Source organism: Saccostrea cucullata, unplaced genomic scaffold (assembly GCF_032062105.1).
Source record: "Saccostrea cucullata isolate Sc308-1 unplaced genomic scaffold, CSIRO_AGI_Scuc_v1 ctg139, whole genome shotgun sequence".
Lineage (NCBI taxonomy): Eukaryota > Metazoa > Mollusca > Bivalvia > Ostreida > Ostreidae > Saccostrea > Saccostrea cuccullata.
Window position 1 is genome coordinate 134,079 of NW_026927936.1, and position 54,324 is coordinate 188,402.

A 54,324-nucleotide genomic window follows, 5' to 3' on the forward strand; every position below is an offset into this window, starting at 1 on the left:
ACATTGGTTATTTTATTTGGCCAGAAAATCCTCATCTTTCTGAGGAATCCGTTGTTAAGAGTACATTTTCTGGATATGTCTCCAGCATCTGCCCCATAGAGTAGGGCAGGCAGGACGCAGCTGTTATGAATTCTTATTTTTGTCTTTCTACTTGTGTTCTTGAGGCTGATGAAGGCATCCCTAGCTTTGGGTAGTTTGGTCTTTACATGTATATCTTGGTCCGCACCTCCATTTGGTGATACTTTGCTTACACTTTTACAAAGAATAAAACCTAAGTGTTACTTTCCTTACACTTTAACAAAGAATAAAACCTAAGTGTCTTCACAAAAAAGTATTCTATATCTCCAGCAAAGTTAATGATGAAAATCAAGAAATGTATGCAATCAACAAAATTTATATCCATTTTACAATTAACAGATTTATTTAAATCTCTTACACTGGGATTCAAATAAAGCAACAAAGTATGTGTCTAAAAATTATTTTTGAAAAGACAACCAAAAAATGTTATAATCATTATGTTATGTTCCAAACAAAGGACATCAAAGTTTATCTTAAAAAAGTAATATCTGCAGTTAACTAAATCTATCTAATAACGACAATGTTAAAAGATTACAACATGATTTAAATAAAGGCAGCGAAGAACATGTATATGTTGAATAATTAAGAATATTTTAACAAAGACAAACAATCCTAAAAACGACAATGTTATATTATGACAGTATATATATATCTGGAATAAAAGGAAGGAAATGTTATTTTAAAAATAAAGAATGTAATAACATAGCTAAGTTTACTCTATCTCACAGAAGAACAATGTTACAGTGCTGAAATTTGTTAAGTAATATTCCGCATTCTTTGAGTACGATCACTGAGTACTACTCACACATAAGTTGATGTTGCAGTGATTTCAACAACCTCGTTTAAAGTCAGCATTTCGTAATTTCTATGGTCATTATGATGTCTTTATATTAAGCAACTTTAACCTATTATTGGGTCATATTGTCGGGAAATTGTTTCATACCAAGTGTTAGCCCTTGGCTTTTGCTTTCAATTTGACTACGGAATGATCGATCTTTTTGATCAATACAGAGGGCTCATAGCGGAATTGGTCGGTCAGCAAGGATGCTTACCCCTCCAAGGCACCTGATCCCACGTCTGCAATTTTCAGAGGTCTGTTTTTATGCCCTATACACAGATTAATTTATATCGTTGATGGATTTTCTGAAATGGTACACTTTTTGTTACCTTAACCTGTTTCATTTCAACAAAGATCAGCAAAGTATACTTTTTAAAAAATTTAGGAAAGTCTGCACTATCCTTACTCTATTTTACAAAGGATAATGTGTCGCCTGCAGGGTGCAGTGGTTAGACCGTATGTTCTTTAGCCGAAGAAACAGGAATTCAGCTGTGGGAGACCAGTGCTTCGGATAAGACTGTAAAAACAGAGGTCCTGCATTGCAGGCATTGGCATGAACGAGAAATCTCGCTGCTCGTATGGCTTAAGTGCCGAATAAAATCTAAAATAGCAGCCCTTCAATCTCTGCCAGTGGTTATGTCTCAGTATGAGTGAAAATTCTGGAGGGGACGTCAAACATTAAAGAAACAAACAATGACAATTTAAAAAAATCTGCAATGTGTTTTAAATAAATGCAGGTAAATTACTAAATTATATGTTGAAATACTAAAGAATCTCTGAACAAAAATAAAATCATCTTAGAAACAACGTTTAAATTTTATACAATGTATCTTGAAAAAAGACCAGAATTTCCCGCATAGGAAATGATAAAAAATTAAGAAGTAACTATTCCCTACATACTAGTAGTAATTGAATATAAATATTAAAATGATCTGAAATAAGGTGCTTTTTTAAAAAGGAATACTTATAAACTTTTTATTTTCTAACAAAAAAAGAAAACCAAGAGAGGGATATTCATCAACATTTAAGAATTTTGAAAAAAATTCCCTACGATTAAAAATAAGAAGACAAACTTAAAAATTATTGCAAAGTATTATAAAACCATAATATAAAAATTTAAGAAATTATTTGATAAATAGAGGATTTTTGGCAAAGAAAAAATCTACATTGTAAAACATTTTTGTATATCTTTACAGAGCTATTCTAAAGGAGATCGAAAGACTGAAAAGCTTTTTTTAAGCAATTATTTGACAAAAAGAGGATTTTTATCTACATTGTCAAACATGTATCGGAGCTATTCTTAGACTTAAGCTTTCTAATTACTTTTCCAACTCTCTTTTCCAAAAAAAGCAATAACCAAATAAAAAAAAATGAAGAGAGAGAGAAGGGGAGAGCTCCCAGGCTACATGCAGCTTGTTCATTTTCATTAATATATTGTACTTTATATTAATTTTTTGAGCCACTACACTGTACTACTTTTGAAAACTTTACAAATATAGCTTTATATAAATTAAAAGCAAATCGATATTTAAAACTTGAAAGTTTTGTGAGGTTTTTACGATTAAATTTTTTTTTCAAAGAATTTATCAAAACGACAGAAATTATTGATAATGATTTCATATTTCCAAATATGTATGGTCAATAAATTCCTCTTTTTTTTTGTTTTTGTTATATTATGATACTGAATCGTGATAAAAGATAAATTGAAAAAAGAGAAAAAATTCGCTTTAAAATCTTCATAGACGTTAAAAATTCAATAAATCCCAGCAAGATTTATGACCTTTTATTAAAAGCCACAAAATTACTATTTAGAACATACGGAGTGAGTACGCCCCTCTTCCGGCAATAAGTCAGAAAAGAGGATGTAGATTTCGTGTCATTTTGTCGACATTCCCTCAATCTTCATGAAACCCAACTTTACGTCACCTTAATTAGATCCGTAATTTGGAAATAAACAGGCCAAAACACAATAGTTCTAATTACTGCTTCACCATCCCCCTGCATTAGGTCAATGTTATCGTAATTTGTAATTTTTGAGAGGAAGGATTTTGATTAAGTAATTTTAGAACCTTGTGTTTGTATTGCATTTACAACAAAGATGAGATTTTTAAATGTGTTATTTCATCGAATCGGAGTTTTCTTTTGATAAAATATCTTTTTTATTAAAATAATAAATGTAACACACATGCATCTTAATTGAGGAACAACTAATGACATATCGATAGATTTGTTGACTAAAGCAAAAATATTCATGTATAGATATAAACTTCATTTGATATTCTTTTAGACAATATAACAGATACAATGTCACAAAAGTTTACCAGTATATGTAAATCAACATGCAATACATGAAAAAGAGCAACAACAAAAAAAAACCCATGAAATTTCCAAATGCAATTACAAAAATCTACAAAAATATAATTACAACATTTTGTAAAAACATTATAAGAAATATAAAAAAAAAAACTTCGATGACAAAAATTAAAAAGACTCCTCAAGTCAAGAAAACAATACAGCTTAATTCAAACAATAACATATCCTTAGTTTGGGAAGATAAATGAAAAAGAACATAAAAAATAAATTAAAGAATAAGCTCGAGTAATGTTACGCACAACACAAGATATAATCACCAATATTTTATGGAGTGAAATTGGTTGATATATTATTTTTTTTGATATTTCATTGCTTACTCCTCCATAGCACCTGATTCTACCCCTGATGTTTCGACTTTGTTTTCTCTGCAATATAAGCATTTGGAACGGTAATATATACATGTATGCGTAAGAAAAATAATTCATGTTGTGGTTAGACAGATTTGCATTCATTTTGTTTGCATTGAAATTATACAGTACATCAGTTTTATTACAAAATGTTTTGAACATATTGAAACGCTTGTATCATTATTTATTCTTTTAAAAATAATTATGAGTGAAATAAATCCTCGTTTAAAGCTATAGCTTTGATATCGTTATACAGTCGTTGTTATAAAAATAAACAATACATGTACCCTAAAATTGAGTCGATTTTTGGCTGACGCATTTCATACCAACTGTTAGGACATTGTTTTTATGCTAAATTTGGCTAAGGAGTATTCCGTCTACCGTCTACCCAGGGCTCATAAGCAATGTGGCAGACCAACAAGGGATGCTTACTCCTCAAAGGCACCTGATCCAGATATGAGTTTTTTTTATGGGGCTGTATTTTATGCCCTCCTTAATTACAAGTACTGTAGATCTTGGTGGGGATTGGTGACTGTTCTTTATCTCCACATATTTCCATTTCTAAATTTTTTCTCTATAATAACCCTTTGAAAGTAAGCGGAGTTGATTTCCTGATAATTCTGCCGGAATGTAAATTAGGCAGGTCGATAGGTCAGCAGCTAAGGAGGCCTAATACGCATGCAAATCTCGTGCGCATCTGTCTCTGTGTCTGACGCTAAGGAGGCCAAATATGCATTTAAATCTCGTGCAGCTGCCTTTGTGTTTGACGTCAGTGTGCGAGGACTATTGAAATTGGCATGTTTAAAAAGTCCTCGTGTAATTTAAATCGATTAGTCTACATTCTTAATGTCTAAGTTTTACATAGGAATATTTTATTTCACAATGAAATGGCCAGGAAATATAAGGAATCACAGGTAGTGTAGATTCAAATTTGTTCAAATCATGAAGTATGCCATGGGACATAACAAGGAATATATAGGAAAAATATTTAAAAATCTTTTCTCCAGCAAACTGGGCTTCATGTGGCCCGTTATGCAAATTATCCCATGTTTCCCAAAATTGTTGATGCCCTGGCATAAAAACTCTCAAAACTGGGCCAGGAAAGATGAAACATGTGATTCCTTAAATATTTCATTGTAGGAGATAGTGCTTCGAGGAAGCACACATTATCTATGGTTCACATCATATACAGTGTATTATCTATGTTTATTGTCAAAATGTTTTAGTAAACTTATTCATATATATATATTTTAATTTAATCTTATTTCTGAACTTTATAGTCTTTATCTTGTTCTGTTTTATTTGTAAAACCAAAACTGTTTCTCTTCAAAAGTTTTTCTTAAATTATTTCAATTTAAACGTATGTTTTATTGCTTAGAACTATTATGATATTCCACAAAAAACTTTTTTACTTTTTTTCTAGAAATATCAAGTAAAGAAGTTAATAAGTTTATAATAAATTTTACACGCTAATTAAAAAATCTTCAAAATTGAATGAGATATACATGTATACAGAAAGTGCAAATCTAAGTATAATCTGCTAATCAAATACTTTTCAGCCATTAATATGTATATATACATGAAATTTTCTCATAGTATTCTAGAATATTTAATTTTTAGGTATTTCAATAATTTTCCTCAACCTCATCTTAGAAACATTATTTCGGTTAAAAATGCATAAGGAGGTGAAACATTAGGCAAAATATCAAGAGTTCAAATGAAAATTTCGATAAACAACATAGCAGATCCTCTGTTGAGACTTGTTGGACTATTGCGTTATTAAACCAATTAAAATATCATATATACAATGAAGTATCACGGACCCAAAACAAAGACACATCTGTATTTCCGGTGAGCTGATAGAATCGTTGTTTACGATCTACAACAGTTACCTCACCGGCGGTCATGTGAAAAAGGTTGATCACCTCATACATTAAGGCAGGCCATCTGAACAAGAATAACCTAAGAATTCTATCCAAGTCATAGGAAACATATATATTATCCCTAAGACTGGTCATCATAACAGTTGCATAGAAATTCTACCATCTTAGAATTCTAAGGTTATTCTTTTTTGCGCTGGTCTTTGTTAAAGTTGTTAAAGCTGTTCACTTAAAATTGTTAGAATAATATTTAAAAAATGAAAATCATACATCTTACTTTTAACGCATATCTTCTTAATAACTGTTACAATATTTTAATAATCGAAATAAAGTGAAATTATAAAGAGTAAAATTTGTATTGTAACAAACTAATGAATATCTTAAATCTCACCCTGAATATAAAAAAACCTTGAAAATAAAAATTCAAGAGTTTTAACAATTAGGTAAGAAAATCAAACGCCTTTACAAATATCATTTCAACAATTCTAACAAAGTAGGCAGAATAACAAATGAACATGGCAAACAGTTTTCAATCTCAACGTCTTAAAATCATACCTCACTAACTTCAGCATAATTCTATGAATAAAAAGCATTTTAGAATAGTAACCAAGTACGAAAACCTTACTTCACATCCAACTAAGATTCTCTAACTAAAAATAACTCAAGAAAAATTAACTGAAGTTTGAATTTCTGACTAGTAAAGAGAATCATTTACAGAACCGTTCAAACAGAAAAACATAAGAAACCTGACAAAATATTAAAAGTAAGACACCTTTCATTAAGAATAACCTCAGAATTCTAAAAAGAGATTCATATATCTCACACTTAATATAGGACCTCTAGATATAAATATACCTTCAAATTTGAACAAGGTACAGAGAATTGTACATCTAATAGTAGGTACACAACTTTTAAGGAATCATTCACTTCAACCTCAATTCATACCCTAATTAAGAATAACAGAAATGTAACAAAGTTTAAAAAACACCCAAAGTATCTCTCAATACATAAAAATGAGTATCAATTAGAATACATGTATCTCACTCTTAACATAGACTCTCGGCAGTAAGAAATAACCTGTAATTCTATATAAGAGCATGCTCTGCGTATGAGCAATTTTTATAAAGAGGAAGGTTATTGACAAAAAAGATGCTGGAACAGGAATATCAGCAGTCTAGTTTAAAATCATCATTTCGTAAGTTTTATGGTCTATAAAATTCTATTTAACGCTTGGAAACTAATACATTCTGTACATTGTTAAATGTCTTTTTTACATAAATATAAATGCATTAATTGATAAAGGCGCTAAATTGAACTTTTGTTAACTCGTTGCAACATTAAATGTCTACCAAACATCTTTCACGCGCAATGTTATACATTTTCTAAATAATTGCTTTGGAATTGCCATGTATAGTTTGATATTTGTCATTTTGTTGAATTGTTCATATAGTGTAAATATTGTTTCCCTTTATATATATCTGTTTTTTCTTTAATTTCAATATCATTATTTTTCAAAATATGAACATCAATCACTACATGTATTAAGTTTAATCACTTATCAGATTTTTACGTCTTAAGTTTAATTGTCTTTGTTTAAACGTCCAATCCGTTATTGGATTGTATGTTTTACGCCCTGACACTAAATATATTCTAGGGATTAACCAAGGATTAACAAGTAACAAGTACCCTGATTAATTACATACAAATGCGTTTCAACCCATCATAATTAAAAACAATAGTTAATCAGGATTGGAATGTTCTGGTCATGTTAGAACTATGCCATTCACTTTTTATCTGAGAAAAGAATATATTCTATAATCATTTTTAGAGAGAAAACATGTATAGACTCAAAACATATTTTTAAAGTTGACACTTATTGTGAAAAATATGTTTCATTGTTTAAAATCATAAAGCAATTTATTTAACCCGAGTGACTTTAAAAATTTTCTCCTTCGTCATGCTTTTTCAAATTCCAGAGATAATCGCAACGTTGAATTCGAGGAAGTGAGAGGCAAGGTGAATGAGAATATTATTTCAAGGCCTACTGCATTGTCATTCATAAAAGATATCGACGTTTTCGTGCAAGATGGTATTTAACTCTTCACAATTAAATCTAAGTGCAGAAACGTGTGTGTGATCGTTTTAAACATTCAACTGATTTGTATATATATTGTAATCTGCGTGTGTAAATAAGATCTTCAATTATAATGAATAGAAAACTGCTTTTGTTGTTCATTGCTTGATATTTTTATTATCAGATTCACTGAAGCGGTCGTATGATGGTTGCTAGTCGATTTAATCCAGATTACAACTCCCCAAGGTCACGTGATGGATGGACAGTTTGTTCTCATGTGAAAGGAAAATGGAAGATAAAGGACCATTATCGGGCACTGCTTTCTATGGAGTCATTATAAAGATGTCCCTTGGCCCCTTTGATACACACGTCGTACTAGAGGACATGCACACGCATTTGGAAACCTATAAAATTAGACCTGTATATTAATATGTGATGCAGTGTCGTATCATTATGATGTGTTCGGTTTTGTTGACATTTGCTATATATGAATATGTGTTATGGCATACTTGTATATAACTTGATGAAGTATTTTGAAATTTTGCCATAAAAATTGTGTTACATTAATTTTTCTAGCAAAATTGTGACCATGTATATATATCCATGTATCATATGTCAAACATAATAATATTTGTAAGAGTTTATTTGCTCCTAAGTTTTTAGTATCACCCCCAGTATTCAGTACAGTGGTCATTTGACATCTTTATTAATGTATGAGAAAGACATCTCACTATATTTCATAAAATAAATCTTAAAATGTTAAGGTTCATTGGTTTTATATTAATTAAATAACGTTCAGGACAAGTTTAAAGCCAACAACTTTTAAAGATAATTATTACAGTACTTCAAAGCTGTTGTTATCAATTTTCTCAAATATTACAGGATTTGTAACCATATACCAGAGTTTGAATCAATAAAACTCCAACAAGACCCATTATTATAATCCTTAGCACATAACACGCCACTGTGCACTTGCTTACATGTAAATGAACATCCTTGGCTCGCAGGCGTCGAGACAGCCAATCATATTCAGGAATGACTAACAAAATATATTTTAAACTATATTTTATTTCGAAGAATAAAATACAGACACTGAGTTGAGTTCAAACATGACTCAAAACAAGTATGAGACATGCTTAATAAATTAAAAAAAGAAAACAAGAGGCTTGCTATATACAATACAAGAAAACGTAAATATGAGGAAACAGTGTATAAATACTAGGACAAAACTCCTGGAAGCTGCTATATATTTCTGAAGTGATTTAAAGATCGCAGTATATTCTTGCAGTTAAATGATACGATCAAATAAAATATTTTAGTTAAGGAAGAGTGATGAAAAATTTATATCAACGGCTCCCAAAATAAGAACAATTCAGAACAAATTATCAAAATCCTGTCACAATTACAGTTAAGTTATTTTCAAAATTTATGGTAAATACATGACTGTATAGTGGACTACAGCCAAGTCGTAATCTTTTGTGCACTCTTTTGTTCCTTACGTTACCAGTATGAAAATATTGACGGATTTTATGATTTGCATTTTCAACAAATAAATAATGCAAATCATTTGCTTAAATATGCATATTGTATAAATATAGCCCTTTGATGAGGTCGATCCATAGATATATCAACTTCACAGAAAAGCATATCGACCGAGCACGAAGTGCGAAGTCGATATGCTTTTCTGTGAAGTCGATTTATCTATGGATTGACCGGATTAAAGGGCTACATTTATTATATTATTTTTCACGGTGATTGACAGAACAAAATTTGAAGATAAATGGAATAAGCCATAATTATAAGTTTTTCTCTTGTCTTTTTAACACTTAGAGACTATAGATCAAAATTAATTTGGGCTGTATAATGTAATTGTTTTTCCTTTATATTGATAGAGTAATTTAGGGAATTTTATAATTAAAAGAGCTACACTTGTTTTATTATGTTTTGTTTTGATTCTTAAAAAGCATCTCTAATATGTATTTCAATATAAAGTAGATCCTTATTCAAGGCACTCTTACGTCTTACAAATTACTGTATTACAAAACATCAGATTTAAGTTTATTTTTCTTTTTCAGTTACATCAAGTCATACACTGCATTCATTAAGCTATAATTGCTAACAGAAAAAAAAAATTTCCATTTTTTAGAAACATCATGTCGATATGCATTGCAGAATCTATAAATAGTAACACAAGTCTTTATTCTGTTATATACTAGTACTTGATCCTGTGATTAAGTTTGAGCCAATCAGAGAGCGTGGAATAAATGAGAAAAATAATATATGTATATATGCATTAGTAAGGATAATATTCAACAAAAACCATAGCTGCTAAAATATTGTCACGCTAAAAGTACAAAATTGCTATTTCGCGAAATAAGGTATCACGAAAATTTAGCGATCTACAGTAACATTTTAGATTTGACAATGAAGTCATCTGTAAGAAAAAACGGTTTTGTTGCCTGCTAACAACGGACAGGCTAAAATGGCCTAACTCAAATCTTTGAATACATCCTGGGAACAATTACTTTTTCATGCATTATGCAATAGTTTTTATACATTCATTGATTTTGGTTTAAAGAAATTTCCCCACTTAACTATACATACCAGCCTTTTCTTTATCCTGAGGTGTTGGAAGGCAAACAAACATTATTTCAAACTTGATGAATTTTCAACGGATATTTGCGTTTGCCCTATCAAAATAACAAGGATCGAGGACACGGCGGATATGACAAGTCAAGGGAAAATGCTTACTCCTTCATAGCACCTGAGCCAATCTCTGATATTTTAGACGTCCGTATTTGCTCTGCTCCTGCTTTGATTCAATGGCCTTAACCATGACCTTTGAGTCTGAATACTGTTCGTTTAATCCACACTTCATCTGATAACACCAGGTTTACTTGTTTTTTTAACGCTCCTTCAATTTTTTTTTTCAATCATTTTGAGACGTCACTTCTTGATGTCGAAGGGCTGCAAATTTTGACTTTGAGCCGTGAGTGATCCTTTCCGTGCCAGCACCTACAACGATACAGGACTTCATTTTATACGGTCTCATCCCAAGGACCATGCACAGTCTACACGTCCCTCAGTGGGATTCGAACCCGCGTCGTAAGGATTTAGTCGTTACTCAGCGACCAAAAATCTTTTTGTTCATAACTTAGACAGCCAAGTGTAAATTATATATATCAAAGCATCATGATATTGGAGGTTTTGGAATTAAATAACAAACAGTGATGAAATTCAAAAATCCAATCCAATCTGTAGTTTCGAAACACGGTTTTTTCACTTTTCCGAGTCAACCTACAGAAGAACCTACATGTTCCTTTATTTTACATTTTCAAACATTTGGGCATGCTTCATCAGTTCACTGTCAGACACGTAGAATGGGGGGGGGGGCACTCTTTTTCCAGAACATAACCTTTTCCTTTTGAAAACCTTCATTAAAAGCCTGGCTGCCCCTTTTGCCCAAGCTTTTAGGTAACATCGTAAAATCATGGTAATTTGGTCATGTTTTAGTAAAATTCGGTTGGGAAATGAAGTTGAAACAACATCAACAACCCAAACCCAAAATAGATTTTTCGAATGCTTTCAAGTAAAGTGTTTTTTTTTTCTAGCTGCCCTCCTCCCGGAAGGTACAGGTTTTTCGGATGAAACCATAAAAAGCAAGCTGTTGCTTCACCGTAGGCGTTGGCACGATAAAGAACCCTCACTGCTCAATGACTCTGATTGCCGAGTATAGGTACTTCCCCGACATACGATGACTCTCTATCTACATAAGTGGAAAAAACTCGAATGGGACGTTTAACAGATCAATCAATCTCACATTAGATCGTCTACATGTAGCTATTACGTCAGAGCTTTCGAAACAATAACGAAAAATAGTTAATACATGTACAGAGGCAAAACGAAAAATGAAAGTACTCAAAGTACAGAGCCGGGCTCATTTACAGAGTAGAATGAATTTCTTACATAAATCATACGTTTATATTGTATTAATTAACAGATAAATAAGAAGAATATCAGATTAAAAATTCCGATGAAAAAATTATTCTAAAACTGTCAATATAAATGATAAGACACTGACAGTGAGTTTTCAATCCTAATACCACGGTCCGATTTTGTCAGAATCAGAATTAATCAGGTACCGCAGCTGAATGTAAACAAACAGGCCAGTTTGGTTCCCTCTCCTGCTTTTCCTCGTATGTGTAGAGAGTTACGATAACACTGATTATCACAAATCCTTACGCTAATGAACTGTCATGTTCTTTGACTTAAGACTGAAGTTTTCAAAGTCATTACTACTAATGTTTATTTAGATAAAACTTCGTTTTATTTTGTTGTTTATTTAGCGTTTGCATTATCTCAAAAGCGGTTGAGAGTATATTTTTGCACGTAACTTTAAAATGGCGACTATGGGGTTGACTTCCTGTATTAAACAGGATGACATAAGCCGGCAATTGCTCTTTGAGCAATAAGCCCGGCTAATCACTGAAACCAATTCGATATTCAGTAGTTGGATATGGAATTTATAGCTCTTGTTTAAGCAAATATTGATGTTAATTACTTTTTTATATAGATGAAATTTATTTAGACTCCCTACCTGAAGGACTATGTTATCGTCAGAGAACAAAATGTCGGAGCTATTGTGGCAAGGACCATTCTATTTCATTTTTAGAATTTTGCTTTTTTATCCCTGCACGTTTTCCCTTCATATTTATATCTAGAGAAAACTTAATTAACTTTATCCAAAAAGTAAATATTCTTTTCTTGCTGAGTTCGTTCCCTCCTCCATGACAATTGTTCCATGCACCTCTGTGTTTGGAGACCTCTTATTGCTCTGCTTTCGAGAATTATTATATTAGCTCCTTCACGATAACTGCGATACTACACTTTTGCAGGGCAAAATAATAGCGGTTGGCGGAGTTTTTGTTGATAGATAATTAAATAACGTATTTTAAACAATTACTTTTACGTCATATTTCACCTAGCTGTAGATCTGTAGCGTTATGGTTTTATATAGTAGTCTTTGAGGTCAAAGACTACTATATAAAACCATAACGCTACAGATCTGCAGCTATATATTTCACCAAACTATATAATTTTACCATGAAAAAGAGCAGTACCACAGTTACCGTCAAACGGTCTATAATTGCTGCTTGTTATCTTCATAAACCTATTTCAGTTCAAAAATATTATGAATGATTTAAACAAATTTTACCCCTGTCCATATGGCGTTCCATAGGCTTCATTAAACTGATCATCTTGTGTGACGTCACGATATGACGTGAATGGATAAAGTTTCTGTGCAAATGTGACGAAAAGCGTACTATGTTGGCCTACAACTTCCATACAAACTATGCGATAACAGTTACTGTAATGTATTGTTAAACCAAGAAAAACAAAATAAAATACTTAGCATATTTCATAATCATATTTAAAATATACACTTTGCGTCTTAACATTACAATATTTACAGATAATAAAAAGAATTATCACTAAGTTACCGTTGGCGAGATAATAAATAATCATTTGTCTCACGTCTGTCTTTATCTGTATTGATAAAAGTTAGCCACGTATTTTTAAAGGAAATCTTTACTTCAATATTTGATTTTAACATCTGTGGGATATGTATATTGATTACATTTTTTTCGACCTCCAGTTTGAGATGGAAAACAGTCATATATCACAAGCCTTCATAGCTCAGTGGTTAGAGCACTGGTCTCGTAAACCAGGGGTCGTGAGTTCGACTCTCACTGAAGGCATATTATTTTTTTTTAAATATTTGTGAATTTTAGGACATCCGATCCTCAGCCAGGAAAGATAACACCAAAAATTAATATTTAATTTGAAATGCATATAAATGAAGCTTGAAAATGAATTTTTTTCATGCAACAATTTTCATTTTATTCATCTTTATACATTGTAATTAGATTCATGGTCTTTGGAAGTCTTAGAAAAGGTCCTATAAAAGTTGACATTTGTACCCTATAAAAGGTGAAAAAATTAATACAGTTTTAGAGAAATAAGATTTTCTTGAACCCAGCTATAGATACCAATGCTTATTAGCATGATATGAAATGAGAAGTGATTTGTGGTGTCTTGCATTGATAGCAAACGCCTTTTACACTATGTATTATAGAATACATGACAGAAATAGAAAACAAAAAATACCAAATAAGTATAAAAATCATGACAATTTCTCTGAATGCCTGGATACCTATCGGATACATTTACATAAATTTGTGGATTCAGAGATACTTTTATGAGTATTTTTGATTATTTAACTGCTAATTTTATAAACCTGAGGATCGGACTACCTTTAAAGCACTTTATTTATTATTTACAACAAAGTTATTAAAATGCCCACTTTTTATAATAGCATGTAAATGTAAATTGGACCATGCCTCAATTTACAATATGAACTTCACCATGCGACCCCCCCCCCCCCGCCTCGGTATGATTTTATTTTTATCTAATATGATATATAATTTATCTTATATGATAAACATTTACCTTCATTTTAATCATCTTATTTATAATGATTTCGTCAGATTCCGAGGGATTCACCACCAGGCTTTCAAGTTGTCCTGGATCCACTGGAGACTTCAATGCAACCTCCAGACCCCTGCCTTCTACTCCCCCCCCCCCCCCCCCCCCCCCGTTATGACATTTACCGTTCACAAAAAATATCTTTTATCTATTTTTATCATAAGATGATGTATTGATCGAATAGTATAGAAATTCAAAGATTTTTGATATTCTGCTTCATTGGTATTATGTACTCTACCATTAGATAAATGCAAATATTTTTTGGTAAATTGTTTGTAAGGTTTGAAATTTCTGTATCGAACGGTACCAAGTTTTAAGGTTAATTTCATGAGATTGAATATCATTATATACTCGTAGTTCAATTTTTGCAAGGCAGGTAAGACTTCTAGATCAAGGTCATGAAAAAATTTCATTTTCTTAAAGGTGTCATAGGTAATGTTAAGGCCATGTGTTCTCATTAAAAGCTTATTACCAATATAGAAGGCCGCCACTGAAGCGCGTGAATTAGTCGAGTTTTCGCGCCGTGAAAGGAGGTGTTCGAACACGGCCACGACTGACTTTATTAAAAAAAAATTATATGTAGCACCTGCTCCTTCGCCTTGAGTGCTAAACACCGTGAAGTGAAATGTGTGGGTCTTAAGAGGATGCTCACTCCTCCATGGCACCTGATCCCACCTCTGATGTTTCGGAGGTCCGTGTTTGCTCTGCTCCTAATTTGTATTGTTTTATGGACTTTGAAATTGAATACTGTTAATTATTTCCATATCCCTCTTAAAAATCGAGACACTCTTTCACGGTAGTCGTTTGCACGATAAAGAACCCTCACTGCATGCTCAATGGTCCTAGGTGCCGAGTGAAGGTTTAAATATCAAAACCCTTCACTTCACTATAAGAGTTATAAATTCCTAAATGGGCTCTAAAACAACATTCAATCAATCGATCAACCAATGTAGAACTTGTAAAAGGAAGGTTAAAATTACACATCATGAGGTCATAGTCTCATAGTGCTTTTGGAAAATTCTTGCACACAAAATGCACACAAGAAATATAAATGTCATATTTTCTCCCATTCAAAAATTATGACCATGATAAAATACTTGTGTTCTAAAGCAGGTCAAAGAGGTAAAGCAACGAAGTACCGAAATCGGTCCCTTCATCGAATCTTGAAGAAAAATCAAGTGTCTTTCATTAAATGTTATGCAGTTTCCCTTTTATTTCCTTCTACCACCTGCTTTTATCGCATATTAAACAGTTTTGATCAAACAAGATACTTGTATTGCATTATAAAAGTTTCATTTGTCAATTTGGTGGAAAGTGAATTAAATTCTTTTGAAGTCAAGACATGGGGTTAAAAAATCCATATGTGAAATATCCTAAGAAAGTTAATATATATTTTTTATTCAAATAGTATATCAAAATTTAACTCTCTTTTTGACAGATAGACAGATAGGCAAATGAAATGCCCCTCTTTGCGAAAATGAGAGACTAAAATTATCAGCTTAATTTCCGATCGTCCTATTTGCCATAAAGCACGAGTCTTCATCTTTGAAAACAGGGAATAAGATGATTGCTGAATGAAACATACTATGGTGGCATATTTCTGCCCCTACATACAAGATAAGTTACGTTCACATGCAACATAATTATGTAGACATGCAACATATTTATGTCAACATGCAAGTTAATTATGCTGACATGCAAGTTACTAATCTTATAAGAAAATATAATTTTAATATGGGTAAATTTACTAACTTACGCCGGTATCTGACATTGTAAATGCAAGATGCAACATTACTATGTTGACATGCAACTTATTTATGTCAACATGCAAGATGATTATGTAAACATGCAACTTATTTATGTCAACATGCAAGATATGTATGTTGATATGCAACTTATCATCTTGCATGTTGACATTAATATCTTGACATAAATAAGTTGCATGTTCACATAATTATCTTGCATGTTAACATAAATAAGTTGCATATCTACATAATTAATCCTCATGTTGACTTAAATATCTTGCATGTTAACATAATTAAGTTGCATGTTGACATATTTATCTTGCATGTTGACATAAATAAGCCGCATGTCTACATAATTATGTTGCATCTTGCATCTACGATATCAGATACCGGCGTTAGTAAGTAAATTTACCCATATTTAAATAATATTTTCTTATAAGATTGGTAATTTGCATGTCAACATAATTAACTTGCATGCTGACATAAATATGCTGCATGTCTACATAATTATGTTGCATGTTAACATAATTTATCTTGCATGTAGTGGGTAGAAATATGACACCATTTTAAAGTGATGTTTTACCAAACCTTTCTTTTATTTTGACGTTGGCCTATTTTCTTAATGTATCAGAATCTTTGATGTAACAGTGAGTGTTCTACTTCAAATCATCAATATCCTTAAAAAGAAACAATAATAGCAATCCCTCAATGACAGTCCATAAATTATGGGATTTACGTAATCCCTCTCCCCTTTAGTGTAGAATGGTCACATATGTCTGGACACTCTCTGTTACAATGGTTAGGTATTGAAATGAGGATTAACTTTAATAAAAGAGGTAACATGCTGGAATTATTACACGAAGTATCTGTAGATTTATAAAGAATTATAAAGAATGAAAAACGCCCATGTATTTGTTCTTTTATACATCATCTTAATGCAAAATCGGTTTGAACTTTAACTTTATATGATATTCTTCTTTTTAAAATTGATCTTAAGTCAGTTCTGATAAAGCTTCTTTGTTTGAAATTAGAGAAAAAAAAATAGATTTTTGGTGGTTCACATTGGATAGATTGTATCACCCTTAATTCAAATAAGCATCTTCATCATCAAAAACTTTCCTTTGATCTAAAATTTCAACGTTTATAGGTCAAACATTTATTAAATAGGCAAAGATTGTGTTCGCATTCAACTTATCAAAGTCATTTTGGACATCTAAAACAATGAGAAAAAAATTCAATAAACCAAGAGGTTGACAATTTGAAAGCAGTGTTTTGTGGAGATGTAAATTCGTGCGTAAGGGTGACCTTAGAAATCAACGAACATTACTCCCCCCCCCCCCCCCCCCCCCCCCCCCCCAGTCCAACATTAACAAAGACGGTTCCAAAGAAAAGTGATCAAATTGATACTAAATTATTAATATGATTGAGAAAATTAAGTTTTAAATTCTTACTAGTCCTTGCTATCAACATTTCCCATTAACCCATGATAGACAAGATGTCAGGTTACAGAGTGTGAGTAGTTTGTCAATCCACTGAGGAAGAGTACATCGTATCTTTGCCTGTTTATAATAGTCTCATACATGTATAAGTCCATTTTTTTGGAGAACATGACCGGTTGACAGGTATGCTCACTCATCTTTGGCACCTGATCCCACCTCTGATGTTTTAAAGGTCAGTGTTTGCTCTAGTCCTTATTTGTATGGTTTAATGGACTTTTGAGCTTGAATACGGCTTGATGTTTCTAACAGATATCTTTCATGCAAAATATGGTTTCTAATGTAAAGCACAGTTTTGGTGTCTCTAAAACAGTCTTATTTTTATACCAATTTAATTACTCATACGTAAATTTCCAGGTTCCAGTAAACTGAAGATCATTGATAGATTTGTTATTCAAAGAATCTAAGGAGAGCAAAGATACCTCTATGGAACAAAAATTTATTCACTCATTGACATGTTTGAAAAAATTCAATTTCTACACCAGATCTTTTTATTGTCTTCATCATCGTTTAATTTCTAATCATCTTCATCATTGTCGTCGTCGTCGTCATCATCATCATCTTTGTCAAAAAGAGCAAACAAATCCTGCAATGAGAAAAACAGTGTGATAAATACAAAGCAATTACCAGCAGGAAACCTGCATATGGTTAATCTTTATTAACGTTTGTACAAAAAATGCTTCTTTATTTACACACCTGCTCAATCTGCATTGTAATATATTCACAGTTAATAAAAATTTGATAATTACAACACCATTTATTTTGACATTATTCGTATAAAATCTTTTAAACAAAGAATCAAAAGTTGTAGCCTTTGTTTTCTTTGTTAGCAAGTTGTTAGAACACTTATTTCATTCATGAATATTCAACTCAGTTAAAGTATCGAAGTTTCTGATTTTAAGTAAAGCATTGATAAATATAGATTAATTGATAAATATTAACTTTTTCAGTATTATAGACATGTAGAAATAAGTATTCTAACGAAGCAAAAAATCAAACAACTCATTTCCTGGTATAACAAATATTTTATTGTATGTTTAAAAAATGTTTGTTTTGATTTCACTAATGTCTGGTAATCAGAAACTTCGATGGACAATTCATTTGATTCTTTAACAACCTGAAAAAAAAATACATAAAAGAATCAATATATTCAGAGACCATTCCTTATAAAGGTTATACCTAAAATAATGATAAAACAAACTTGATAAATTGAGTTGTATTGATAAGAAATGCATTAACTTAAATTATAAACATACATGTATATATATATATAATTAGAACAAATGAAAGATTCTTGTTTTCTTTTTACTGAAAAAAAAGATGATCTTCAATTAATTTTTTGGGATATAGATATAAAAAGTTTATACAAAAATTACATACTTTGTATTTCCATATCTTTATATTATTCTTCTCCAGGCGTTAAAGTTGTAAAATGAAAAGGAGGCGTTGTTCCCAGCAAAGGTTGAGTGGTAAAATCCATCGGGTCAAAACAGTCATCCTCGGTATATTTGATAACTCCGTCTTTGCCACAAAATGCCGAAACACATCTATGGCCGGATCTTGTCTTCAATTCAGCTATCTCGACTCCAGGTGGATAAAAATTACCGGATCCTGGGGCGGTGCACCCTGGTGGTAAAGGTGGCGCTGTTACAGGTCTTTTTGTGGTCGTAGGGGGTTTAGGGGGAAAACCTGATAATACACAATCCTCCTCCTTATAGATGATAACGCTATTTTCGCTGCAGTAAGCCAATTTACATTTTTCACCGGATTTTGTTTTCAATTCCGGAATTTCCATACCAGGTGGATAAATTACGTCAGATCCGGGAACAGGGCATCCATAAATTGGATTCTTTGTTGTTGATTTCGGTTTTCGTGTGGTAGGTTTCGGTTTTTGTGTTGTTGGTTTAGGGGGATTACTTGATACTTCACAATCTTCCGCCTTATATACGATGACGCTATTTTCGCTACAGTATGCCGATTTACATTTCGTCGATAATTCTGGAATTTCCATGCCAGGTAGATAAACAACATCAGATCCTGGAACATGGCATCCATAAAATGGATTCTTTGTCGTTGGTTTTGGTTTTTGTGTGGTAGGTTTCGGTTTTTGTGTACTTGGTTTTGGCTTTTGGGTGGTAGGTAACGGTTTAAGTGTTGTAGGTTTCGTTTTCTTTGTTGTAGGTTTCGGTTTTCGTGTCGTAGGTTTTGGTTTTGGTTTTGTTGTTGTAGTCGGTTTTCTGGTGGTCGTTGGTTTAGGTTTAGGGCGACGCTTTGGCAACTTTACCTTATTCTTTTTGCATTTGCATTTCTCCCACTTCTTCTTCTTTCCATAGAGACACTTGAATTTAAAGCATTGCTTTTCTATGAAAAATCTCCCCTTGAAATGCTCCCGTTGGTTCAGCTTTATTCCTATCAAACAACAAACTCCTTTCTTCGTACGAAATTTCATAACACATCCGTCATCGTCGCGAGGTGTCGATGCAGTTATGTTGTTGATCAAAGAACTCGCTTCTTGGCATTTTTCATTCATTTGATTTGCAGAAACGGGAAGTGATATAATGCAAAGAAAACTCAGAATGCAGACGCCAATGAATAGTACTGACTGCGTCTGCATCTTGAGATAACTTATTATTTGGGATGGCAGTGTTCAAATTTATAATCATATTATTGCAAGATGTTGTCTTTCTAATCCACTTTTGACGTATGGATTGTTTTAATTCCCTCTTTGTCCCTCTCCACCTTTCATCCCACATTCTGTCTTTTAACAGAAACATAAAACTTTTTCCTTCAATATATAACAGTTCTTTATTACGATATCTTTGAAGTTCTGAAAAGATATGCGTCAATTCGTTAAATACGTACCTACACGTAAACTTAATGGGAAATGTAAATGCAGTCAATATCTGAAAAAAAAAATCCCAGTTTTTAAGTAACTCGGATTCGGTTTGTAAAATGACCTAGGATTATGACCAAAATCAATAATATATTTCCTGCGTTCAGTTCGTATCTGCATAATATTTTCTTTAAGAGAATTATAATTCGAGTATTTAATTTTCTTATGCTAAATTTTTAAAAGTATCTGAGATCCGTTTTAAAAATTGAATTACAACTAAGTTCAAAACAATATTTAATAAAAATATTCTACATTAATAGTCTCGCTTATAAGAATATGAGAAATATTTTCAGTCCTATGGAATTTGGAAAAGTTGTTTGTCTTTCCTTTTGAAAAACACGGCCCTTATTCTTATTATTTAGTTCTTAGCAAAATAAATAGTTTTCAACAACACGTAAGTACATGTATCTATATATTAATCTGTTCATATAATATAAAATTAGAAAATTGTATTGCAAGGGAGGTAACTCCTACAATTCATTATTTGGGCGTGGCTATTTCTTGAGGGCGTGTTCATCGATGCAACCTTAGATTCGCTTCATCGGTTCATTAACCAACGCGAGTAATAACAATTACTCCGATTACAAATAACCAAACGACCTATGACGACCAGTGACATGGAAATCTTTGAATACCGGAAAGCCAGATGAACTGGATTCTTTTAAATATTTTATTTGAATATAAATAATATACATTTTTATAATTTGCAAACCATTATGTTAAAAAACACAATATTTATTACACTCAAACAACCACTGTTTTTTTTTAAAATGCCTGATTGGGTAAGATTTCATCCGATAAAGCAATGTACCGAGGACAATGGCTCTTGTGATTTGTTTACACGGATCCTTATAGTGTTTATCAATACGTCAGTCTAGCGTATTTCTAAAGATGCATCGAGTGCAAGATAGTTTTTAAACAAACAACTCTTCTTCAAAATATAGTGCCATAACCATTCCAGTCAGTATATATAAAGGAAATGTATAAAAGTCAAATGTCACCATATTTTATATTCAGACCAATTCATTTTAGTCTCCTTTTGACATCGATCGACATTTAGATGTCAAAGATTCTGAAAATTCACCAGCTGAAAAAAATAGGCTCGAGGCTATGCCCCAAACCTTAATTTGGTCTAGGAGTAGCCTTTGAACTTCTGCCCTGTATTTGCTTCCAAATCATAAACCTCCTATAAGGACGCCAATATCATAATACAATGTACTTCTACATAAAACATTTGGGGATAACTTTTTAGAGGATTGAAAATCTCAACATAACGGTACTTATAGATTTCTTAAATATTTGTTTTTGAAATACTGTATGACGACACTAGATGACTATCAATCGGTTAAAAAAGAGTAGAGAGAGAGAGAAGGAGAGAGAAAGAATGGTGAAAGAAGAATAAGAGAGTAAGTGTGTGAATTGGAGGGAAGGGAGCGTGAGTGAGGAGAAAGTAAATAAATGATGAAGGAGAGGAAGAAAATGAAGAGGACAGAAGAGATGGAGAACAAAGATGGAAGTGGAAGGGGGGAAGAGGAGAGCAAATTGCAAAGACAATCCGAAATAAAGTAATTTAATAAACAGAGCAAACAGGGAATCTGAAAGAACCGTGCGTGGGATAAGGTAATAACATAGAAAAAGAAGCATCCGTGTAGACCTTTCAAACGGTCATAATCGGGTAGAGAAGAAAAAGAAATTCATATTCAATATATATATTGAAAATAATACTCTGATTATTTGTATGAAAAACGCCAGTCTACATTTGTAAAACGAGAAATTGTTTTTGCAACATGACTATGGCAATTGTTGATCCTAAAGATGATAGTTGTTGACTTTTATAATTCACTGATTTGTCGAAAGTCTGTTTCGGTTTAAAAAGTATTTGCATGAAGATCATGCTATTGGTACTGAACAAGTTGGAGACCAATAGTCATTAAAGCTATATTGAGTCAAAAATAAGAAACGATGACGATAGAAAAGTTTAAGCTATCACATTGATCAAAACATTTAGTAATTAGTATAATCAAATATGATCAGGTTCCACTGAGTCTTATTTGGAGTTCAATTAGGTGTAAACTAGAAACATAGATTGGGTGAAATGAAAAATATGGAGATAAAGAACAATATTCAAGCTCTAATGACCATTAAGCAATACAAATTTGGAGCAGAGCTATCAAGGACCTACAAAACATCAGAGTTGAAATCAGGTGCAGTGGAGGGGTGAGCATCCTCTTGTTTCATCCACTTGCATGTGAATAAACCACCTCGTTTCAGTAACTGTTCATAAATAGAGCGTGTTCTTGCCTATCAATTTTACTGAGATATAAACCCCGTATGCAGGTGATAAAGGTATATTGCTGGATAAGTAAGGGAAGCTGACGATTGAAAAGTTAAAGTCGTCACGCTTATTTTAAAGCTTGGTTGTTAGATTACCATTATCATCTTTTTCAAGTAAAATATCCAAATATGAAACAATTATGTCAGATTCTGTGGTATATATTTATTTCGAGTTCACCGGGATATATCGTGTCAACATAAGAATGGAAATAACAATTGTTCATTGACATTACATGGTCGATATATCTAAATATCCAGTTGATGGCCAAAGCAATTGCTTTCTTCCTTTCTTGTATAAGATTTTAGACAAATTCTGCTTCACATGAATACAAAAATAGGTCTGCTAATAACAGGACGTTTGATGACCTGGTCTTCAAAAACCACATAGATATTATCATCAGAGAACCCTATAATCTTGTTAAAATCAACTTCAGAGTACTTGTGTGTACTTTCAGATTGTTTTTTTTAAATAACTTTGCAAATGATCAATGACAGGGTTAGTAAATAAATGATTTCCACTTTTATTTTAAAAAGCAGATGCCAATGATATAAAAAAAGAAGCCTGGACTTAATTTTATCGTGGGGGTGGTTGTATGTAAAGTTGAGAAGTCGAGAGTTTTTATGTTGTTGGTTTTGGTAAAAATTTTCAAAAGTGCATTAGAATTGTTAAGTAAACCACTTCTCGAATATATTGTTGCACAGTACTCCTGAAGTTTCTCCTTCATTACTGTAATATAAGAAAATATTCATTGTTAAAGACCTCATGGATAAGCGTTATATATCAAATTGAATGTCCCAGCCAGGGAATTCTTCATAAGAATACAAGCATTTTCCAAGCATTAACGTCAAAAAACGTCGTACCTCAATAACGTGTGTTTCAAATAATTTCGATAGCCTAGTATACTCTTTCCTACGAAAAAAATCTCTTAAAGGATTTTTTAATATGTCCACGTTTTACCTCTTTTAATATTTTATAAACACTGCAATTTTAAAAACAACTACTTTTGAGATTCACTAAAATGAGCGTTACAGTTGTCATAATACGAAGAACATGTTTCGGTTCCATTATATTTTACTGTACGTTTTTATGTTTTAGATTGAAAATGCCAAAAAAAAACCCACTAAATACAGAAGTATTTTACTATAACGTCTTAAAGCTTTGCCCTACTGCCATTAGGTATAGTTCCTTTTTAAAGATTTCTGATTGATAAATTATTTTTTCTATATCTTTTACACAGTCCGTTTCTGATTTTAATCATAGCTTCTGTATTCTATTTGATATTGATTTTTAAAGAAGTGTTTGAATAAAATGTTCCTAATAATTAATCAAAATGTAATTTAATGTCTCTATTATAGAAATATGAAAAAGTTGGTTGACATGTTATCCCTCCTGACAAGAGAAATATAGCATTTACTTTATGGTTTCAATGTCAAGTGATTGACAGTAAGCCTTTTTTTGATAAAGCGTGACATATTTTAGAACAATTATTAACATATTATCGCATGAAACTTCAAAACAGTTATGTTCGGACACTAGTATTTTCTAGTTGCTGTTTTTATAGAGGAGATAAAATAGGAAGAAAAACCTGTTGCTATGTTTTATATAAAAATCTTTTGAAATTTAATCAAATGTCAGTATCAGCAAATATGTTCAATAAAACACAAATTCTGAATCATGAAAAAACTAAAAACTGTAAATGTATTTGATGATATTTGAAAATCTGATAATTTAAAAGATGATAAGAATTATAAGGACGTGAAGTCCATCAATACATTACATTTTGTCATGTTGAAAATTTTTGAACTCACCAGATGGCAGTGAATACAAAATTTACAACATGACAACTTTTGTATTTACTGCAATTTGGTAAACATGACAATTTCCTGAAGAAATGAATGTCAAAATAGAAGATAAATATGATTCAGAAATCTTGTTTAAAGTCAGCATTTCGAAAATTCCATGGTCGATATAATGACTCGTCATGCAGCAAATACAATATTCTATCATCAAGTCGAATACTGATTGATAATATTCGTACAAATTGTAAGATCATTATTTACACACTGAATTGTTCATGGAATTTTTTGATTGCCAGATCATGACAAGGAGAACACACCGGTTGTGACTGTCGACAGTAGATGATCCACTTCTCTATGGCACCTGATCCCACTTCTCTGATGCTTTTGAGGTCTGCGTTTGCTCTAGTACCAATTTGTAATGTTTAAGGGTCTTTAGAGCTTGATTATACTTCCTTTATCTTCATATTTCATTTAAATACGTCATAATTCAAAAGATTTTTTCATATTTAAATATTTTTCTTTATCAATTATTTTTGGGCACTAGTATAAAAACCAAAACAGCGACTCGGCGGCAGCATCATGTCAATATTTTAATAATATGCTAGAAAATTTGCCGTGTTTTATTGATTGCGAACTTGCATGATATAGTTGATCTTTGAAATATATAAAAGCAAACAATAAATACATTATCTATAAAATATTATTTATATCAATCAAATAATACTTCAAATACAATAATGAACTAAATGAAAGATTACATTTTTAGTCTGATACACAAGTGACTAAGGATGCTACTCTTAATGCGCATATTAACATAACTTCACTTCCGGTTAAAATGGCATTAGAAAATACTCATTAGTCATGCATTTTAAACCTAAAATTCTAAAATATCACTTAAGCCAATGCAGTTTATGATGGTGCAATCTTATTCAAGAAAAAATTAAGGAAAGGATAACTGGTCAATTGTATATGGTTTAAAAACTATATTTGATAATATTTTAAATTCGGTTTTCAACCTTAGTTTTATCTGTAAAACACACAAAGTTGAAAAACATCTGTTGTACAATGTAGTATAATTTTTAAATTATTTTCTATGTATTTGAGTACTTTATCCGATAGTTGCAATTTGTGTTTAACGAAAACAATTGTCTTAGAATATAATCTTTTGAAATTCTCAAAACAACTTTCTTTTGTAATTGTTTCTTCAAAAATATTAAAAGAATGTTGATCTTGTGAACAATATCAGGGAAGTTGACAATCATGATTTTTCCTTGATTCTTATTATTATAAATGAATTTTATTTGATGACCAATCTCTGATTTTTTTAAGGTCTGTGTTTGCTCTGCTTCAGGTTTGTTTTGTTTAGTGGACTTTTGAACTTGATTCTGTCCATTATCTCGACATATTTCGACCATTTGTCGAGACCAATAAAAATTGTACGTTTTTCTCTGGAGAAGTTTTAAAATATTAATACATTTAAAATTTCACATTATTTAAAACTCAAGTTGTTTTTTTTTTCTTTAAAAAAGATAAATATTTGAAACAAAGGGTCAATAAAATGGCATTTAATGAATGTCTATTTTATCTAGACATGTTATTAAATTGAAAAAAAATCATTTATTCGCTAATTTTGGATTTTGTTTTTTGAGGGTGGGGTGGGGGGTGATTTTTGTCGAATGAGATTTTATGATAATAATTAATTTAAAAAGGGAAATAGTGGAAATCACAAGAAACATGTATAATTCACGACATTTTGGGATAATAAAAGAAGTTTTTATTATGAACGACGAAAGACTAGTTTTAATTCGTTGAAGAAGCAAAACATGTTTCGCAAAAATATAACAATATAATTTTTACGAGAAATATTTAGGTCCAAGTGTTATAAAAATACATTCAGGAATAATTGAATATTGTTGATGTAAAATAAATACAATACATATTCTTGTGCTAGATATTTGATGATTATCAAGTTAATTAAAAAAACATTCACAGCTCTTGACATTGTTTTTGTTTTATAAATTATCATATAATATTTTAGAAATATGTAAATATACTAATCTCATCTGATAGTTATTTTAATAACGTGTCAAATATAAAATCCTTACCCTTCAATCTAATCCTTCCATTTCAAAATGGCTGACTGAAACACGTATTACGTAATACATGATTATTAATAAGGGTGTTTTCAGTACAAAACACCCAATCTCAACCTTAATTTGACTGAAATGTTTGGAGAAAGCTTCACTTCCATCAAAAGCAAAGTTTCAGTGTGTAATTTGGAAAGGAAATTTTAATTAGAATTATAATCTTATTGAAACTTTGTAAAAAGAATCTGTATAGCAAAACATAAACATTGTAGTGCTTAATATGAATTGGATTTCTGTAATTATAGTAAAACGGTCAAATTGTACGATTTTTTTCAAATTAAACACAACTCTTCTTCTTATTTAGTAATTTTTTAATAAATCAGTGTGCGTTTTTGCAATGGTATGATTAATTTTCGGCGATTGTTAGACCCCCGAAAGGGATTTTTAGACGAGCGCATATTTTTCAAATTTAAGACGGTCCCATAATTTTCTTATGTAAACTATCTTTTAAAAATATAAGATCTGCTCACAATTTACTTTTTTTAATGGACTTTGAGCTTAATTACTGATCAGTATTAATTTATTGTTTCCATTTTACTTGTTGGAGACGTTTAAAATTATAATCGTAACATCAACATTATTTTACAAATGCGAAAAGACAGTTTATAAATTTAAAAGTGTCATGGGTTCAAATTTGAAGTCAATATTTTCTAGATTTTTCAATAATTTATCATAACTGATATAACTGCTTAGCCAAAACATTAAGAAAGCTTGTTAGCAAAGTTATGAAATCTAAAAAATATTGAAATTCAAATTTCGAGATTGGTTTGAAGTCATCATTTGCAACTTCTAAGGTCGATGCAATGCCCTTATCAGCAAGAACAATTTATCATTACGACGGATGCAGACTTAACGTTATGTATTTTATACCCATTGTTAGAACTTTTTTACACGCTGAATAATCCACGAGGTTTTTCTTTGATGATTAAGAGGGCTTTGTTTGCGTTTTTCCTGATTTGTATTGTTTGATTGTTTGTTTTGAATTTGAATTATCTTCCTTATCTCCATTTATAATGATATACATGTACACTTTTGTACTTTCACGAAGTTACATGTATCTTTATCCTTGATGTATCAAATGGGCAGAATCGGTTGTGTTTTCATGAAAAATACTAATGAAAAATTAAACAGAAATTTTTGAGTAGAAATGTGAGAAAGCAAAACCAACTCACCAATATTGTCAATCATGTGCAACGTAAGAAAATCAAACACACCTGGTAATAAAAACTTGAATATTAACAATAAAAAAGCTCTTACACATGTTTCGGACACATATTTGATATGATGTTATTAAAAATCTCGTTGAATTTCAATGAAAAATTATTAATTGATAATTGGACCGATTTCCATAAATAAAATTGTATTCATTGGACTGGTTATGATAAATAAGAATTTAGAAATGAAAACACATTGAACGACAAGGTAAAAACATGGCTACAAACATGAAAGGATGTAAAGTGCATGCTCAACTACATGCAGGACCTAAAAGACTTCTATCAAAGAGTAGTTTTATATAAAAATATGCATCGGCCGGGAATCGAACCCGGGCCGCCCGCGTGGCAGGCGAGCATTCTACCACTGAACCACCGATGCGTTATAACACCTTATTAAGGTATTCCTTTTGTTGCAAAGATTATTCATACTATTCTGTTTATCACCTGTCAAGGAAATACAACGTGCCTTCAGGGAAAAGTACAAGACATGTAAATGTCTTCCTAGAATAACATTTGATTTGTACCGTACAAAAACAGGAAATAAAATTGTTTTGAAACTGCAGATTAAAAAAAAAACATTTTGATAATTTGCAAGAAAAAATTAACATTGTTTTTAATTTGATAATGAACATTGATTGGTATTATGATGGGTAGGGTTGACTTGATATGCAAATATATTTGATAAATAAGAATATGGTTATATGCATGTATTGTAGGAAATAATTAATAAATTTTTATCATCTAGCTATACATGTAGGTTAACTAAAACCAACTATAACTTGTTTGGTGGAGGGAATAAGTTTAATCTGAAGGCAAACAAAATATATGCATGTACATATAAGAGCACATACATGTAGTGTGATTCGCGTGAACGTAAAATAGTTTATGCATGTATTACCGTATGATTCTATGAATATAAACACCGTTAACAGAAAAACTACACCGATATTAAATTCATTCACAATGTTACCAATATCAAGCATATTTGTTTCAACAATCAGCATATCACTTAGCTGCAGACGTAGCGGTATGTTTCATATTTTACTCCATGTAGGTGAGGTTTTTCACGTAGAATTTGGATGCTGCAGTTTTAAATTGTACTTTTCAGATTTCTTGAGGTCAAAAAAATTTTTGAATCTGGTCATTTTTAATAAGTCGATCGAGAGAGGAAAACCAATACAATTTTATTAAGATAATTAAAGAAGTATTTTATTCTTCTTTCCTTTTTTGAGTTCTGAAGGATGAAATCTTATTAATGTATAATTGGAAAAGGGATATTGTTAACTGAAAACATGTCATTCAATATTTATAGAGGTTTAATGGAAATTTCAACATTTTGTCTGAAAAACTGGTCTCCAAATTTCTGCATAAACATTGTAAATGAAGAAATGTTTTAATATCTTTAAATATTAATTACCAAATTTAGCCTTTTCTTTGGTCGTATTTTGACTGACTTGCCTTTGTTTTTATACTGACTTTGACTCCAGCAAGTTCTGTCTGTCTGATCAATACAAATGGTTTACGGTGGGTATGACCGACCAATAGGGGATTCTTACTTCTCCTAGGTACCACCACTATTCCAAGGGTCTGTGTTTAAGACCTGTTCAAATATTTATTTTTTAGAGGGATGAGGTTGGGGGTTCAGGCAATGTTCTTACTAACATTCTTAATGTCTTATATTATAACTGATAGTTTTTTTAAACGCAATTCATTTTTTGCCTTCACGAAACCAAAATGAAATCTGATTTCAATTTAAAACATTTTGGGTGAACTTAACGATTCCATAAATTCGTTGTCTCGGAATAATTCCATTTTTTAAAACAAAATTTCCTACTAAAATTTATGCATCGGCCGGGAATCGAACCCGGGCCGCCCGCGTGGCAGGCGAGCATTCTACCACTGAATCACCGATGCGTTGTATACTTTATTTAAGTTCCCATTACTGTTGCTTCGATATTCATATTTCTCAATCAATCATCTGTCATGAAGGTATAGCTTAGCCTTAGGATAAAAATGCACATAAAAAGTAAATGTCCATTAAAGGTTAATTTGTATAGTGATGGGAAAAGAATAAAAATGAATGACAATTATGTACATTAATTTTTTTAAACATAATTATTTTTATATTCTCGAAGAAAACTGTACACTTTTCTAAATTTGTCCTTAAAGAATAAATCTTTATTATCATGAAATGTACAACTTGCAGTATAAGGGCATAATAAAAGAAAAAAAATTGAGTGTTGCTTTCCAATTTTGTGTGAACTGACTTCTAATAATTGTGCATCAAATTCTTTGAAAATAAATCGTCATATTCATATATGAAGCCCAAATTTACAAACATTCCTCCAGTTAAAGAACAGTAAATATTTAGTATGCATTTGGATTTTGAAAAACAATGTATTGCATTTACAAGTATTAAAGAATAACTGAAATTAATACGACTATAGAATGTACAAAAAGCTGCATTTGAACGATATCGTTGAAATCCCGGTAATATCAACTTATCAGTGAATAGCCTGCCTCGATTAAAAACCTAATCGAATTCAGAGCAAACTCTTGAGTAGCTAATAAGTTGGGAAACATAAAGCCCATTAAAAGGTGATAGTGGAATATTACTACATGAATAAGGAAAGCCGAAGTCATCTCGTTTGTGATACAATTTAGGTGTTACTTGGTCCTTATCATCTATAGTCACTAAAACATCCAAATATGAAACAGGTTTGGCAGACTCTGGGATGTCTTTCATTTCAATGGGATATATAGAGTCGACATATAGATGATTTCAAATAGCTATTAGTTAATGTATAAAACATCGATTTTCCAATGGATTTTCAATGTGGTCGCCCGCGTGGCACATTTTGATCTACCGTCCATTGTAAGGCATCAATCCTTACGTCTCGGGCTCGGATCCAAATGCCAGTCGAAGGCAGAGGTCATTTTGATGAGACAGTATAAGCCGAGATCTCATGCCGCATTAGGTGATGGCAAAAAAAAAAGAAACTTATTTATCAAAATGAGGAGAGGAGGTCTAATTTTTCAGCCCTAAATTTGGCAAGTAAAAGATGCCTTAGGTTGACTTCATAAAATATATAAAGAAATATAAGAATTTGATTATCAATGGTCTAAAATATCTAAAAAGTTTTCTCTCTTAAGTTAATAAACAAAAAGCATTAATTTTTTAACTTGATGACGGTTTGCATGTAAGTGCATGTACATTAGAGCAGACATGTAAAGTCATTCGCTTGCAAAGAAAAGAGTATATGCATGCTTTATAAATTGCCATGTGATCAAATGAATATGAAAGAGATTTAAAAAGTACTCTATTATTATTATTCGTTCCAGAAATCAACAATGTGAAGTTTATTTGTTTCAAGCAATATGAGCTGCAAGTTTGACATGAAAATTTTTTTTATTACAAATTTTTAATCGACTGTTTCAATGACAGAAAAATTGAACATTTATAAACTTCTGTTGTTCATATTTGAAATTTTTATTTTGGTTATATAAATCATAAGGGTTTTAATTACTGTAGATTCCTTTTTAGCGAGTACTTATTATCGCAAATGGGTTATTCAACGTCAAATCGCGAGAATAATAATTTGCGAATTAATTACACAGATTTCAGCACACTAAAAATCAACATTTTAACGAAATTACGCGATAATTAAAAATACTGAGGAATTTACAGTACATACAAATAAATCATAGTAACACATTTTAACAGCGAAATAATTTTCTCAAAAATGCAGCTTAAATTGCTTTCATTCTATCAACACGATACCCTACGAAAGAGAAGTGCTTTCAGACATAGACTGTCTCATAAGCTGGAGATGATGAATTTCAGAAATCCTTCAAACAAAACAAAGTTTGAACAGTGCAAGAATACGAACCCCAGGCCTGGGGTCCATAAAACTTAGACGAGCTCACTTTTGATCTCAGTCTCACTTTTCCACTGTTAATTCCTTTGGAAAAAGTGAGACTGATCTCAAAAGTGAGCTTGTCTAAGTTTTATGGCCAGGACTCACCAGAGGCGAGATCAAGTGACTAGGAGGAGTAAGCATAATACTTGCAAAATGGCGATTTTAAACGAAACAGTTAATATTCTTCTGCATGAAATTATTCTTTAAAAGCTTTGCCTCTTTTTAGAAATTGCTCTTAAGTAAGGTATGTGCTGATTTACAGTAGTCATAGTAATTTCTATATACACTTGATATATCCAAGCAGCCAAGTGAATTCGAAATAAAAAATACACCACGGGGTCTTTTCTCATCTGCTTTATATTTGGATGGTTCATTGACTATGGACGATAATCGTCAACTAACATCTAAACTTTACGAATGATACTACTTTATTTCTTAATCGTCAATTTTCCTCATTTATACCGGTATATAGTTATGTTCCACTATCATTTTCTTATGATGTATCTGCCTTCCAGTTGATTCGAAATGTTAGAGAACGGTCTAAGTACAAGCGATTGTTAAACGTTAATAAGATTCTGAAAAATGAATTGATGTCACAGGACTCTCAATGTTTTCGTTTAAATTAAATATTTTAAAGATTCTTTGTTCTTAATTAGAAACCTCATTTTGAAGAATTAACATTGTTATTTTAATGACTGATGTTTCAAGCCAATTTTTCAAAAAAAATGCTAATTTTGACAACGTTTTACTAGTTCTTCATCTTCTGAATCAATACAAATGCATAAGCTGCAACTTGTTAGAGGCAATATTTTTTCTTTGTTCCTAGTCCAATTGCAACCTCTGATAGTTGGGGAAGTCCATATTTTGACCAATGTGTACAATTTGAAATAAAGGATTTGTGAAATCGACTGGTAGTCTTTGTTTAGAAATAAATGAATTATAAGCAAAATATTCATTTGCAAATCGAATCAACTTGAAGACATAAACACCCTACGCATGTGAAAATTGTTATATTGCTATATAAGTAAGGGAAGTTGATGCCAAAAGTAACTGAAGTCATCAGATTTAATATAAAGTCTACTTGTAAGTTTACTATCAATGTTTTTTCTGGTAAAAATTCCGACTGTGAAACAGATGGACAGGTGTATTTATCAGACACTTCCGTGTTTTTATTTCGAGTTTGTTAATGAAGGATATGGAGATAATGAAAAGTATTCAATATCAAAGTCCATAAAATAATACAAAATAGTAGCAGAGCAAATACGGACCTCCAAAACATCAGAGGTGGGATCAGGTGCAATGAAGGAGTGAGCATCCCCTGCCGACCGGTCACACCCGTCGTGTGTTCCTTGTCATTATCGGGAAATAACGGAAAAATCAGTCGTTAATTCAGTGTATAAATAATGGACTAACAATTAGTATGAAAAACATCAGATAGCATATGACTCAATGATAAATTGTATTAGCTGACAAGGTCATTGTATCGACTATAGAACTTAAAAATATTAATATATGAATGGAAATTAATGATCTTAGATGTGAAGACACTAGCAAGAAAATTCCTTTGCTTAAGGAGTTGTTGATTGAATCATATCTCATACGATTACAAAAGCAGGTCAGCTTATCTTTAACACAGTTAATTTAATGGGAATTCTAACAAATAGTTGGAAGACCTGGTTTCCAAAGTCTGCGTAGATATTGTCAATTATAAAATTTTACATCTTTAAAGATAGCATTTTTTAGATGACTAAAAAGTCACAAATTCAAGGTATAAAAATTTCCAACTTCCATTTTCATTGAAGAAGCAGTCAATGATATCAATGATATCGAAAATTCTTTAAATTATCGCAATTGTTTACAGAGTTGATTAGTAAAAATATGTTATTGTTATGTTTTAGTCATACACGAATGATATAAAGAATAACTGGAATAAAAAAAATCAAAACCTATCTTTTATACCAAAAACATTTTATATAATAACAATTTCTTAAAACAATATTTTTATTTTGCCCTTCTTGACTTCTACACCATTTAAGTACAGCATATATTTAAACTAAAGCTTTAGATGATTCATGGTACCAGAGTCAGGTTTTCAAATTTTAAATATCAACTACATTTTACTTTTCTCTATAAAGAAGAATCTTAAATTTATAAATTGGCTACATCTGAATATTTATTTTAAAAACATTTGATCCATAACCAATTATATAATAAGAAGTCGATTCTAAAAAAAAAACACAACGTATCTTTCTTATCATGCACTTAATCTGCGAGTTGGACGTTCTTATGATTAAAATCAAATTGGTCAATATTAAATTTTTAGAAGTGCACTAAAAATGAATGTTAAATAACAAATTTTGAAAATTTCCAATAATTTTCATGAGCCTATCATTTTATAAATTTAATCTTAAGTGGATATTGACCTTTCTTGTACATCTGTATCCTTAGGCTAAATTATAGCTTCATGACAGGTGATTAATAAATATCTTAGCAACAAAAAGTTGAACACTTTCAATATTATTTCAACGCATCGGTGGTTCAGTGGTAGAATGCTCGCCTGCCACGCGGGCGGCCCGGGTTCGATTCCCGGCCGATGCATGTTTTTATTCGGAATTTTTGTTGAAACATTTTTTTCCGGAAAAACAAATTTGTGGAATCTACTCCATTAAGTTTACCTTAAATCTTTTAATTTGATTTTAAATTAGATTTTTTCAAGCTACATAAAGGTAGAAAGTGCATTGTGTCAAAACTATTAAAGCTATTAGTATTAAGCACAATTGTTAAGATTTCCTAGACACTGAATTGTATATATCATTTAGGGAGGCACTTTTGAACATTTCTCAACCCGCCACACAAGAAAACAAATATGTGAAGAGGTCTTAAACACGGACCCCTGGAAAATCCAGATTTAAGATCAGGTAGCTGGGATGAGTTAGTACCTCATATTGGCCGGTCACACTCACCGAAAGCCCTCTGTATTGATCAGGTAGACCAAACTAACCGTAGTCAAAATCGGTATAAAAACAAAGACCTAACAATTGGTATGAAACAAGTGAACCAAAATACAATCAAAACATAAGTTAAATTTGGTTCATTTTACGATCTTAGAATATTCGAAATATCGACTTTGAACTAGTTCATTGAAATCCCGGTGACATCAACTTATCAGTGAGTAGTATGCCTCGACTTAACAATCAATCGTACTCAGAGAAAACTCTTAGGTAATGAAATACGTTGGGTGACATAAACACCATAAAGATGCGTTAGGGGAATATTAATACATGCATAAGGAAAGCTGAAGTTTGTGATACAATTTAGGTGTTAGATGATCCTTTTTTCGTCTATAGTCAGTAAAACATCTGAATATGAAATACCGTATTTGATCCTCATGTCTCGGGTTTGGATCCCAGGCACATAGCATTAAGGGGAGGGGAGGGGGACTGCCCCCCCCCCATCCACTTTTTACCATACATAACTTTGTTTCATAGTAAATGTTCATTTCAGAGTCCGGTCCCCTCTACACTTTTGTTGTAGTACAGTTTATATTAGGTTAATGTAGTATGTTTGGGTAAAAAGAAATTGGAATTGAAAGAAAAGTTGGCTTCGTCCACCCACATTACCCCTATGGTTGCCCTCCCCCATCCAAGCCCACCCCCGATTTCAAAAAAGATGTTACGTCACTGGATCCAAATGTGAGCCAATGAGAGTGATTATTTTGGTGAGATCATATAAACCAAGGTCCTGTACCACAGTAGGTGCTGGCAAAAGTAAAGAGAGAAACATCACTGCAAAAAGTGAGATGAGCTGGTCTGACTTTTAGCCATAACGTTGGCAAATTTAAGATCCTAGGGTTAACTTCATAAAAATATGTAAAGAAAACATATTTAATTTGTTGTTCTCTGCCTTTGATTAATTAACAAATAACATGGCTTTGTGAAGGTATGCATGTACATGCATGTACATTAGAGCACACATGTACAGTAATTCGCTTGAAAAAAAATATATGCGTGCTTTATAAATTACCTGGTGATCAAATGAATATGAAAAAACATTATAAAAACTACACTAATGTTATTAGATTCGTTCACGAAATCACCAAAATAAAGTATATTTGTCGCATTATTCAAAATAATACATTACGACATGTGATATTATATATTTTGTGTATGAAAAAGGTGGAAAAGACGAATTTCATTAATCCTTGAAACAAAATAAACTCTGAACAGTGCAAAAACGCTAAACCAGTGAATCATTAAAGGCGAGATCAAGTAGCTAGGGGGAGTAAGCATAAAACTTGCAAAATGATGACTTAAAACGAGACTTGATTGATATTCTTCTTTATGAATTTATTTGTCAAATGTTAGAAATTGCTCGTTTGTAAAGTATGCATTTAGCTAACATTAGTTATCATGGTCTTCCTAAAATGCTTCACATTTGGATGTTTTATCGACTGCAGACGTAGTCGCTAACTAACATCTAAACTATACTACATTACGTCTTCATATTTACACTCGTCAATTTTCCTCATTATTATAATTAAGTTACACTATCATTTGCTTATGATGTGTCTGCCTTCCAGTGGATTCTAAATGTTAGAACATGTTCTAAGTACGATCAATACTTGGCAAGATTCTGAAAATTGAGTTGATGTCACAGGTCTTTGAATGTTCCCGTTCATTTAATATATTGTAGATTCTATGGTCGTTTTGTAAACGTCATTTGAATTAACTTTTTATGATTTAAATTATCTAAATGTTTCCTACCAAATTGTTAAACCATGATGATTTTTACAACGTGCCATCTAAATAAATATAATGAATTATGTGATTAATGGGTGTGACTTGATAAAAGGCAATATCTCTGCTCTGTTACGATTCCAACCTCTTATATTTCAAGGAGTTCATATTTTGACCAATGTTTACGATTTTGTTAGATCGATTTTTTTTTCTTCATTTGCTCTTAGACATAAAAACCCTATGTACATGAAAATGATGCATTGCTATGTAAGTAAGGGAAGTTGAGGACAAAAAGTTGTTGAAGTGATTAGATTTATTAAATTTTTTCTTGTAAGTTTACATCAATGTCTTTTTCTCTTAAAACTTCCGAATGTTAAACAGTTGGATATATGTATATACCAGACTCTTCTGTATTTTTTCTAAGTTTATTTCGAGTTTGATGGTAAGAAATCAATTAACATATGAATAACAGATAACAGAGTAAGTAAGAATAATTTAACAGCATTTTTATATATGACTTAATAATCACAAGGTATAAAAATTTCCATTAAACATTTTCACTGAACAAGCAGTCCATGATATCAAAACCCACTGTCTTTGTTTAATTGCAATAACTTATTGTTTACAAAGATATCAAAACAAATGGTATATAGTACAACAACTGAAGTAAAAAATGATTTTTTATAACAATATTGGAAAATTACTTATTGTTCAAAAATGAATCCGTAGAAAGATTTGACAAATGAATTTAAATGGCGATATAACTGCTATTTTTAAAATATATTGTTTTCGACTGTTCATTCAATAACCTAACTAATTTGGTGTACAACTTGTAATATCAATTCTTTGTTTTCTATTTTTGTTAGTGTAAACAAAAAATTATTGGATATAAGGGGTGATTTCTTTTAACTTATAAAAATTCTGAATGTTTGAAACTACCGGTCATATTCCTATAAGGCAAGCAGAAAACAACAACAATTCGCAGAAATAACGTTTCAAATTATCTCTAATGACGTCACATATTTTCGTTGATAAAAATGCAATACCTGACCCCAGGATTCTGAAACAGACTTAAACAAAAGTCATATTTATTTTCAATCGCTTGTAAAATTCTATATATTATTGAATTAATCTCTGAATTTCATTTTGCGGATAACAACACTTTCCTCAAGTAATAAAATAACATCTTAATTTCATTTTAATTCAAATAAAGAAAAGTGCATAATTTTCGTTAAGAATAAAAAAAAAAAGCATAAATGTTAAATAACAAATTTTGCAAATTACAAGAATTTTCAATACTTTTTCCCCTTTCTTTTTAGATCACTTTCAGTGGACATTAACCTTTCTTGTTCAGTTATATCCTGAGGCTAAATGACAGGCTATTTAAAGAGAAATGTAAGTATCTTAGCAACAAAAATTGAGAACGTTCATGGAATTTCAACGCATCGGTGGTTCAGTGGTAGAATGCTCGCCTGCCACGCGGGCGGCCCGGGTTCGATTCCCGGCCGATGCATATTTTTAAATTTATTTGGGATTTGTGTTTTATCCTGGGTCATAAGCAAATGGTCTTCTAATTGATCTGATGACATTTCTTAATGTCAGTTGGATCAATTTAAATATCGATTCTGTGAACAAATCTAGTAATATTTTTGTTAATTAAGATTTCACAGAATATATATTTTTTGTATAGAGTTTTTTCCATTGAGGTGATTTAAGCAAGAGTTATTCTCTATGGCCGCCATATAGTAGGTCAACATTCCCAGATCCCTTCATTCTCAACTAAGTTCACTTTGCTTTACTGGTTACTGAGGTAAAGATAACACTATTTTACTTATGAATATACATTTGTTAAAGCCTTTATTAATGCATAATTTTAAGATTGTAAATATTTTTCGCCATATATTTCTCGCATGCATGTTTAAAATTGGTTATTCAAAGAGGAAAATTCACTACTTTGCCCTACAAGATGGCGGCTAAGAGGAATAGAGGAATAACTCCCAGGCAAAGTACGTCATATAAAAAGGGGTCTATTGGGGCCATTTCCGCTGACCCCCCCCCCTCCCCTGCTTAAAAAAGGCAATCAATGAAATATTGAAATATTGAATCAACGTTAAAATTATAATACAATTGCTCATCAGTCTTATCTTTTGTTGTGATATCGCCGAAGAAGAATCAATAAGTTCATTTCCAGTTTGGTCACAAGCGTGGAAGAAATAGTCAGTTGAAACTTGCGTCTTGGTTCGAATCCCATATTTCGGCTTGAACACCGATCCTGTAGATGAGTCCGTTCAAATCTAGGTTCCATATCACAGGAGATACTGGCACGAAAAGATCCCTCACTGCCCCGTGGTAAGTGCCGAGTACAAGTTGAAAGGACTATTTGCGGTGTTTAGCATATTTTTTGCCCCAACAAAAGTCGTATGTTGAATATTTCTTCAAATGTGCTGAATTGTACAGCTCAACGCACTTTTTAAACTCACATGGTTTTCCGCACAAATTAAAGTCACATTTTTTTGCAATAAAACTTAAAATTATCGAGTTTCAGTACGAGACATAACTATTATATTATTAAATATTTCAAATTAAATTTTCTCTAAAATCATTATCTTAAGTTTTAAAACTTTACGTCCCAAAACGGAATTTGTTTATAAATTGTATGATGTTAAATGTGTATGATTCTATCATAAGTATTTAACAGTCAATTAATCGAACTTTCTATGATACTATTTGGTTGAAATGTTCAAATTGACTTCCTACAGATGAGTATTTTTCTAGGTGCTTTGCACATTTCCATACTTGTCTCGGTTTTGTCGAAATACAGCGCCGAAAAATGACAAAACTGCATAAAGAAATCATGTGTAACGATGGGATAATCAAGTGTTGTTTATTTTTCAACACAGTAAATTGTAAATATTGAAAAGAAAATTCTTTTACATTTATGGTCTGAAACTTTGAAATTTGGCGTTGGAAGGTATCTTTCATGATGCTAGATTTCAGGAAGTTAACCTGAAAAAATGCCGTCTTTTTCACAAATCGCAGTCAGACAGATGAGAAATACTTCTATCATCTTGCGCCTTAGTGTCATATTAATGTACAGAAAATACAGAACTTACATGAACTGCACTGTTTCTGTATGAAGGCAAGGCAAAAGTTTGCTTTAAAATGAACGGATACAAAGACGGTTGCATTTGACGAGAAACCATGAAAAAACCATTTGGAAACTCTCATAATATATCATCGAAGAGCATATAAAAATCCCACCAATTATTATGTGTGAATTATGTTTTAAGTAAGGAAATATGATCAAAATTAAGTTATAAATCATTTTTGAAATATATTTTGTTGGCACGATACACAATTTTGCATTATAACAATGTGACCTTAATTTGTGCGAAAAACCATGTGAGTTTTAAAAGTGCGTTGAGCTGTATATACTGTATGAAAAATATAAATTAACAAAACATATTATAGTTTCAGAGTAGATTTTTTTTATTTTATGACGTCACAAATCATTGTATTTTGTATTACGTGTATTTTTTCAAAAAAGAGGACAAAATGAAGAAAATTTTAAAATTTTAACTGTAAAATTTATAGAGCACAGGCCTGCTCTAGAACAATATTTCATTGGTCATTCTACACTTGTATATCAAAATATGGAGCTGGAGCAGACCTGTGCTTGATGACTTTTACTCAAAATATCGACGTTATGTATACCTTTTTCTGTAGAAATTATGGAAATTATAAATTTACGTCATTTTTCTGACGTCATTTCAAATATATGACGGCATTGCTTATGAAAATATAAGTGTTTTGAAGTCTTCAGATATCCCCCTGTTTAAGAACATAATTATATATTTCTCCGTCAATGTTTTATTTTTTTTTTTGGGGGGGGGGGGGGGGGCAAATATTGGTCATTACCAAATAAAGTCCTTTGCAACCCTCAACCGACAAATGGTGCAGTGTTAATATGAGTGAAAAGTAAACAAACATACAATTTAAAAAAATTAAATGTGTGCATTTTCTCCAAGTACTTATTAGGTTCAAACATTTTTGTTAATTATTATTTATGCATTCAAAACATTAACAATTTATCCTTAGTCAATAAGAGTTATCCCTATATATATTTCAAACATAAATACAGTTTATTGACCACCAAGAAGGTGAATTGTAAATTGAAAATATTTGAGAAAAAATGCCTGAAATCCTAACATCGTATTTCCCCGGGGATCTTTTGATGCAGACCAAATACCGAAAAACAGCGTATGCCTTCAAATACAGCATATTGATTGTATCATCATATTGATAGTAGCATTTATTGGAGGAATTAATAATTGATATTTTTCTACAGTTTTTATTTTGTTTCATTTTCGTTGCCTGTCTTGTCATTAATGGAACTTGAAACAAAGCTAAAGTAAGTCAAACACAAAGTCTAAATATTGTGTTATAAAATCATAACAAAAATGTACAAAAAATCTGTATTAGTCTAACGTATCCAAGATTTTCCTGGTTAAAAAACTGCTGCAATTTGACATGAAATGTTCAACAGTTGTACATATGTTAAATTCTTTAAGAAGAATTACATATAATGCTTAACGCAGAAGTATATGAATTCTGTTTACCTATGAAAGAAATGGGTTGTAGAAATGTAAAATTAACAGTTTGTTGTTTAAGATTTTGAAAAAGCAAAAGATTTACGAATTATATACCTTATCAACGAATAAAGTAATAAATGAGTTTGTCAAAAATATCGGAATTTTTTAAAATCTCTACGAAACAAAGATGACAAATGACAGAAAATCTATCAGACATGTTTATTAATAAATCTTATCTTATGTATTGATATAATTTTCAGCATACAAAATTGAAATTTGAATTTGAAAATTCATATTTCTTACATTTTCCATTTTTACATTTCCTTACTTAGATTTGAGAATTTTGATTTATTTTCAGTATACATTTCTTTATGTTATATTATTTTAAAACTGATAAGAATTAGTGTCAAACATTTCATATTTATGAACTTAGTTAGTGATCATAAAGCAACTTATATATATATTCACCAGAATACAAATGTAAATGTGGCTTATAAACGTATAATTTGGAACTATAAACAAGCAGATTTAGAACTCCTTAATGATTCAATTGTAAAATGCGACTGGAATAGCCTTATTGATGATACAGAAAACATTAATACTGCAACAACAAACTTCACAGAAAAATTTAACTCTATTATTCATCAATGCATACCTGAAAAAACTGTAACTATAAGGCCAGATGATAAACCATGGATGGACTCTCTTCTAAAGAAAACTTTGCGTATTCGCAATAGACTAAGAAAAATAGCACAAAAACAAAAAGAGAATCTGATAAGGTCCCCTATTATTTTTATTGTATATAAATGATGTGGCTGAAAATATGATATCTGTTTGTAGACTATTTGCTGATGATAATTCTTTACAACAATGTTCAGATAATATTAATCATATTGAACAAATTCTTAACCATGATCTTAGAATACTAGCTGAATGGTCAAAGAAATGGTTATTGAAATTCAATCCACAGAAAACCAAAGCAGTATTTTTTAATTTGAAAAATGTACAGATGTACATTTAATGCTATGGGGCGATGATTCTCTAACTTTTGAACAAAATACTGAACTTTTCAAGACTATTCAATCTTTCTTAAATGAATGTGGTCGTTTTTCAAAATAAGTTTACTTTTTTTTTCTTTCCTCACCATCTCAAATTATATTTGTATATTTTTGAAAAGAATTTATTCCTTTCTATTGCTACAATGTATACAATGTATGTAGTAGACCATATGTATATATGTTTTACTTTGGCAATTTCACAAAATGTTATATTAGGAGAGGACTATCTAAGTTACGGAACTTGTGTCCGATCCTTTTGACTTTGTCAATAAAATATGTTCAATTCAATTCATGAACTTAGAAAATATTTGAAGAGGAAATCTTCGGATTGTCATGTTGGAATAAGGGTTATATGATAGGGACAAAACACAAAAAAGTTACCAAACTGAAATCAACCAACCTTACGTCAATGTTTAATTCCAAATGAGAAAAAAATAACTGCAAATACAATTATACAAAATCAAATGAAATGATGGTTTACAGTTCTATCCAAATATTTTAAATAGTCGTACACAATAATTTTCTATTTTCTTAACCCATTTCATGCACAAGAAACGTGTTATGTACACAGTTTACTCCATGGCATTTTCTAATTATTGCAATCTAGTTAATTCAACCATAAAATGTTACGTAACACAGAATATCCTGTGGTTGCAGATGATCTTGGGATTTCCAAACGAAGAACTCTTAATTTCAGGGCGACAAAAGCCATTGGTAGGTACATGTACCATTCAATTTTGTTTTAATAACAAAGAAACTCCTTAGCATTTTTAAAGACTGTAGCTCAGTCTTTTTTGTGTTTCAAAGTTGTACAAATTTTCTATTCTTATAATATTTATCTTTGTTTTTCATTTCCAAAAAAATAACTTGCATGCATAATTTCGTTTCAGAAAATCTTATTTTCAAAACATGTTCAGGAAAACCTTAGACCTATTTGCTATCTTCTTACTTTTTCTTCCACAAATTAGTTAAAATTAAATATAATATAAGTAGATGAAATATTCTTCTTTTTCTGTTTTTTTTTGTCCAAGTAGAAATTGAACCTGGTCAATCTAAATTAAAACCAGATAATTTTATCAATATAATGCCACGTCGTCTAATTTTTCCATTGCCTACTAAATTTTGATTAAATATCAAATATTTAGAATAATAGATTTAAAGAAGTAGCTCATCTTTTATCAGAATTTTAACTTTTTTGTTTATTTATTACTAAACAATAAGAACTGAAGGCAAACGTCATGAATTTTCACCTTCTCTCTAAAGCTGTTTTACATAGAATATGGCTGTTTTATACAATTAAACGAAATTTACATATCACACTATGAAATGATTTCATAAAACCACCGCATTAAATAATAATATTGTACTTGACATGAAAACCTTTCATTTGGTTTGATAGATATTTGAAAGATAGCAAAAACACTAATGTCTAGTTCTTTTTTATGTGAAGAATTGAATTACCAATTTTTGTAAAACAGTATTATTATTTGTAAATATGAGTTTGGAAGATATTATGAGGAAAATCTTGTTTTAAAGATTTGGCATACAGAAGGGTAAATTTGGCGTCTTGCTTTTCCGATGGCGCACAATACATATAAAATATATTTTTCAGCCAATACTTGTCAAGCTTATTGCATTGTTTATTTTAAATGGTTTTTCTATATCTTACAGTAATATCTTAATTCTTAATGTAATTATCTTTGTTTAAAATAGGGGGTTAAATCCATATCTGATAAAACTGAGGACGGTCGTTTCTGACGTTATTTTTGGCTCATTTATTTGTATACCAGGCTAAGTATTATTTTTTCATCATGATACCGGTAACTGATAAGCCTTAATTTTACTAAACTAAAGGCTTTTCATGTTGCATTTAAGATTGCAAATAACTTTTGGGAATTTTGAAAGATGTGATGATGTCGTTTGCATAATATCTTCATTTTTTCGCAATTATTACAAATGGCGCATCCTAAGATAGAACGTTTTCTGCCATGGACGACTTGAATAAAAAAAATTATGAGATCATACTGTTAAATACAAAATACAGAAGAGACATTTTATAATTTTTAAGCATATAAAAACTCATTCATTGCAAAATGATTAGAGCAAACCATTGTTGTTTAACGAGGCGAGTTCTACCTTTGAATAAACATGTTTTTTTTTTATTTGTTTTACTTTTAGTCCTTTTCAGAAATTAACACTTTTCAGAAGTAGAATTAATCTAAAAAGATGTTTAAAATATACTTTCAGTGACATTGAACACGTTTTTTTCAAATCTGAGCGTTCCCAAAAGACCAAATAAGATCCCATATACAGTGAAAATGAATTATTTCAAAGTGTCTCACTTTGAGATTATTTACATCTGTATACATTGTACATTGTATTTCAGCTTTGAAATAAATGATATTTCATTGTCTGATTATCTTTGAAATTCTTCGACTTTGGCAAAGTACGAAAATTGAAAAACATACTTTCCTAGAATATGTTATTTTCATTTTCATGTTATAAAGAACAAAATACCAAAAATATAACTGAGTTATCAACATTTCAAGAGATATCCAATTAAAAAAATATAGGAATGAAATATACAGAGTTTTTCAAGCTCAAAAGTACATTCAAACAATACAAATAAGAAACAGAGCAAACACGAACATCCCAAGCATCGTATGTGGGATCAGGTGCCATTAAGTAGTAAGCATCCCTGCCTACCAGTCACATCCGCCGTGTGCTCCTTGTTATGATCTGGAAAACAGGAAAAAAGTAGACAATTTAGTTCGTTAATATTGGACTAACAATACGTAGGGAAAACGTCAGTCAGCATTTGATTCAACATTTCCTGACAAGGTCATTGTATCGACAAAAATCATGCGAACTGATGACTCCAAATGAAACTGTAGATATTCTTGTTTTATCAACTTAGTTGTCAATAGCTTTAGTTTGCTTCTTTCTAAAAGAACATGCATACGTAGATCATGCTCTTGTGTTTCGAATTAACTAAGATACATACACCCCTTATAAAGTGATAAGAGATTTTTGATACATAAGTAAGGGAAGGTGCCGATTGAAAAGTCATCACGTTTATCATAAAGCTTGGTTGTTAGGTTACCATTAACGTATTTTTTTTTTATTGTAAATACACAAGTATTCAACAGATGTGTCAGACTCTGTGGTATCTTTTATTTCAAGCTCGCTTGAATATATAGAACCGACATGTGACTGGAAGTAACTATTGTTAATTGATAATACATCCTCTATATATCTTTTATCGAGTTGAAGCCCACCACCGATTTTCTTTTTCTAATTTAGAAGTTAAAAAAAATATCCTCTGGTTTGTTGCATAAAGTCCTGCTATTATATGTATTTCAAAATTTTGTAAGGAAACTTGTTAAAGGATCCGGAGCAATATGCCAGTCGTAGGTATAAGGAAAATTATATATTATCAAGAAACGTACATGAAGGATATGGAGATATCGAACAGTATTCAATATCAAAGTCCATAAAACGATACATAATAAGAGCAGAGCAAACAAAGACCTCTGAAACATCAGAGAAGGGATCAGGGGCCAGGGAAGAGTGAGCAACCCCTGCTGACCGGTCACACCCGCCGTGTGCTCCTTGTCATGATCGAGAAATAACGGAAACATCCTTCGTCAATTCAGTGTATAAATAATGGACTAACAATTACTATGAAAAACGTTAGTCAGCATTTGACTCAAGGTCATGGTATCGACCGTCGACCAAAGAACTTACGAAATGATGTCTTTAAACGAGACAACTGAGATTTTTGTTTCATCAACTTGCTTGTCAGTAATTTACCTTGTTTTAGAAATTGTTCATACGTAGAACATGCTCTTGTGTATCTAATCAACTGAGATATATAAACGCCGTATCCAGGTGATGAAGGTATATTGCTGCATAAGTAAGGAAAGTTGACGAAAAAAGTTAAAGTTATCACGTTTATCATGGAGCGTGGTTGATTACCATTAACCATTAACCATTAACGTCTTTTTCAAGTTAAATATCCAAGTATGAAACAGATGTGTCAGACTCTGTGCTATCTTTTATCTCAAGCTCACCAAAATATATCGTATCGGCATAAGAATGGAAATTACCATTGTTAATTGACAATACGTCGTCGATATATCTAAATGTTGAGTTGAACGCCACAGCAAGTGTTTTCTTCTTTTCACGCATAAGATTTTGCACAAATTCTGCTTCGTATGAATACAAGAATAGGTCTGCTAATAACAGAGCGCAATTGGTTCCCATGGGAATTCCAATCGATTGTTGGAAGACCTGTTCTCCAAAAACCACAGAGATATTGTCAATCAGAAACTCAAGCATCTTTTTGATGTCAACTTCAGAGTACATGTGTGTGAAATCAGAATGTGCTTTAACAAAATATTTTTGCAAATGACCAATGACCAGGTAAGTAAATTTCCATTTTTATTGAAAAAGCAGCTGTGAATGATATCAAAAAGCCTGGACTTTAATTTATAGTGGGGAACGCTTGTGTATAAAGTTGAAAAATCGTACGTTTTTAAACTGTTCATTTTCGTAAAATCTTGCGATTTCAAATTGTTCAAAAGTTCTTTGGAGTTTTTGAGTATCCACATCTGATTCACTCCACTCCATTTATCTTTCATCTTTCCTTAAATATTTCATTAACTTGTGGTTCACTCTTCAACCACCCTTTCAGGCGAACATTTGATATCAAAATCTACAATTTATATCTTTAATTGTCATTGTTCATTATTATAGAATTTACCATCAAATACCTTGTAGATTTTCAGATTATATCAAATTGAAACCATTTTCTTTGAATTTTAGAATGTTTGAACAAGAAAATTAACCTATGTATACGCAAGTACATTATGTCCCATTTCTCATTCAATTGCTGACTCTTTTCAGTATGCAATGATAAAGATTTTCAGTTTTGACATCTTACTTAAAGCGTATTAAGTGTGATATTTAATATAGGCATTTTCCTTTTAGAAAGATATATACTAAGGGAACAAAAGATGGACTACATAGATGAATATCAAAGATGTATAAATGAAAGTTTTCAAGATTTTACCAACCTTTTTTACGCTCATGAAAACTTTTAAGATTATTTATGTTCACTTCAGGTCAATTCTAAAATTCAACAACAAATACATACTCAGTATACTACGATCTAATTTGCACATATGCTCTTTCGGTAGATCGAATGTTGGATGACATGGGGATGACATGGGGATGTTATATTTATACTGACCTGTCTACGGATTTTTCTGCTTACCAGATCATAACCATCATGAAGTGTGATTGATCGACAAGGGATGCATACTACAATTTGGCATATGATCTGATTTCTGATGTTTTAGAGCCTTGTGTTTGTTCTGCTTGCAATAAATGGTATTGTTACAATGGACTTTGAGTACGTTTTTTCTATTGTTTTTTTTAATGTTGCCGATTTCAGTGACAAACATCAAGGCGTTTTTCATTATTTTTAGTAAAAGTTTTCAAATATTTAAATTTTCAAATTGTTAATTCGTTTTTCAACACTCCCAACATCATCAAAAACCCCTCTCTATTCTAATCTTTCCGATTTTGATAATATGAAGTACAAAATTAAACTGCATTTACTCAACCAGTCATAGTATTCTAAGAGTAGGGCGCAAGCTTCATGCTCGAGAGGTATTGGGTTCCATTCTCTTTACGACGCTGCGTCAAACCAAAATTTAAAAAAAGCAGTAAATATTCATTACTTAAACGGTCGGTTCTAAAAAATAAAGTTCAAAATCGAGGTCCCTCGTTATATTAGGCGTTGGCAAAATAAAGAACCCTTTTGTCAGTGTCGAGTTATGTTCCAAATTTGAAGCTCTTCACTAGTTTATTGTGATGTTTTATATAAGTAAAAAAGTCTCCAAAAGAGAGGTCAAACAACTTAAAAATCAATCTGCATTTTCTCTGAATTGCAATCTGCGATTATGAGCACTACTGAGATAGAAACATTATATACACATTTGTTTAGTGAGATTTTATAACAGTAAAAGAAAGATTTTTTTCTTGACAATGTACGTATTATATTTGAATAAGTATCTTTAAAAAGACTTTTAAAAAAGTGAACGAAAAGATGAGAAAAAATATTTCATAGAACAAGTCCAACAAGTTAACAATATTTCATCGATGCACTTATGTTCATTTCCACGACTCCGTTGACATCAAATGGATATATTGATTTTTAAATATCTTTTAACAAATTAATGCAAAAATACAAATTTCAATGAACATAATCAGAAAAGCATAATCCTTGTTTTATATTCAATTCATTATCATAATTTATGAGAAGAAAAAGGTTCTCAACAGCCAATATCTTAAAATTAAACCTAAACTTGAAAAAAGCGGGATCAAAAAATAATCTGCTTTTTCTCATTTCAAGATTTTCTTTTTTGCAAAACATCTAGTGTTAAGCCTCGTGTAAAATCTCGTAATCCGTGACAATTCGTGTTATTTGAGATTTTGGTATGCAACTCATGAGAATGATTTTCTATTGCAGTCAAAGGCAAATTCTTTTTTAAGATGTTAAGACATTTTAGAACGCTTTAAAGGGATTTTCGACTTATAGAGACAAGCTTTTAGAATCAAAAGATTGATTTCATTTGAAGTTTAAAATTCATCTAAAGACATCGTCTAGAAATCAATGGAAGAATCACATCTGCTAAGTCTAACCTACTGTAATATTTTTGGTAAATAAAATGAAGCATATTTACCACCAGGAAAAGTTTATTAAATGCAAATTAATATCAGGCATGGACATAAATATTTGAAGTATGTCCTAGATCAAATACAGGTACGTCCAGAAAGACTAAATGTATAATATGCAATGCCTATGTAATACAGTACTACACATATTTAGAAAACTATTGGAATCGATTATTTCCCTTTCGAAACTCATTAATTTTCCATGTATGCTTTGATTTTTGCTGAACATGGGTTAAAATTACAAATTACACCTTTTCAATCACTAATGATATCTTTCCCACGAATACTTTGCTCTTTGGGAGTGGCTAATATGCAGAAAAACCTGCAGTAATTGGAATTATTGCAGCGTAACGCTGCACAGACTATATGAATGACTTAACTTTAAGGCATAGGAAGAGACTCAAACTGATAGATTTTTTGTTTGTAAAATGGTTGTCTGTTGTTGGATATAACATATGTGTATTTTAGACTTTAAAAATAAAGTGTTTCCTGGAAAATGGATTCTGGTCTTTATTTCTTACTGACTGGTAAGAAGCTTTTTCAAATGTTGTTTGAAACAAAATGCAGCATTTTTTGTTTATCATAAATAAGGTTGTTTTTCACAATTAAGTGTTTTTTTTTTCAAATATTTATACATTAATGTCTCCAAAATATCACAGGTTTGAAAAAGCTGCAGATTTAGAAACAAAACAAAAGGGGTTTTAAGTATGTATATGCTTATTTTAATATTGAAATCTATTTGAATAATGAAATAAAATATTGTACATCAAAAATGGGCAATAAATTTTTAATATGTAAACTGATGAAATGTTATGTATTGCATTGAAGGATTTCAGCAGTTTATCTGTATAAATATTTGAGAATTATTTACAAAAAGTAATAAATAAATAAATAAATAAATAATTAAATAAATAAATAAAAAAGAGGTGTCGTTTTGGTTCTGTTAAGATACGGGATATCAGTGAAACTGAAACTGTTAATTAGAAGTTATAAATGGATATAAGCATTTTTTTTAAAATTTTCATTTAATTTTCATGAAATAAAAAAAAGGAAAAATATGAAATAGTTGAGTGTTTACATAATTATATATATTTACGTCAGATTTTTGATCAAGCGGTTTCAGATTTCGATAACTATGTTATGGAAGTTCGCGTTTCTTTTGGCAAATACTACAAACCAGTAATAAATAAAACTGTATATCATTATGAATTAAATCTTAGTTATCAATGGTTATATTTATTTACAAATAAAAAATACTTTAAAAAAAGTTTCATTTCAAAAGGGAAAAAACGGAGTAAAAAAAAATCCTTTTTATATCATTTTGGTACCAAAAAATAATCTTTTAAAATAAATATTATGAATTTCAAGATAAAGCTGATATTTGACAAAATTTTATATATCTTATTCATGTTAACGAGATTTGTTTATGTTCTGCTTGTACCGTGTAACTTTAAACATTTATTCTTTGATTCTTAGATTTGCAGAAGTATATTTATTAGATTTAGTTAATCAATATTGATATAACATCAGTTTAATTTTTTAATCTTTTTCGGATGTAGGACTTACTCAGAAATCTGTTTCTTACCTGTTACCAAATATAATTTTAGTTTGTTTTAATTGAAATAGTAATGGATGTACAATTTGATGTTTTATATGAATTATTTTTTGAAAGGGAATTTGGAGAAACAAATATTTTTTAATTTATATTGACCAAATATAATAAATTGACATATATCATTTAGTAATAAAATAAATGCATAAAAAAAGTTAGTTATATTGTTATTAAATGAAACAAAATGAAAAGGAAAAGGAAAATGAACAAGAAATATTTAGAGGATTGGATTCAATACAGAAACTACAAACAACAACAACAACAAATAAAACTTCACCTAGACGGATTAATGAAATTGTTCCATGTACAGAACAATTAATTTTAAGAAAACAGCTTTGCAGAGGCTTACATAGATTTACCAGTAGTGTACAAATGTTTAGGATATGTAATTTTAAAATGGAAAGACATTATTCAAGGAAACGTGGTGATTTTTCTCCTTTTTAGATTTTATGAAGGTTAGACATTCAATAATGTTGGAAAATAGCTCTGGGAAAAACGCATTCTTTATCTGACTGTCAAAATTTGATTTTTGGACAAAAGGTCCTCAATATATATAACAGAAATTGTAGATTTGTTTTATGTTCCCTGTCAAATTGTCAATCAGATCCAAAGTTACACTTGGACTGACGTAACTTTTTTTTAGACTCCATTGCCATCATAAATTGAAAAAAAAACAGTCTTGAGTTCTTCAAGTTTTTATATACCAAGCAACAAGACAATGTTTGTTCAATGTTTAATCTCTTTGGATTTACCTTAGCTAATATTAACATTATGTTTTATTGCGTTAACTTTGCAGATCGAAATTTATATCAATTACAACTGTATGACCATAACTAGAGAGGCTTCCCTAGGGCCAGTTAGTGGTTCTGTTTTAAAGAAAACATGTGAACCATAGATTTGCATATTGCTAGTATTTGGTTGAATTCGACAAAGCTGTATAAACAATGTTCTATTTATATACACATTGACATTGGTTGGAAGCTTTATGTGTTTTTAAAGGATTCCTGGATTAATGATTGTATTTATCATCATAAATTGAGAAGTATGTCCCAATGGAATAAGTATCTTTCAACTGGAATTAAAACAAGAGTCCTGTTTAATAATTAAAAAAACACGAATATTTTAATGACTTAAAATGCATACTGTACGAATACGAATGATTTAAGAATGAGAATTAGATTTGTGGTAAACAAGCATATTTTGAGTCAGGTGCACTTTGACTGAGAGGGAACGTGCGAGTTTTGAAGACTTTAAGCAACTAAAAGCAAAATAATTTAGTTAAATGATAATGCACAGTAATCTTAACATTTAAAAGACTTCATATTGTATGTCAGTTTAGAATATTTTTAATATTCTCCAAAACCAACATGACTTTGAATTACCATATCTATACTGGATTCCAAAACTTCATGAAAATCCTTACAAAAATGCATGCTGGTAATAGTAAATGTTCTACCACGCCTCTTTCTTTACTCCTCGCTTAAATTTCAACAGTAGTGAAGGAGAAACTGAAAGAGTCCTGTGCAACAATATACTGAAGAAGCGGTGTAAATCAGATGTGGATACTTAAATTCCAAGGAACTTTACCGAAACTTCATAAGAATCCTTACAAAGTGGGTTTCAGTAAATGTTCAACCAAGCCTCTTTCTTTACTTCTCACTAAGATATTAACAGTAGTGAAGGAGAAACTTCAAGAGTACTGTGCAACAATAAATTCAAGAAGTGTTGTAAATTAGATGTGGATACTCCATGGACCTTTTGGAACATTTGAAATCACAAAATTTTACCAAAATCAATAACACAAAAACTTACTACTTTTCAACTTTATATGCAACTATTCCCCATGATAAATTAAAGTCCAGGCTTTCTGACATCATTGACAGCTGCTTTTTCAATAAAAATGGAACTCGTAAATTTACTTACCTTGTCAGTGGTCATTTGCAAAATTACATGTAGTTTGTCAAAAAAAAAAAAACATTCAGATTGTACACACAAGTACTCTGAAGTTGATATTAAAATGAAGTTCGAGTATCTGATTGACAATATCTATAAGGTTTTTGGAGACCACATCTTCCAACAATCTTTTGGAATTCCCATGGGTACCAATTACGCCCCGTTATTATTATTTTTTGTATTCATATGAAGCACAATTCGATCAAAATCCTTTACGTTAGAAGAAGAAACAAATTGCTTTGGTATCAACTCTTCATTTAGATATATCTAATGATCGAACGACATTACTTTTTTCCCATTTTCGTGTCGATAAGCTATCCCGGTGAGCTTGAAATAAAAGATACCACAGAGTATGGCATATCTCTTTCATATTTGGATAGACGTTAATGGTAATCAAACAATAGAGCTCTATGACAATCGTGATGCCTTTAACTTTTCAATCGTCAACTTCCCTTATTTATGCAGCAATATATGTCTACCTTCATCACCTGCATACGGGATGTATATCTCTCAGTTGATTCGAGACGCAAGAGCATATTCTGCGCATGAACAATTTCTAAAACGAGTTAAATTATTAACAAACAAGTTGGTGAAACAAGAATATCAGCAGTCTCGTGTAAAGTCATCATCTCTTAAGTTCTGTGGTCGATATATGTAATGACCTTGTCAGCAAATACACTGTACAATTTATGATAATATGAAATGCTGACAGACGTTTTTCATACTTATTGTCAGGCCATTATTTAAACAATGGTCGACGGATTTTTTTCGTTATTTCCCGATCATGACAAAAGGAGCACACGGCATGTGTAAATAACCGGTCGACAGGGGATTTTACTCCTCCATTGCACCTGATCCCACCTATGATGATTTGGAGGTCCGTATTTACTCTGCTCCAATTTTGCAAATGTTTGATGTACTTTTGATGTACTTTTGAGCTTGAATACTGTTCGTTATCTCCATATATTTCATTCATGGAAACGATTTTTCTCTCCAATTTTTATGATAAAAATAATATGTTGATATAGATATTCAATAAGGTGACAAAATAGTTAGATAAAACATAAACATACTACATGTAGTAAGACTGTCAGAGTTGATCTTGTTCAAAAAATCCATGGATGAGTAAAAAACAGAAATTGTAGATTCCTCAAGGTGTCCGTCAAACTATTGACAGAAATAAAAGCATTACAAGCCAATCAATCCTTAATCAGATCACACAAAATTAAACTTGATGGACTGACAAGACTCAAGTAGCAACTATAGTCTACAAATAAATACGTGTCTGATGTTATTCAAATATTAAATTTTACATTCAATCATATAACAATTAAATATCATTTAGATATATACCATAAAACCTTGTGCTATTATTTTCAGATTGTTACATGCAGACAGTGAATGTTAGTGTCGTAGGGAAAGCCTCTAAAAGGACACTAGGCTTTAAATATAAGACTTATGTTGAATTCATTTTGTGCGGTGGAAAAAGTGACTTTTTATTAGTGTAAATTATTGTGATGTGATAATTATATTCAAAGCAACGGCGACTTTGTTGAAAAAGATGAATGAACTTTAATTTAACAGATGAAAATTGAAATAAATATAATTATGTTACTTAGTTATGGAACATATAATAAAGCATTTTCATTTAGTCAACATTCAAAAACATTGCAGTGATTCTATGATATTTCCTGCCAAGTTACTTTGCCAAAAACGATAATAACAAAGAACTTGTTAAGACAGAATAAACCATTCCAAGACATTCCATATTACTCCAAGACAATAACAACAAGCCATTTATCATTAGAGTGCTCCATTGGTGATCGGAAGGTCGTACGTTCGAGCCCTGGTACCGACCAATCTACCGGGTAAGTCGGTAAACAAAATAGGTACTTCCCTAGCAGCTGTCATTTGCCAAGCACTCAGCAGTGCACGCTGCTTTTG

General features: G+C 31.1%; 1 protein-coding gene and 5 non-coding genes across 6 annotated transcripts; 3 read left to right on the forward strand and 3 right to left on the reverse strand.

The window, feature by feature from the left end:
• The first annotated feature begins 13,276 nt into the window (after positions 1 to 13,276).
• Positions 13,277 to 13,349, forward strand: Trnat-cgu (transfer RNA threonine (anticodon CGU)). Its single transcript has one exon. It is a non-coding gene; the product is annotated as a tRNA-Thr (tRNA).
• A 5,374-nt stretch (positions 13,350 to 18,723) lies between these two features.
• On the reverse strand, positions 18,724 to 20,255 carry LOC134275918 (proteoglycan 4-like). The gene has a single exon (XM_062758195.1). It carries the CDS (start codon positions 19,989 to 19,991, stop codon positions 18,780 to 18,782), a length of 1,212 nt encoding a protein of 403 aa, XP_062614179.1. The 5' UTR covers positions 19,992 to 20,255; the 3' UTR covers positions 18,724 to 18,779.
• Positions 20,256 to 28,073: 7,818 nt separating this feature from the next.
• On the reverse strand, positions 28,074 to 28,144 carry Trnag-gcc (transfer RNA glycine (anticodon GCC)). The gene has a single exon. It is a non-coding gene; the product is annotated as a tRNA-Gly (tRNA).
• A 1,464-nt stretch (positions 28,145 to 29,608) lies between these two features.
• Positions 29,609 to 29,679, reverse strand: Trnag-gcc (transfer RNA glycine (anticodon GCC)). The gene has a single exon. It is a non-coding gene; the product is annotated as a tRNA-Gly (tRNA).
• Positions 29,680 to 34,212: 4,533 nt separating this feature from the next.
• Trnag-gcc (transfer RNA glycine (anticodon GCC)) lies at positions 34,213 to 34,283 on the forward strand. Its single transcript has one exon. It is a non-coding gene; the product is annotated as a tRNA-Gly (tRNA).
• A 3,580-nt stretch (positions 34,284 to 37,863) lies between these two features.
• Positions 37,864 to 37,934, forward strand: Trnag-gcc (transfer RNA glycine (anticodon GCC)). The gene has a single exon. It is a non-coding gene; the product is annotated as a tRNA-Gly (tRNA).
• Positions 37,935 to 54,324: the final 16,390 nt, after the last annotated feature.

Bases quoted from the DNA above. Each gene is read 5' to 3' on its own strand.
- LOC134275918 (XM_062758195.1), bottom strand. From the start codon at position 19,991: ATGCAGACGCAGTCAGTACTATTCATTGGCGTCTGCATTCTGAGTTTT.